Source organism: Oncorhynchus mykiss, chromosome 30 (genome assembly GCF_057628025.1).
Source record: "Oncorhynchus mykiss isolate SJ-2025 chromosome 30, ASM5762802v1, whole genome shotgun sequence".
In the NCBI taxonomy this organism is placed as follows: Eukaryota; Metazoa; Chordata; class Actinopteri; order Salmoniformes; family Salmonidae; genus Oncorhynchus; species Oncorhynchus mykiss.
The window spans coordinates 33,516,298-33,577,245 of NC_143051.1; the positions used below are offsets into that span (position 1 = coordinate 33,516,298).

Genomic DNA, 60,948 nt, shown 5'->3' on the forward strand with positions numbered 1-60,948 from the left:
GTCCCTGAGCGCATAAAATACATATTTTTTTAGAGCAGGAGAGACAGGAGAGTGTGATTTTGATATTCTTGTAAAAAAATACCAAGTTGATGATTTTATCCCCACTACAGAATCGGAAGAGTGCGTTGGTGTTTTTTTTGTGATACTTTCTACTGTACCTTTTTATTGACGTTCTAGTACATGATCCCAACTGGCGCAGCGGTCTAAGGCACTGCACGTGGCATCACTACAGACCCTGGTTCAATCCCGGGCTCTATCACAACCGGCTGTGATCAGGAGTCCTATAGGGTGGCGCACAATTGGCTCAGCGCTGTTAGGGGTGGGATTGTCCGGGGTAGGCCGTCATTGTAAAATAAGAATTTATTCTGAACTGGCTTGCCTTGTTAAATAAAGGTACAATTTAAAAAAATGATGTATTTGTTATTTCAGGGTATTGCATATTTCAGATACCCTGAAAGGGCTTATAATGGGCTTATAAGACACTAGATATTCAACACGTACAGAATAGTTCTAGCTCTATTATACAGTGTGAACACTATCTCCTGGTGTCTCTGTCACTCCCCATGGTGAGTGTTATGCAACATTGTCATGGAGGCAGGCGAGGCTTTCAAGAGAGTGGAAGATAATGGAGAGGGGGGGGATGGATCGAGGAGAGAGGGAGTGGCAGGGGGAGACCATAGCTGTTAGCTGTCACACTTTCCAGCTGCATCCCACTTGTCCTTTCTTATCTATATTTATCTCTCTCCCTCCTAATCTCTCTCTCTCTTTCTAACTCCATCATTCATCACTGGCTCCCTGGTCTCTCTCATTCTCACACATCCTGCCTTTCTCCTCTCCATCAATGTAGTTGGCAAGGATGACCCTCATCACAGGAGACCCTCGCGATTGGCTGATGCTGCCAACTGGGCCTTAAAGAGACAGTGATGCTCTTTTATTAGATGGCGGACATGTGGAATTGTGTTGGGATCCTCAGATTCAAGGTTCTCAATGGCTACAAGGTTCGGGGGCAGCTCCTCACTGTCAGAACCTGATTCCTGACTTTCATACTCAGACTCATAGTCCGAATTTTAAAAAATCTCTTGAATTTCCACATCTGTGAGTTGTCTCCTTTTGAAAGACATTGCTAATGCTACAGCTTAGCTCACTAGCTACATACATGAACAACAACACTGAATGGCTCAGAGTGGGAGTGAGAGGTTATGTGATTGACTGCCGGCACTCGCCACTTGTATCAATAAATCACTGTCAGAAAGTGTTTTGTGTGGTAATTATTTATATATTTACTGTTTTATTCACGTTTTCAATTAGGATGACAAATCATGCATTCCGATTCTTGCATAGATTGTAATGGGCACATTATTATGTGTTTAAAATACTTTTTTGAAGGTTGTACTGATTATGAGCTAAGCTAATTCCAGCTGTGGAATTGTTTGTTGCCATACAATGCATTTTGGGTTTCACGTAAGCATCTGTTGGACCAAAGATGTTATAACAAAATGAGGTGAGTAAGGGTTCACTCATTTTTTAGGTCTTGCGGAAATGAATGGTGGGATGTGAACGATGGTAGATGACACCCTCCTTTGAACATGCTATAAACAGATCAAGCTCATCTTGTCTCCTCTTATTATCTTTGGTTTCTGTGAGAGAAGAAATCCTGGCAGGGCGAAGTAACTACCCATCATTGGATTACTTTTGATTTCTAGAGAGTGTTTTACTCAATTATTTCGATCAATGGTGAGCTCACCCGTGATATTATAGATAGTCATTTCTATTAGCTAATTCATATTGTAGTTGGCAGCATACCTCAATCTTTCCTCAGTTAGCACTAGGACAAATGTAGGCTACATTTTTCCAGTTTGGATGATTGTGTTATATACTTCTGTCAAAGTCTGAATATTGCATCCAAAAATAAAGTGCTCACATTCTGGACATAACTTTGTAAGGACTGTGTTAGTGCAAAATGTTTCTGAAAAAAGTCTGGCCAGCTGGCCGTTCTAAATAATCGTTCTAAATAAGCGTTCTAAATAATCGTTCTAAATAAGCGTTCTAAATAATCGTTCTAAATAAGCGTATCTAAATAAGCGGTCTAAATAATCGTTCTAAATAATCGTTCTAAATAATCGTTCTAAATAAGCGTTCTAAATAATCGTTCTAAATAAGCGTTCTAATCTCACCGGTTTGATTGTACGCTCACAGGGACCACTGTAGAATGATCACACCCATGTGTTGGTACGTGTGAAAAGGTTAAGTGTCCACAGACCATTTCAACTGCTTGGAATACAGAAATACTGTTCAATTACTCTAACTTTTGATGTCCAAGTGTCTCTCTGTGTTCCACAGTTACATTCCAACCTCGAACACTACAGAGCATAGAGGCCGCTGTTTTTATGACCGCCTTAAAGTGGCCCCCTCCCCCTCTGCGGGAGAGAGAGAGAGGGCACTGTAGAGCGGACCCACTGCAACCTGATCCTTCAGAAATTCACAGGAGAGTTATGACACTGATACTCTGCTTTGTTAGAGATGATCCAGTCACTGATGACTTTGTTTTGTACAACGCCCCTCGTGCCCCTCTTCACCACAAACAACTTCAGTGATGGCAGTCTCAGAATAAAGTATGTAGCGAACGGCAGAGCAGCGGAATCATTTAGTGTGAGTCGTCAGACTACCTTTAACATACACAATATATACAAAAGTATGTGGACGCTTAAGATCACCATGCGCAATGCCAAGCATCGGCTGGAGTGGTGTAAAGCTCGCCGCCATTTGACTCAGAGCTGTAGAAATGCGTTCTCTGGAGTGATGAATCACTCTTCACCATCTGGCAGTCAGATGGATGAATCTGGGTTTGGCGGATGCCAGGAGAAGGCTCCCTGTCCGAATGCATAGTGCCAAATGTAAAGTTTGCTGGAGGATGAATAATGGTCTGAGGCTGTTTTTCATGGTTCGGGCAAGGTCCCTTAGTTCCAGTGAAGGGAAATCTTAACGCTACAGCATACAATGACATTCTAGACAATTCTGTGCTTCCAAGTTTGTGGCAACAGTTTGAAGAAGGCCCTTTCCTGTTTCAGCAGGACAATGCCCCTTGCACAAAGCGAGGTCCATACAAAAATGATTTGTCGAGATTGGTGTGGAAGAACTTGACTGGCCTGCACAGAGCCCCGACCTGAACCCCATAGAACACCTTTGGAATGAATTGGAACACCGACTGCGAGACAGGCCTAGTCACCAAACATCAGTGCCAGACCTCAATAATGTGTGGCTGAATGGAAGCAAGTCCTCGCAGCAATGTTCCAACATCTAGTGGAAAGCGTTCCCAGAAGAGTGGAGGTTGTTATAGCAGCAAAGGGGGACCAACTCCATATTAATGCCCATGATCTTGGAATGAGATGTTTGATGAGGTGTTTTTTTTAATGTAAACTTTATTTAACTGGGCAAGTCAGTTGAGAACATATTCTTGTTTATAATGACAGCCTAACAGGGAACAGTGGGTTAATTTTTACCTTGTCAGCTGGGGATTTGATTCTGAAACTTTTTGGTTACTGGCCCAACGCTCCAACCTTTAGGCTACCTGCTGGTAGCAGGTGGCCACATACGTTTGTTAAATGTATTCTACGTCTATAAGCTTTCTGACAAAGAGGGTGGAAGGAAAGAGAGCGAAAAGGAGACAGGAAGGTAGAGCGTTAGGGCCGTTCTTGAATTACTGTGGAATTGGGCATGGAATTCTATTTAAATGTCTTTGGGTAGATCTTCCCATTCTAAATAAACTAATATGGTAGCTTAAAGGGCAATTCCACCACTTTACAACCTCATTTTTTATTATCTCCAGCACAATACCAGTGTCTTTGCCCGCTTTGAGGACAATACAGTGCCACTGACACGGCCCGCAACCAAAACCTGCGAACTCTCCTTCACTGCAGCCGACGTGAGGAAAACATTTAAACGTGTCAACCCTCGCAAGGCTGCAGGCTGCAGACTCAATCATCAAGTTTGCAGACGACACTGCAGTGGTAGGCTTGATTACCAACAACGACGAGACGGCCTACAGGGAGGAGGTGAGGGCGCTCGGAGTGTGGTGTCAGGAAAATAACCTCACACTCAACGTCAACAAAACAAAGGTAGACTTCAGGAAACAGCAGAGGGAGCACCCCCCTATCCACATCGATGGGACAGTAGTGGAGAGGGTAGTAACACATCACGGACAAACTGAATTGGTCCACCCACACAGACAGCGTGGTGAAGAAGGCGCAGCAGCGCCTCTTCAACCTCAGGAGGCTGAAGAAATTTGGCACAATACATAGCTTCAGGCTTTTATTTTGAAAAATGAGCCTGAACGTCAACATTGCGTCAGTGGTCAGCTGAAGTCTCTCAGAGTGTTTGGTGCGTAAAGGACAAATGCGGCCATTGTTTCTCTCTTTCCTACTAAGAAGCCACCAGTCCCGGTTGATATATTATCGAATAGATATTTGAAAAACACCTTGAGGATTGATTATAAACAACGTTTGCCATGTTTCTGTCGATATTATGTAGCTAATTAGGAATCTTTTTTGGCGTTGTAGTGACTGCAATTTCCAGTCGATTTCTCAGCCAAACATGAAGAACAAACGGAGCTATTTCACCTACAAAAATAATATTTTTTGAAAAAAGGAACATTTGCTATCTAACTGGGAGTCTCGTGAGTGAAAACATCCGAAGCTCATCAAAGGTAAACGATTTAATTTGATTGCTTTTCTGATTTTCGTGACCAGGTTGCCTGCTGCTAGCTAGTCATAATGCTATGCTAGGCTATCGATAAACTTACACAAATGTTTGTCTTGCTTTGGCTGTAAAGCATATTTTCAAAATCTGAGATGACAGGGTGATTAACAAAAGGCTAAGCTGTGTTTCAATATATTTCACTTGTGATTTCATTAATAGGAATATTTTCTAGTAATATTTATGTCCGTTGCGTTATGCTAATTAGTGTCAGTTGATGATTACGCTCCCGGACTCGGGATGGGTAGTATCTTAACATGCAGGATCGTCTGAGACCAGCCACCCAGACAGCTGATTAAACTGAGGAGTAGTTTTGTCTGTAATAAATAATCGTTTTGCCTGTTTGTGGAGAAAAACATATTATGATTTGCTGTACCTGACTCCCCAGTGAGTGGACCTGGCTCCCAAGTGGGTGGGCCTATGCCTTCCCAGGCCCAACCATGGCTGTGCCCCTGCCAGTCGTGTGACATTCATAAAATAGGGTCTAATTTATTTATTTCAATTGACTGATTTTCTTATATGACTGTAACTGAGTAAAATTGTTGAAATTGTTGTGTTTATATTTCTGTTACAGTGCCTTGCGAAAGTATTCGGCCCCCTTGAACTTTGCGACCTTTTGCCACATTTCAGGCTTCAAACATAAAGATATAAAACTGTATTTTTTTGTGAAGAATCAACAACAAGTGGGACACAATCATGAAGTGGAACGACATTTATTGGATATTTCAAACTTTTTTAACAAATCAAAAACTGAAAAATTGGGCGTGCAAAATTATTCAGCCACTTTACTTTCAGTGCAGCAAACTCTCTCCAGAAGTTCAGTGAGGATCTCTGAATGATCCAATATTGACCTAAATGACTGATGATGATAAATACAATCCACCTGTGTGTAATCAAGTCTCTGTATATATGCACCTGCACTGTGATAGTCTCAGAGGTCCGTTAAAAGCGCAGAGAGCATCATGAAGAACAAGGAACACACCAGGCAGGTCCGAGATACTGTTGTGAAGAAGTTTAAAGCCGGATTTGGATACAAAAATATTTCCCAAGCTTTAAACATCCCAAGGAGCACTGTGCAAGCGATAATATTGAAATGGAAGGAGTATCAGACCACTGCAAATCTACCAAGACCTGGCCGTCCCTCTACACTTTCAGCTCATACAAGGAGAAGACTGATCAGAGATGCAGCCAAGAGGCCCATGATCACTCTGGATGAACTGCAGAGATCTACAGCTGAGGTGGGAGACTCTGTCCATAGGACAACAATTAGTTGTATAGTGCACAAATCTGTCCTTTATGGAAGAGTGGCAAGAAGAAAGCCATTTCTCAAAGATATCCATAAAAAGTGTCGTTTAAAGTTTGCCACAAGCCACCTGGGAGACACACCAAACATGTGGAAGAAGGTGCTCTGGTCAGATGAAACCAAAATGGAACTTTTGGCAACAATGCAAAACGTTATGTTGGGCGTAAAAGCAACACAGCTCATCACCCTGTACACACCATCCCCACTGTCAAACATGGTGGTGGCAGCATCATGGTTTGGGCCTGCTTTTCTTCAGCAGGGACAGGGAAGATGGTTAAAATTGATGGGAAGATGGATGGAGCCAAATACAAGACCATTCTGGAAGAAAACCTGATGGTGTCTGCAAAAGACCTGAGACTGGGATGGAGATTTGTCTTCCAACAAGACAATGATCCAAAACATAAAGCAAAATCTACAATGGAATGGTTCAAAAATAAACATATCCAGGTGTTAGAATGGCCAAGTCAAAGTCCAGACCTGAATCCAATCGAGAATCTGTGGAAAGAACTGAAAACTGCTGTTCACAAATGCTCTCCATCCAACCTCACTGAGCTCGAGCTGTTTTGCAAGGAGGAATGGGAAAAAAATTCAGTCTCTCGATGTGCAAAACTGATAGAGACATACCCCAAGCGACTTACAGCTGTAATCGCAGCAAAAGGTGGCGCTACAAAGTATCAACTTAAGGGGGCTGAATAATTTTGCACGCCCAATTTTTCAGTTTTTAATTTGTTAAAAAAGTTTGAAATATCCAATAAATGTCGTTCCACTTCATGATTGTGTCCCACTTGTTGTTGAATCTTCACAAAAAAATACAGTTTTATATCTTTATGTTTGAAGCCTGAAATGTGGCAAAAGGTCGCAAAGTTCAAGGGGGCTGAATACTTTCGCAAGGCACTGTAAGTATAAATTAACTAATACAAAGTGACACTTTGGATTTAGACACACCAAATTATGTATGACATACTAAAAGGGTGTGATTAGCTAATAATTGTATTTAAAATAGATCCCTACCCCGGTAACAGTTTGCCACTGGAGAGAATGCTCAAGGTCCTTGAATATCGTTGTTTATCAGTGATTATCAAGGTGGTGACACCAATGATAAAACTTACTCATTATAAAAGTAACAAACATTTTGTTTTTATAGCCTTCTTTGTTTTTATTGATTTATACAATATATTAAAAACTTTTTTTCACTGTCTAGCATTCAAGATAATAGATATCTATAAATCCCCAAAACACTACACCTCTACACATCACCAGTGGGACAAGCCAATTTGTTAGCCCCAGTAGTTTCTACAATGAATACACATATATGTTTTGCAGTTTAAAGGACTTACACATGTTTTCTTATTAAATAACAGTTAAATAATTTTGTCATACATTTTTTTGTCATTTTAAAGTGATTTTAGGGACAGCATTTAACACCACATTTCAAGATTTACCCATTAGTGATTGAGCCGAGACTCATTGCAAATCAAATCACCCATTTCCTGGCTGCTTAATGAAAAGTTGTTTGCGTAGTTCGTCATCAGAAACCTCTTTGTTTACTTAGCAGTGGATACGATTACCTGCAACTTCAAATGCAGCTCATGCAAGTTAACAAAAATCACATGGTAATCATCTTCTACAAAACATCACAGGTGTCATCAGAGGCTTGATTACCTAGCAAGCTAGCTAGCCAGCGATGCAAGGTAAAACATCCCAAATATAGCTAGATAAAGCCAGAAGAATAATATACTTGTTGAACATAGCTATAGCTACCAGTCTTGCATGTTTTCATGGTCATCATTCACTCACTGTTAAGTTTGTTCAGACTATAGATTCAGCTATCCTGCTACAGGACTTTCTGGGGCCGGGATGCGCGAACGTGACGTTTGCTTGCAACAACAACAAAAAAACTCTTTACAATTGCTCTAATTATCTCTAATAATGTTCTAGACGGTATAAAAAAAAGTAATTCATTAAGAAAATTGAAAACGGTCAATTACTGCAGTATTACATACAATACAAATCAAAACTGAGTGGCCAATGAAGAAAGAAATCTAAGTCTACATCATCTCCTCTACCGTCTTGTGGTCACTTAGTGTTTTAGTCATTACATTTTAGCACACTCTTATCCTGAGCGACTAACAGGCACAATTAAGGTTAAGTATCTTGCTCAAGGGCACATCAACAGAATTTTCGCTTAGTCGGCTCAGGGATTCAAACCAGCAACCTGTTGGTTACTGGCTCAAGGCTCTTAATCACTAGCCTACCTGCCACCCCATTACAGAACCCGAAACTAAGGTAACTCAACCTCTGCTGAAACTGAGCCGAATAGACTACACTGGAAAGGTGCCCATGAATCTCCTGGACCAAACTCAACTGCCCAGTTGGAGGAAGAGTCTATTACAGCTCAAGTCAAGTGTGAGAATCGAATGCTGGAATGTCAGAACATTACACCAGACAGGTAAGCTGTCACAACTAGCCAGAGAGATGACAAGTTTGTGAAAGCAGATAGTCCACTTTTGGGGAAAAACAACCACCACGGGTGAAACCTTCCTTTACTCCGGAAACCCAAATGAAGAAAACCCCCACACACGGAGTTGGACTATATCTGTCAAAAGATGCAGCAAAGAGCCTCATTGAGTGGGAGCCAATATCTGCAAGAGTCATCACAGCCAGATTTATATCTAAAGGGTGGAACATTACAAGCATACAGTGGGTATGCTCCAACCAACTCAGCTGACTTTGAAGAGAAAGACGCCTACCATCAACAGCTACAGGCAGTAATTAAAAAAGCACCAAAGCGACATGAATGCAAACATCGGAAAAGACCATGACAACTGGAAAGGCACAATGTGGAGAAAGGGGGTCTAGGACAGATGAACGAGAATGGTCTTCTGTTCGCAGAATTCTGTGCTCTCGACGAGCTGGCAATCGGAGGATGTCTTTCCCACACAAACCCAACAGGAGCCGAAGCCACCCCCATCAGAGACAAACGAGGGAAACCTTCTTAGCAAAGAATCCCAACAACTGTAACGCACACTTTGAGGAAATCCTAAACAGGCCTCCACCTGACTTAAGCCCAGACATTGTGGAAGCAACAGAAGACCTAAACATCAACTGTAGTTGGATATCTGAGGAGGAGGTCAAGCAAGCCACCAAAAAGCTGAAGCGCTCCATGGTACCAGGAAATGTACCAACATGGAAGACAGGTTTGATTATTACAATCCCCAAGAAAGGCAACATCAGTGAGTGCAAGTACTAGAGAGTAATCATGCTCCTCTCAATCCCTAGCAAAATCTTATTTCGGATAATCTTGGATAGGATTCTAGATACACTCAACAAGAGGCTCAGAGAGGAACAAGCTGGCTTTATGAAAGACAACTCATGTACAGACCATATTGCAACACTCAGGATAATCGGTGAAAAGTGCACTGAATGACAGACACCATTTCACATCAACATTGTAGACCTCGAAAAAGCTTTCGATAATCTAGACAGAAATAGTCTATAGAACTATGACACTATGGCGTCCCTCAAAAATATGTAAATCTGTGAATCTGATCAGGAGTATGAATGAAGGGCTCACTGGCCAGGTCATCTCCAACAGAAAACGTTTAGACTCACTTCACATCAAAACTAGAGTACGCCAAAGCTGCTTACTATCCCTTCTGCTTTTATTTTTAACCCCCTTTTCTCCCTCAGTTTCGATCTTGTCTCATCACTGCAACTCCCCAACTGTCATGGTTTCTCCTGGCACCAGAGGGCGGCAGAGACCGTCCTAGAGACTATTATTGGACTCGGTGTGTCTTGTTATTTCACGATTGTGTCCCTGTTAAAAGAGGTGTGTTTTCTGTCGCTCTTTGCAGAAGCTGGAGTTGTTTACGGCGTGCGTTACGTTCCTGACTGAGTTTTCGAGACTTAGTGAGTTTGTTTTTTTAAGTGTACTGTGATCCTCCGGCTACTGTATCTCAGTCAAGTATTATGTTTATCCTTACCCACTGATTCCTCGTCTGGTCTCTTCTCTGCACCTGAGTCCAACCTCACCACGTCACACCAACGGGCTTTGGAGAGGCGAAGGTCGAGTTATGTGCCCTCCGAAACATGACCTGCCAAACCACGCTTATTAACCCGTGTGTTGGAGGAAACACTGTTCAACTGACGACCGAAGTCAGCCTGCAGGCATCCAGCCCACCAAAAGCAGCGCGATAAGCCAAGTAAAGCCCCCCCAGCCAAACCCTCCCCTAACCCAGTTGACGCTGAGTCAATTGTGCGCCGCCCTATGGAACTCCCGGTCAGAGCTGGATGGAACCCCAGGCTGTAGTGACGCCACAACACTGCGATGCAGTGCCTTAGATAGCTGAGCCCCCCGGGAGGCCTCCCTTCTGCTGTTTCTAATAGCCATCAACTGGACCATGGAGAGAACCACAGCCCACCAAAAAAAAGGGATCCATTGGAGCCCATTCACTCAACTGGAGGACCTGGTTTTGCAGAAGACCTGGCTCTGGTCTCTGAAAGTCACAAGCAAATGCAACATAAAACAGATCGACTACAGGAAAACAGCAGACAACTTGGCCTCAAAATAAATGTGGGAAAGACCAAGATACTGACAATAAACACCAAATCCCCTGAATAACTCACCATAGATTGAGAAACTATTGAAAATGTTCCTGACTTTCTATGTTGGAAGCAATCTCAGCTTGGCATGCCTTCAGGACTAGGTATCCCCCTTTCCCTTTTCCCAAAAGCAATATAATATACTATAATATACATTTACTGCTTTATATCTTAGCCTGGGGCCTGGTTTCTACTTATCTTATTACAAAGCAAGGAAAGAATGTAGTTTGTTGCTAAATGCAGAAGTCTAGCACACTAATGGCTGAATTAGATGACATCATTGAGATAGACTGTTGATGATGTCCTATTTTTAGCTCAAAGACTGAGGTTATGAATGATTTTCACTTTAGGTATCCTCTGTCATTTCCATAGAAAGATTCCTGCTATTTTTGTGCTCCCCAATATATCAAAATGACTATGTCTAATAGTAATTTAAGGGGTATATGTGGCAGTAGTAGTAGTACTGGTGTTGATCTTAACAGTAGTGGTATGGCACTGGTAGTGTTGTAGTGTTCAGTAATAGTAGTAGCAGTAGTTGCTGCAAGCACACAAGAACAAAGAGAGAGAACATGTTTCCCATGCCAATAAAGCCCCTTGAATTGAATTGATAACTTTAGCTGTAGCAGTAGTAGTAGTCATAGTAGTAGTACTGGTAGTAGTAGTAGTAATAGTAGCACTGGTAGTAGTATTAGTAGTAATAGTAGCACTGGTAGTAGTATTAGTAGTATAGTAGTAGTGGTAGTAGTAGTAGTAGTAGTACTGGTGTTGATCTTAACAGTAGTAGTATGGCACTGGTAGTGTTGTCGTGCTCAGTAATAGTAGTAGCAGTAGTTCCTGTGTTAAGTTGTGGCACTCGTCTCCAAAACTGAGCATCATTCTACTGCACTGTCAGTCTCATGTGGGTGAGCTGGCCAGAGCATATTTTTCTTCCTCCTCATCCCCTCGTCTTCTGTGTGATCTTCCCATACTGATCAGCCACTTCACCCTGAACAGTACCATATGCAGCCCTCATTCTCACATCTCAAGGAGCCTATGCAACACAACACGTGTGTGTGTGTGTGTCTGTGTTCTCCCTTGCCTTCCCTGGAGGATATGTCAGTGCTCTGTGGACAAACGATAATGATATTCAGAGGATGCATGATGTCTCTCCTAACCTTAACCTTAACCTTAACCCCAAACCCCTAACCCTAACCCTACTGTAACTCCTAGCCCCAAACCTCTAATCTTAATTCTAACCCTAACCCCTAATCCTAAAATTGCTTATTTCGTTGTGGGGATCAGCAAAATGTCCTTTTGGTCCCCACAAGGATAGTAAAAACACACACACCTTATCCTCAGTCAGACACCTGCAATTGACTGCAAAAATATATGCATTCCCTGTCTTCCTCCAAATCCCTCGCTTCTCATCCTCTCCTCCCTCATTCCTATCACCTTCTGTCACAGTTTTCACATTCACTCCAATCCCCCCCCCACCTCGTTCCCACTTTTCTTTTTTCTCCCCTATCTCTCTGTTCTCTGAGTCATCATTAATGTGGCTTTCCTGCTCCATTCACAGCCTCCCTTCTCCCTGTCCTCCCTTGTTTTTCTCTCTTCCGTCCCCATTTTGTTTGATGACAGCATATGTGATCTCATCTGAGATTGAGTCAGGCATGCAGCACCCTGGATTACAGTGTTCATATTAAAGCCCCCCCCCCCCCCCCCCGAGCCACATACAATTAAAGATAACCCACAGCTATGTTCTAGTAGAGTCACATGTATCGACACAGTCACGTACATTGTCTTAGACATAACATGTCAATACCCACTGACAAGTCATGAAACATGTGTGTGCATACTTTGCCTACTCAAAAATGTCTGTGGTTATGCTTACTATACTGTACTATATTCTACTGTCCTACTATTGTTTGACACTCTTGTGCTATGTACAGTGCATGGAATGGTTGTCTACTAGAGGTCGACCGATTATGATTTTTCAATGCCGATACCGATTATTGGAGGGCCCAAAAAAGGCCGATACCGATTAATTGGACGATTTTTATTTATTTATTTGTAATAATGACAATTACAACGATACTGAATGAACACTTATTTTAACTTAATATAATACATCAATAAAAATCCATTTAGCCTCAAATAAATAATGAAACATGTTCAATTTGGTTTAAATAATGCAAAAACAAAGTGTTGGAGAAGTAAATGTGCAATATGTTCCATGTAAAAAAGCTAACGTTTGAGTTCATTGCTCAGAACATGAGAACATATGAAAGCTGGTGGTTCCTTTTAACATGAGACTTCAATATTCCAAGGTATGAGGTTTAATTTTGTTGTTAATCTAGTATTTATAGGACTATTTCTCTCTATACCATTTGTATTTCATATACCTTTTGACTATTGGATGTTCTTATAGGTACTATAGTATTGCCAGTGTAACAGTATAGCTTCCGTCCCTCTCCTCGCCCCTACCTGGGCTCGAACCAGGAACACAACGACAACAGCCACCCTCGAAGCAGCGTTACCCATGCAGAGCAAGGTGGCAGCTGGTGGCAAAACGCACTAAAGTGCTGTTTGAATCAATGCTTACGAGCCTGCTGCTGCCTACCATCGCTCAGTCAGACTGCTCTATCAAATCATAGACTTAATTATAACATAATAACACACAGAAATACGAGCCTTTGGTCATTAATATGGTCGAATCCGGAAACTATAATTTCGAAAACAAAACGTTTATTATTTCAGTGAAATACAGAACCTTTTGGTATTTTATCTAATGGGTGGCATCCCTAAGTCTAAATATTCCTGTTACATTGCACAACCTTCAATGTTATGTCATAATTACATAACATTCTGGCAAATTAGTTCGCAATGAGCCAGGCGGCCCAAACTGTTGCATATACCCTGACTCTGTGTGCAATGAATGCAAGAGAAGTGACACAATTTCACCTGGTTAATATTATATTACATATATTATTATATATATTATATATTAATATAATATTGCCTGCTAACCTGGATTTATTTTAGCTAAATATGCAGGTTTAAAAATATATACTTCTGTGTATTGATTTTAAGAAAGGCATTGGTGTTTATGGTTCGGTACAGTCGTCCAACGATTGTGCTTTTTTCGCAAATGCGCTTTTGTTAAATCATCCCCCAGTGTTGCATCGATTATATGCAACGCAGGACACGCAAGATAAACTAGTAACCATGTGTAGTTTTAACTAGTGATTATGATTGATTGATTGTTTTTTATAAGATAAGTTTAATGCTAGCTAGAAACTTACCTTGGCATTCGCGTAACAGGCAGGCTCCTCGTGGAGTGCAATGAGAGGCAGGTGGTTAGAGCGTTGAACTAGTTAACTGAAAGGTTACAAGATTGGATCCTCCGAGCTGACAAGGTGAAAATCTGTCGTTCTGCCCCTGAACAAGGCAGTCAACCCACCATTCCTAGGCCGTCATTGAAAATAAGAATGTGTTCTTAACTGACTTGCCTAGTTAAATAAAGGTATAAAATTATTATGATTTGTTTTTAAATATTAATAAAAAAATCGGCAAAATCGGCACCCAAAAATACAGATTTCCAATTGTTATGAAAACTTGAAATCGGCCGTAATTAATCGGCCATTCCGATTAATCGGTCGACGTCTATTGTCTACCATCATGTATGTGAATGGTTAGGGTTGTGGTTGAGGCTAGAGATAGGATTGAACCAGGATGTGGACACGAAGCTAGGGTTAGGGTTAAGGGTTAGGGTTGAACCAGGACGTGGACATGAAGCTAGGGTTAGGGATAAGGGTTAGGGTTGAACCAGGATCTGGACATGAAGCTAGGGTTGGGGTTAAGGGTTGCGGTTGAACCAGGATATAGACATGAAGCTAGGGTTAGGGTTAAGGGTTGAACCAGGATGTAGACATGAAGCTAGGGTTTGGGTTAAGGGTTGAACCAGGATCTGGACATGAAGCTAGGGTTAGGGTTAAGGGTTAAGGTTGAACCAGGATCTGGACATGAAGCTTGGGTTAGGGATAAGGGTTAGGTTTGAAGCAGGATCTGGACATGAAGCTAGGGTTAGGGTTAAGGGTTACGGTTGAACCAGGATATAGACATGAAGCTAGGGTTAGGGTTAAGGGTTGAACCAGGATGTAGACATGAAGCTAGGGTTAGGGTTAAGGGTTAGAGTTGAACCAGGATCTAGACATGAAGCTAGGGTTAGGGTTAAGGGTTGAACCAGGATGTGGACATGAATCTAGGGTTAGGGTTAAGGGTTAGGGTTGAACCAGAATCTGGACATGATGCTAGGGTTAGGGTTAAGGGTTAGGGTTGAACCAGGATCTGGACATGAAGCTAGGGTTAGGGTTAAGGGTTGAACCAGGATGTAGACATGATGCTAGGGTAAGGGTTAGGGTTGAACCAGGATCTGGACATGAAGCTAGGGTTAGGGTTAAGGGTTAGGGTTGAACCAGGATCTGGACATGAAGCTAGGGTTTGGGTTAAGGGTTGAACCAGGATCTGGACATGAAGCTAGGGTTAGGGTTAAGGGTTAGGGTTGAACCAGGATCTGGACATGAAGCTAGGGTTTGGGTTAAGGGTTGAACCAGGATGTGGACATGAAGCTAGGGTTAGGTTAAGGGTAAGTGTTAAACCAGGATCTGGACATGAAGCTTGGGTTAGGGATAAGGGTTAGGGTTGAACCAGGATCTGGACATGAAGCTAGGGTTAGGGTTAACGGTTACGGTTGAACCAGGATATAGACATGAAGCTAGGGTTAGGGTTAAGGGTTGAACCAGGATGTAGACATGAAGCTAGGGTTAGGGTTAAGGGTTAGGGTTGAACCAGGATCTAGACATGAAGCTAGGGTTAGGGTTAAGGGTTGAACCAGGATGCGGACATGAATCTAGGGTTAGGGTTAAGGGTTAGGGTTGAACCAGAATCTGGACATGATGCTAGGGTTAGGGTTAAGGGTTAGGGTTGAACCAGAATCTGGACATGAAGCTAGGGTTAGGGTTAAGGGTTACGGTTGAACCAGGATATAGACATGAAGCTAGGGTTCGGGTTAAGGGTTGAACCAGGATGTTGACATGAAGCTAGGGTTAGGGTTAAGGGTTAGGGTTGAACCAGGATCTAGACATGAGGTTAGGGTTAAGGGTTGAACCAGGATGTGGACATGAAGCTAGGGTTAGGGTTAAGGGTTAGGGTTGAACCAGAATCTGGACATGATGCTAGGGTTAGGGTTAAGGGTTAGGGTTGAACCAGGATCTGGACATGAAGCTAGGGTTAGGGTTAAGGGTTAGGGTTGAACCAGGATCTGGACATGATGCTAGGGTTAGGGTTAAGGGTTAGGGTTGAACCAGGATCTGGACATGAAGCTAGGGTTTGGGTTAAGGGTTGAACCAGGATCTGGACATGAAGCTAGGGTTAGGGTTAAGGGTTAGGGTTGAACCAGGATCTGGACATGAAGCTAGGGTTAGGGTTAAGGGTTAGGGTTGAACCAGGATCTGGACATGATGCTAGGGTTAGGGTTAAGGGTTAAACCAGGATGTAGACATGAAGCTAGGGTTAGGGTTAAGGGTTAGGGTTGAACCAGGATCTAGACATGAAGCTAGGGTTAGGGTTAAGGATTGAACCAGGATGTGGACATGAATCTAGGGTTAGGGTTAAGGGTTAGGGTTGAACCAGAATCTGGACATGATGCTAGGGTTAGGGTTAAGGGTTAGGGTTGAACCAGGATCTGGATATGAAGCTAGCGTTAGGGTTAAGGGTTACGGTTGAACCAGGATATAGACATGAAGCTAGGGTTAGGGTTAAGGGTTGAACCAGGATGTAGACATGAAGCTAGGGTTAGGGTTAAGGGTTAGGGTTGAACCAGGATCTAGACATGAAGTTAGGGTTAAGGATTGAACCAGGGTGTGGACATGAAGCTAGGGTTAGGGTTAGGGTTAGGGTTGAACCAGAATCTGGACATGATGCTAGGGTTAGGGTTAAGGGTTAGGGTTGAACCAGGATCTGGACATGAAGCTAGGGTTAGGGTTAAGGGTTAGGGTTGAACCAGGATCTGGACATGAAGCTAGGGTTAGGGTTAAGGGTTAGGGTTGAACCAGGATCTGGACATGATGCTAGGGTTAGGGTTAAGGGTTAAACCAGGATGTAGACATGAAGCTAGGGTTAGGGTTAAGGGTTAGGGTTGAACCAGGATCTGGACATGATGCTAGGGTTAGGGATAAGGGTTAGGTTTGAACCAGGATGGAGACATGCAGCTAGGGTTAGGGTTAATGGTTAGGGTTAAACCAGGATGTAGACATGAAGCTAGGGTTAGGGTTAGGGTTGAACCAGAATCTGGACATGATGCTAGGGTTAGGGTTAAGGGTTAGGGTTGAACCAGAATCTGGACATGAAGCTAGGGTTAGGGTTAAGGGTTACGGTTGAACCAGGATATAGACATGAAGCTAGGGTTCGGGTTAAGGGTTGAACCAGGATGTTGACATGAAGCTAGGGTTAGGGTTAAGGGTTAGGGTTGAACCAGGATCTAGACATGAGGTTAGGGTTAAGGGTTGAACCAGGATGTGGACATGAAGCTAGGGTTAGGGTTAAGGGTTAGGGTTGAACCAGAATCTGGACATGATGCTAGGGTTAGGGTTAAGGGTTAGGGTTGAACCAGGATCTGGACATGAAGCTAGGGTTAGGGTTAAGGGTTAGGGTTGAACCAGGATCTGGACATGATGCTAGGGTTAGGGTTAAGGGTTAGGGTTGAACCAGGATCTGGACATGAAGCTAGGGTTTGGGTTAAGGGTTGAACCAGGATCTGGACATGAAGCTAGGGTTAGGGTTAAGGGTTAGGGTTGAACCAGGATCTGGACATGAAGCTAGGGTTAGGGTTAAGGGTTAGGGTTGAACCAGGATCTGGACATGATGCTAGGGTTAGGGTTAAGGGTTAAACCAGGATGTAGACATGAAGCTAGGGTTAGGGTTAAGGGTTAGGGTTGAACCAGGATCTAGACATGAAGCTAGGGTTAGGGTTAAGGATTGAACCAGGATGTGGACATGAATCTAGGGTTAGGGTTAAGGGTTAGGGTTGAACCAGAATCTGGACATGATGCTAGGGTTAGGGTTAAGGGTTAGGGTTGAACCAGGATCTGGATATGAAGCTAGCGTTAGGGTTAAGGGTTACGGTTGAACCAGGATATAGACATGAAGCTAGGGTTAGGGTTAAGGGTTGAACCAGGATGTAGACATGAAGCTAGGGTTAGGGTTAAGGGTTAGGGTTGAACCAGGATCTAGACATGAAGTTAGGGTTAAGGATTGAACCAGGGTGTGGACATGAAGCTAGGGTTAGGGTTAGGGTTAGGGTTGAACCAGAATCTGGACATGATGCTAGGGTTAGGGTTAAGGGTTAGGGTTGAACCAGGATCTGGACATGAAGCTAGGGTTAGGGTTAAGGGTTAGGGTTGAACCAGGATCTGGACATGAAGCTAGGGTTAGGGTTAAGGGTTAGGGTTGAACCAGGATCTGGACATGATGCTAGGGTTAGGGTTAAGGGTTAAACCAGGATGTAGACATGAAGCTAGGGTTAGGGTTAAGGGTTAGGGTTGAACCAGGATCTGGACATGATGCTAGGGTTAGGGATAAGGGTTAGGTTTGAACCAGGATGGAGACATGCAGCTAGGGTTAGGGTTAATGGTTAGGGTTAAACCAGGATGTAGACATGAAGCTAGGGTTAGGGTTAGGATTGAACCAGGATCTGGACATGAAGCTAGGGTTAGGGTTAAGGGTTAGGGTTGAACCAGGATCTGGACATGAAGCTAGGGTTAGGGTTAAGCGTTAAACCAGGATGTAGACATGAAGCTAGGGTTAGGGTTAAGGGTTAGGGTTGAACCAGGATCTAGACATGAAGCTAGGGTTAGAGTTAAGGGTTAGGGTTGAACCAGGATCTGGACATGAAGCTAGGGTTAGGGTTAAGGGTTAGGGTTGAACCAGGATCTAGACATGAGGTTAGGGTTAAGGGTTGAACCAGGATATGGACATGAAGTTAGGGTTAAGGGTTGAACCAGGATGTAGACATGAAGCTAGGGTTAGGGTTAAGGGTTAGGGTTGAACCAGAATCTGGACATGATGCTAGGGTTAGGGTTAAGGGTTAGGGTTGAACCAGGATCTGGACATGAAGCTAGTGTTAGGGTTAAGGGTTAGGGTTGAACCAGGATCTGGACATGAAGCTAGGGTTAGGGTTAAGGGTTAGGGTTGAACCAGGATCTGGACATGAAGCTAGGGTTTGGGTTAAGGGTTGAACCAGGATCTGGACATGAAGCTAGGGTTAGGGTTAAGGGTTAGGGTTGAACCAGGATCTGGACATGAAGCTAGGGTTAGGGTTAAGGGTTAGGGTTGAACCAGGATCTGGACATGAAGCTAGGGTTAGGGTTAAGGGTTAGGGTTGAACCAGGATCTGGACATGAAGCTAGGGTTAGGGTTAAGGGTTGAACCAGGATGTAGACATGATGCTAGGGTAAGGGTTAGGGTTGAACCAGGATCTGGACATGAAGCTAGGGTTAGGGTTAAGGGTTAGGGTTGAACCAGGATCTGGACATGAAGCTAGGGTTTGGGTTAAGGGTTGAACCAGGATCTGGACATGAAGCTAGGGTTAGGGTTAAGGGTTAGGGTTGAACCAGGATCTGGACATGAAGCTAGGGTTTGGGTTAAGGGTTGAACCAGGATGTGGACATGAAGCTAGGGTTAGGTTAAGGGTAAGTGTTAAACCAGGATCTGGACATGAAGCTTGGGTTAGGGATAAGGGTTAGGGTTGAACCAGGATCTGGACATGAAGCTAGGGTTAGGGTTAACGGTTACGGTTGAACCAGGATATAGACATGAAGCTAGGGTTAGGGTTAAGGGTTGAACCAGGATGTAGACATGAAGCTAGGGCTAGGGTTAAGGGTTAGGGTTGAACCAGGATCTAGACATGAAGCTAGGGTTAGGGTTAAGGGTTGAACCAGGATGCGGACATGAATCTAGGGTTAGGGTTAAGGGTTAGGGTTGAACCAGAATCTGGACATGATGCTAGGGTTAGGGTTAAGGGTTAGGGTTGAACCAGAATCTGGACATGAAGCTAGGGTTAGGGTTAAGGGTTACGGTTGAACCAGGATATAGACATGAAGCTAGGGTTCGGGTTAAGGGTTGAACCAGGATGTTGACATGAAGCTAGGGTTAGGGTTAAGGGTTAGGGTTGAACCAGGATCTAGACATGAGGTTAGGGTTAAGGGTTGAACCAGGATGTGGACATGAAGCTAGGGTTAGGGTTAAGGGTTAGGGTTGAACCAGAATCTGGACATGATGCTAGGGTTAGGGTTAAGGGTTAGGGTTGAACCAGGATCTGGACATGAAGCTAGGGTTAGGGTTAAGGGTTAGGGTTGAACCAGGATCTGGACATGATGCTAGGGTTAGGGTTAAGGGTTAGGGTTGAACCAGGATCTGGACATGAAGCTAGGGTTTGGGTTAAGGGTTGAACCAGGATCTGGACATGAAGCTAGGGTTAGGGTTAAGGGTTAGGGTTGAACCAGGATCTGGACATGAAGCTAGGGTTAGGGTTAAGGGTTAGGGTTGAACCAGGATCTGGACATGATGCTAGGGTTAGGGTTAAGGGTTAAACCAGGATGTAGACATGAAGCTAGGGTTAGGGTTAAGGGTTAGGGTTGAACCAGGATCTAGACATGAAGCTAGGGTTAGGGTTAAGGATTGAACCAGGATGTGGACATGAATCTAGGGTTAGGGTTAAGGGTTAGGGTTGAACCAGAATCTGGACATGATGCTAGGGTTAGGGTTAAGGGTTAGGGTTGAACCAGGATCTGGATATGAAGCTAGCGTTAGGGTTAAGGGTTACGGTTGAACCAGGATATAGACATGAAGCTAGGGTTAGGGTTAAGGGTTGAACCAGGATGTAGACATGAAGCTAGGGTTAGGGTTAAGGGTTAGGGTTGAACCAGGATCTAGACATGAAGTTAGGGTTAAGGATTGAACCAGGGTGTGGACATGAAGCTAGGGTTAGGGTTAGGGTTAGGGTTGAACCAGAATCTGGACATGATGCTAGGGTTAGGGTTAAGGGTTAGGGTTGAACCAGAATCTGGACATGAAGCTAGGGTTAGGGTTAAGGGTTAGGGTTGAACCAGGATCTGGACATGAAGCTAGGGTTAGGGTTAAGGGTTAGGGTTGAACCAGGATCTGGACATGATGCTAGGGTTAGGGTTAAGGGTTAAACCAGGATGTAGACATGAAGCTAGGGTTAGGGTTAAGGGTTAGGGTTGAACCAGGATCTGGACATGATGCTAGGGTTAGGGATAAGGGTTAGGTTTGAACCAGGATGGAGACATGCAGCTAGGGTTAGGGTTAATGGTTAGGGTTAAACCAGGATGTAGACATGAAGCTAGGGTTAGGGTTAGGATTGAACCAGGATCTGGACATGAAGCTAGGGTTAGGGTTAAGGGTTAGGGTTGAACCAGGATCTGGACATGAAGCTAGGGTTAGGGTTAAGCGTTAAACCAGGATGTAGACATGAAGCTAGGGTTAGGGTTAAGGGTTAGGGTTGAACCAGGATCTAGACATGAAGCTAGGGTTAGAGTTAAGGGTTAGGGTTGAACCAGGATCTGGACATGAAGCTAGGGTTAGGGTTAAGGGTTAGGGTTGAACCAGGATCTAGACATGAGGTTAGGGTTAAGGGTTGAACCAGGATATGGACATGAAGTTAGGGTTAAGGGTTGAACCAGGATGTAGACATGAAGCTAGGGTTAGGGTTAAGGGTTAGGGTTGAACCAGAATCTGGACATGATGCTAGGGTTAGGGTTAAGGGTTAGGGTTGAACCAGGATCTGGACATGAAGCTAGTGTTAGGGTTAAGGGTTAGGGTTGAACCAGGATCTGGACATGAAGCTAGGGTTAGGGTTAAGGGTTAGGGTTGAACCAGGATCTGGACATGAAGCTAGGGTTTGGGTTAAGGGTTGAACCAGGATCTGGACATGAAGCTAGGGTTAGGGTTAAGGGTTAGGGTTGAACCAGGATCTGGACATGAAGCTAGGGTTAGGGTTAAGGGTTAGGGTTGAACCAGGATCTGGACATGAAGCTAGGGTTAGGGTTAAGGGTTAGGGTTGAACCAGGATCTGGACATGAAGCTAGGGTTTGGGTTAAGGGTTGAACCAGGATCTGGACATGAAGCTAGGGTTAGGGTTAAGGGTTAGGGTTGAACCAGGATGTGGACATGAAGCTAGGGTTAGGGTTAAGGGTTAGGGTTGAACCAGAATCTGGACATGATGCTAGGGTTAGGGTTAAGGGTTAGGGTTGAACCAGGATCTGGACATGATGCTAGGGTTAGGGTTAGGGGTTAGGGTTGAACCAGGATCTGGACATGAAGCTAGGGTTAGGGTTAAGGGTTAGGGTTGAACCAGGATCTGGACATGAAGCTAGGGTTTGGGTTAAGGGTTGAACCAGGATCTGGACATGAAGCTAGGGTTAGGGTTAAGGGTTAGGGTTGAACCAGGATCTGGACATGAAGCTAGGGTTAGGGTTAGGGGTTAGGGTTGAACCAGGATCTGGACATGAAGCTAGGGTTAGGGTTAAGGGTTAGGGTTGAACCAGGATCTGGACATGAAGCTAGGGTTTGGGTTAAGGGTTGAACCAGGATCTGGACATGAAGCTAGGGTTAGGGTTAAGGGTTAGGGTTGAACCAGGATCTGGACATGAAGCTAGGGTTAGGGTTAAGGGTTAGGGTTGAACCAGGATCTGGACATGATGCTAGGGTTAGGGTTAAGGGTTAAACCAGGATGTAGACATGAAGCTAGGGTTAGGGTTAAGGGTTAGGGTTGAACCAGGATCTGGACATGATGCTAGGGTTAGGGTTAAGGGTTAAACCAGGATGTAGACATGAAGCTAGGGTTAGGGTTAAGGGTTAGGGTTGAACCAGGATCTAGACATGAAGCTAGGGTTAGGGTTAAGGATTGAACCAGGATGTGGACATGAATCTAGGGTTAGGGTTAAGGGTTAGGGTTGAACCAGAATCTGGACATGATGCTAGGGTTAGGGTTAAGGGTTAGGGTTGAACCAGGATCTGGACATGAAGCTAGGGTTAGGGTTAAGGGTTAGGGTTGAACCAGGATCTGGACATTATGCTAGGGTTAGGGTTAAGGGTTAGGGTTGAACCAGGATCTGGACATGATGCTAGGGTTAGGGTTACGGTTGAACCAGTATATAGACATGAAGCTAGGGTTAGGGTTAAGGGTTGAACCAGGATGTAGACATGAAGCTAGGGTTAGGGTTAAGGGTTAGGGTTGAACCAGGATCTAGACATGAAGTTAGGGTTAAGGATTGAACCAGGATGTGGACATGAAGCTAGGGTTAGGGTTAGGGGTTAGGGTTGAACCAGAATCTTGACATGATGCTAGGGTTAGGGTTAAGGGTTAGGGTTGAACCAGGATCTGGACATGAAGCTAGGGTTAGGGTTAAGGGTTAGGGTTGAACCAGGATCTGGACATGAAGCTAGGGTTAGGGTTAAGGGTTAGGGTTGAACCAGGATCTGGACATGAAGCTAGGGTTAGGGTTAAGGGTTAGGGTTGAACCAGGATCTGGACATGATGCTAGGGTTAGGGTTAAGGGTTAGGGTTGAACCAGGATCTGGACATGAAGCTAGGGTTAGGGTTAAGGGTTAGGGTTGAACCAGGATCTGGACATGAAGCTAGGGTTAGGGTTAGGGGTTAGGGTTGAACCAGGATCTGGACATGAAGCTAGGGTTAGGGTTAAGGGTTAGGGTTGAACCAGGATCTGGACATGAAGCTAGGGTTTGGGTTAAGGGTTGAACCAGGATCTGGACATGAAGCTAGGGTTAGGGTTAAGGGTTAGGGTTGAACCAGGATCTGGACATGAAGCTAGGGTTAGGGTTAAGGGTTAGGGTTGAACCAGGATCTGGACATGATGCTAGGGTTAGGGTTAAGGGTTAAACCAGGATGTAGACATGAAGCTAGGGTTAGGGTTAAGGGTTAGGGTTGAACCAGGATCTAGACATGAAGCTAGGGTTAGGGTTAAGGATTGAACCAGGATGTGGACATGAATCTAGGGTTAGGGTTAAGGGTTAGGGTTGAACCAGAATCTGGACATGATGCTAGGGTTAGGGTTAAGGGTTAGGGTTGAACCAGGATCTGGACATGAAGCTAGGGTTAGGGTTAAGGGTTAGGGTTGAACCAGGATCTGGACATTATGCTAGGGTTAGGGTTAAGGGTTAGGGTTGAACCAGGATCTGGACATGATGCTAGGGTTAGGGTTACGGTTGAACCAGGATATAGACATGAAGCTAGGGTTAGGGTTAAGGGTTGAACCAGGATGTAGACATGAAGCTAGGGTTAGGGTTAAGGGTTAGGGTTGAACCAGGATCTAGACATGAAGTTAGGGTTAAGGATTGAACCAGGATGTGGACATGAAGCTAGGGTTAGGGTTAAGGGTTAGGGTTGAACCAGAATCTTGACATGATGCTAGGGTTAGGGTTAAGGGTTAGGGTTGAACCAGGATCTGGACATGAAGCTAGGGTTAGGGTTAAGGGTTAGGGTTGAACCAGGATCTGGACATGAAGCTAGGGTTAGGGTTAAGGGTTAGGGTTGAACCAGGATCTGGACATGAAGCTAGGGTTAGGGTTAAGGGTTAGGGTTGAACCAGGATCTGGACATGATGCTAGGGCTAGGGTTAAGGGTTAAACCAGGATGTAGACATGAAGCTAGGGTTAGGGTTAAGGGTTACGGTTGAACCAGGATCTGGACATGATGCTAGGGTTAGGGATAAGGGTTAGGTTTGAACCAGGATGGAGACATGCAGCTAGGGTTAGGGTTAATGGTTAGGGTTAAACCAGGATGTAGACATGAAGCTAGGGTTAGGGTTAGGATTGAACCAGGATCTGGACATGAAGCTAGGGTTAGGGTTAAGGGTTAGGGTTGAACCAGGATCTGGACATGAAGCTAGGGTTAGGGTTAAGCGTTAAACCAGGATGTAGACATGAAGCTAGGGTTAGGGTTAAGGGTTAGGGTTGAACCAGGATCTAGACATGAAGCTAGGGTTAGGGTTAAGGGTTAGGGTTGAACCAGGATCTGGACATGAAGCTAGGGTTAGGGTTAAGGGTTAGGGTTTAACCAGGATCTGGACATGAAGCTAGGGTTAGGGTTAAGGGTTATGTTTGAACCAGGATCTGGACATGAAGCTAGGGTTTGGGTTAAGTGTTAGGGTTGAACCAGGATCTGGACATGAAGCTAGGGTTAAGGTTAAGGGTTAGGGTTGAACCAGGATCTGGACATGAAGCTAGGGTTAGGGTTAAGGGTTAGGGTTGAACCAGGATCTGGACATGATGCTAGGGTTAGGGTTAAGGGTTAAACCAGGATGTAGACATGAAGCTAGGGTTAGGGTTAAGGGTTACGGTTGAACCAGGATCTGGACATGATGCTAGGGTTAGGGATAAGGGTTAGGTTTGAACCAGGATGGAGACATGCAGCTAGGGTTAGGGTTAATGGTTAGGGTTAAACCAGGATGTAGACATGAAGCTAGGGTTAGGGTTAGGATTGAACCAGGTTTTGGACATGAAGCTAGGGTTAGGGTTAAGGGTTAGGGTTGAACCAGGATCTGGACATGAAGCTAGGGTTAGGGTTAAGCGTTAAACCAGGATGTAGACATGAAGCTAGGGTTAGGGTTAAGGGTTAGGGTTGAACCAGGATCTAGACATGAAGCTAGGGTTAGGGTTAAGGGTTAGGATTGAACCAGGATCTGGACATGAAGCTAGGGTTAGGGTTAAGGGTTAGGGTTTAACCAGGATCTGGACATGAAGCTAGGGTTAGGGTTAAGGGTTATGTTTGAACCAGGATCTGGACATGAAGCTAGGGTTTGGGTTAAGTGTTAGGGTTGAACCAGGATCTGGACATGAAGCTAGGGTTAGGGTTAAGGGTTAGGGTTGAACCGTGATGTAGATATGAAGCTAGGGTTAGGGTTAGGGTTAAGGGTTAGGGTTGAACCATGATGTAGACATGAAGCTAGGGTTAGGGTTAGGGTTAAGGGTTAGGGTTGAACCCGGATCTGGACATGAAGCTAGGGTCAGGGTTAGGGTTAAGGGTTAGGGTTGAACCAGGATCTGGACATGAAGCTAGGGTTAGGGTTAAGGGTTAGGGTTGAACCAGGATGTAGACATGAAATTAGGGTTAGGGTTGATCCAGGATGCAGACATGAAGCTAGGGTTAGGGTTAAGGTTGAACCAGGATGTAGACATGAAGTTAGGGTTAGGGTTGAACCAGGATGTAGACATGAAACGTCATGTAGATCCTTTGAGATGGGGATCATGACTGAACATGTTTTCCACCAGATGAGTTCTATTCATATCTCCCTGTCTTCCTACTGGGACTGATTATAAAACATACTCTTGTGGATGGAGGTTTAATTGCCTTTGTTCCATAAAGAAGACGCCTTTCAAAAAACAGTGGAGCGGAGGATAGGAGATAATTACACTTTCAATGGATCTCTCCTTCACTCTCGGGCTCACTCACTCTATTTCATTCTCTCCCTCCCAACACCTCTCAAGACCCCTCCTTTTTCCCTCCTTCCACTGTCTCATCTGTTCCATTTCCTTTCATTTAGTCAGCAGTCTGATTAGGAGGCAAAGTCACCTGACAGTCATTGCCATAGCGACCAGGTTAAGTTTTTCCTCTCCTCTCATACTTTCACTATAGATCAAGTCAAAGAAAGAGATGAAGAGAGATGATAAGGATCATGTGGTCTGGGATTTGTTTTGCTTCTACACAATCTAATATGACTCTTGGAACCTCTAGCATGGTATTTCACAATTTCCCTAGTGGAAATTCCGCACATAGAAATGTGGGGGCCTTGTGTGTTGGGAAGATGGCCGTTATAGCAGCCCTCTATCGCTCTACTACCTTTTGAAACAGTATTTACGTGGGTTATTGCTTTGTAGTTACCATAGTGTCTCTGAGGGTTCAGGAGAAGGTAGGCTCAATTAATCAGAGGTCGTTGACCCTCTCACACGGTGCAACGGCGAAAGATGTCTCAACCTATGACTCAACCTGACGATTTCACTGGTCTTGAAAACTGGCGGACGACCAGCAAATCGTATCAAAATCATTACACCAGCTTAGCCAACACGGTATGCCCATTATAAGACATTAGTTCATGTTAGTTCTCCACAAATGTCTGAGACGTTCTCCTATTTTCACCATCATAAAACCAAGAACTGTCCAGTCTGATTTATACTGTCCTCTCTGTTATATAAGGTAGTTCTCCCTCCCTTTCCTTACCTCCCCTCTCATACTTTCACTATAAATCAAGTCAAAGAAAGAGATGAAGAGAGATGCAGAGGAGCATGAGGTCTGGGATTTGTTTTGCTTTACACAATCTAACATGACTCGTGGAACCTCTCGCATGGTATTTAACAATTTCCCTAGTGGAACTTGCGCACATGCTGAAAGCCTTGTGTCCACCAGGAACATAGAAACAGTCTGAACCATACTGTCCTCTCTGTTATATAAGGTAGAGTTCTACGTGGTCTGTCTGATCATGTTGACCCCTTGACTTTTCCCACATTTTATTACGTTACAACCTTATTTTAAAATGCATTACATTGTTTTTTCCCCCTCATCAATCTACACACAATACCCCATAGTGACAAAGCAAAAACCAGGATTTTAGAATGTTTGCAATTGTATTGAAAATGAAAAAACAAAATATCAGATTTATCCAGACCTTTTGCTCAGTACTTTGTTGAAGCACCTTTAGCAGCTATTACAGCTTTGAGTCTTCTTAGGTATGAATTGAATCAATTTTAGAATCAGGCTGTAACGTGACAATGTGGAAAAAGGGGAAAGGGTCTGAATACTTTCTGAATGCACTGTAGAAACAGACAGAGACAGAGAGATATAGAGAGAGGGTCAGTGAAAATCCAGACCTAGTCTGCTCAGTCTGTGTGTGTGTGTAACAGTATAAGTTTAAACCGTCCCCTCGCCCATACCCGGGCGCGAACTAGGGACCTTCTGCACACATCAACAGTCACCCTCGAAGCATCGTTACCCATCGCTCCACAAAAGCCGCGGCCCTTGCAGAGCAAGAAGAACTACTACTTCAAGGTCTCAGAGCAAGTGACGTCACTGATTGAAACGCTATTTAGCGCCCACGCTAACTAAGCTAGCCGTTTCACATCCGTTACATGTGGACCTGCTTAACTATACTTTATTCATCTTAAATATTCCCTATTACACACACAAAGAGTTACACAGTTACACAACACACACACACACACACTTGTGCACATATAATCACAAAACACAAATCCCTTTGTTCTTTCCAGTGGCAAGACACTCCAGATATTCACCCGGGTTTGAAGGTTCCAAAAAACAAAACTTGAACTCTCAACTGCTAGTCTGGGTACCAGTCGTTTTAGTTAACATTCATTCCACTCCTTGCCACTCCTATTATTTGCCAAAGGCAAGGAGTGGCACGGAGTGGCAAGAAGTGGAATGTTAGCTACAGAGACTGGTGCCCAGGCTACTCAACAGCAGGTGTTGGATTCAAATAATACACTTGTAAAGCCAGAGACGTATGCATTCAAGTGCGTTGAACAATACAATGATATCGGATGATTGAGTGTGTGTTCTCTCTGGAATGCTCGCATGGCATTTACATGCAAGGCGCAACCACTAACTTTGGTGTGGAGTGATAAGAGATGCTTATCAAATCTCCATGGAGACCACACTTGACAGTGGGAGTTTTGGGCGGAGGTGACTCAGAGGAACACTACAGTGTTGAGACAGATTGGTCATTGGGGAGGTATGCTATTCATATGTTCCAGAAATACGGATGACAGACTTGAGCGGAACCTTTGTATTTATAGCTGCAGAAGAGATTCACAACATCATTGATGTATTGTTAAATCCGTCATCTCTCAAGAGATTGCAGTTTCATGTGCGACGGAGGCTAACTGTCAAGCAAACTGCAACTTGAGAACGTTTTCATGGTTTTTAGACAGCTGTTCTTTTAAACTGTCAAGTCTTCTCTCACCTCTATTGCCCCTTTGTCCGAACATCCTGAAAGAGAATTTGACTGGTGATCGCTCAATTGTCTGTTTGTAATGCGACCTATTGGGGCAAAGAATGGTCTGTGGGTGGATTATAGTTACGAGTGAGACTGATTACATAGCACACTTGCAATAGGTCTATCCTGCTTTGTGGGTCCAGGGCAGTGCATCTCACACACCCACTGGCGCTTCTTTCACACGAGGAGTATTGGGGAGCGTGGAAAGGGAGTGGCACGGCAGCTGAGCATAGCAGCGGAGGGAGACAGAATCGAATACCGTAAACAAGCGGCTCGGCTCTTCAATTTTACTGGGTATAATTTTCGCATGATACAGAGCAACGCTTATTGCTAAACTGCCTTTAATTTGATAATTTTATACCTAAAACGGCCCCTTTTAAAAAAGGTATTCAATGAAACGTTGCCTTCTCATATATTTATGTGCCGTTCCTCTTATGAATGAGATCTGATCACGTATTATTAGAACAATAGCCAACAGCGTTTGGAAGAAGAAGATTTTTTTCTTCTTAAATTGTACAGTTACAGTTCTCGCTTCTGTTTCTACACTATACTATCAGCTACTCTGGTGGAATCCAGCCTCAACCCTTTTCATCTGCTGTGGATACCCGACTAACTGCGCCGAGATGGGGGTAAGAGTTATTTCTATTGTGTGTAAAAATGCGTTTATGAATGGATAGCTGTAGTAGCATGAGACATGTGTAACTCACCTCAAAGGGTTCAAATGTGGAAGAAACATCATATTGGAATGACATTAACCACTATTGGATTTCGATGGCTTGTGAAACTATTGCAAATTGCTGTGACTTTACTTGCATGACAGTTTAAACGCATGAAGGGTATCTATTTCTATGTTGATTCAATGCAATTGGACGAATTACAGTTCAATACATCTCATCGCTGTCTATTCTTCCGGTAAATCACATTTTCCATGTCTGTGTTAAATAGAAACATTACTGACATTGTTCTAATCTGCTATCTGCACCGTTTTCCCGAATTGCGCTCGAACCGATTCGCTGCGCACTTCCACTCCTCTCCTCTCCAGCCGTCAGCGGGTGCGTCATAATTGAGTTATCGGGAGTGGAGAATCTGGTCCCACATTTGGATTATAAACTGAGTGGTTCGAGCCCTGAATGCTGATTGGCTGACAGCCGTGGTATTCCACGGGTATGACAAAACATGTATTTTTACTACTCTAATTATGTTGGTAACCGATTTATAATAGCTACGCGGAGTGCCTGGACACAGCCCTTAGCAGTGGTATATTGGCCTTATTGCTTAATTATATCACTAAACATATGTAGGCTACCGAGGGATGAACTCTGTTGGGCGATTAAGGAATGTGTCGCCGGTGTGGCAAAGGCGCGCAATCTGTTCCTTGTGACAAATTGAAAACAAGCTGTTCGCCAAACCTAAATCCCAAATTAGATGTTTTTTTGGCCATTCTATGTTTAGGAATATTTAGGTTAGGCTACAGAAGAAAGACAATGTGGATGCAGGAAGGATGCCTCTAAGCCTTATCCATCCTCTAAATCGGATAATCTATTAATAAACCTAATTTCATTACATTATTACCCTAGTTGTCATAATATTGTTTCACGTTTTGACCCCTTGCTTTTATGGCACAGTGATGGCCTCCATGACTGACATTTGTAATTGATAAGGAGGCCACAGGGACACCTTCAGAGGGTGGGGGTGGGATACCAGATGTCGGAATTGGAATATTGGAATTGTTGTCCACCACTTGTTTTATACCCATCCTACAGAGTCATATATTAAGTCACTGAAACTGTGAGAGTCGTTGGTTATGGATATACAGACAGGGAATTATTGGAGACAGACAGTTGCAGACAGTTGCGCCAAAATGGATGCCCATGTGGGTTAGGGAGGTTGTAATCAAGCATGCCAGTGACGGGTTGTAACAGAAAGTCTTGCTTATTTCTTTTTTTAAATTTTACCCCTTTTTCGTGGTATCCAATTGTTGTAGTAGCTACTATCTTGTCTCATCGCTACAACTCCCGTACGGGCTCGGGAGAAAGTCATGCGTCCTCCGATACACAACCCAACCAAGCCGCACTGCTTCTTAACACAGCGCACATCCAACCCGGAAGCCAGCCGCACCAATGCGCCGGAGGAAACACCTGGTGTTTGGTTAGCGTACACTGCGCCCAGCCCGCCACAGGAGTCGCTGGTGCGCGATGAGACAAGGACACCCCTACCGACCAAGCCCTCCCTAACCCGGGCGACGCTAGGCCAATTGTGCGTCGCCCCATGGACCTCCCGGTCGCGGCCGGTTACGACAGAGCCTGGGCGCGAGAGCTGGCGCTGCAGTACAGCGCCCTTAACCACTGCGCCACCCGGGAGGCCAGTCATGCTTATTTCTATCTTCCATTTTGACTCGGTGTAGTGATGACACAGACTGCTGTGATTAGGCATGGCAAAGAGGATAAAATGTTCCTATTCATTGTTGTATACAGTGCGTTCGGAAAGTATTGATTTTTCACTATTTTGTTCCATTTTAGAATAAGGCTGTAATGTATTTAAAAAACACAAAAAAAAGTTATCAATCTACACACAATACCCCATAATGACTAAGCAAAAAACGATTTTTAGACCATTTTGGAAAATAAACTGAAAGTTAAAGTATTCAGACCCTTTACTGTACTTTGTTGATGCACCTTTGGCTGCGATTACAGCCTCAAGTCTTCTTGGGTATGACACTACATGCGTGGCACACCTGTATTTTGGTAGTATCTCACATTCTTCTCTGCAGATCCTCTCAAGCCCTGTCAGGTTGGATGGGGAGTGTCGCTGCACAGCTATTTTCAGGTCTCTCCAAAGATGTTCGATCTGGTTCAAATCCAGGCTCTGGCTGGGCCACTCAAGGACATCCAGAGATTTGTCTCGAAGCCATTCCTGCGTTGTCTTAGCTGTGTGCTTAGGGTCGTTGTCCTGTTGGAAAGTGAACCTTTGCCCCAGTCTGAGGTCCTGAGCGCTCTGGAGCAGGCTTTCGTCAAGGACCTCTGTACTTTGCTCCATTCATCTTTCCCTCAATCCTGACTAGTCTCGTAGTCCCTGCCGCTGAAAAATATCCCCTCAGCATGATGTTTCCACCATCTTGCTTCACCTTATGGATTGTGCCAGGTTTCCTCCAGAAGTGACTCTTGGCATTCAGGCCAAAGAGTTCAGTCTTGGTTTCATCAAACCAGAGAATCATATTTCTCATAATCTGTGAGACTTTAGGTGCCTTTTGGCCAACTCTAAGCATGCTGTCATGTGCTTTTTACTGAGGAGTGGCTTCCATCTGGCCACTCTACCATACAGGCCTGGTTGGTGGAGTGCTGCAGAGATGGTTGTCCTTCTGGAAGCTTCTCCCATCTCCACAGAGGAACTTAGAGTGACCATCGTGTTCTTGGTCACCTCCCTGACTAAGGCCCTTCTCCCCTGATTGCCAGCTCTAGGAAGAGTCTTGGTGGTTCTTGAAAACAAGCTGTTCGCCAAACCTAAATCCCAAATTAGATGTTTTTTTGGCCATTCTATGTTTAGGAATATTTAGGTTAGGCTACAGAAGAAAGACAATGTGGATGCAGGAAGGATGCCTCTAAGCCTTATCCATCCTCTAAATCGGATAATCTATTAATAAACCTAATTTCATTACATTATTACCCTAGTTGTCATAATATTGTTTCACGTTTTGACCCCTTGCTTTTATGGCACAGTGATGGCCTCCATGACTGACATTTGTAATTGATAAGGAGGCCACAGGGACACCTTCAGAGGGTGGGGGTGGGATACCAGATGTCGGAATTGGAATATTGGAATTGTTGTCCACCACTTGTTTTATACCCATCCTACAGAGTCATATATTAAGTCACTGAAACTGTGAGAGTCGTTGGTTATGGATATACAGACAGGGAATTATTGGAGACAGACAGTTGCAGACAGTTGCGCCAAAATGGATGCCCAGTTCGTTCCCCCATGTGGGTTAGGGAGGTTGTCAGTGACGGGTTGTAACAGAAAGTCTTGCTTATTTCTTTTTTTAAATTTTACCCCTTTTTCTCCCCAATTTCGTGGTATCCAATTGTTGTAGTAGTTGTCTCATCGCTACAACTCCCGTACGGGCTCGGGAGAAAGTCATGCGTCCTCCGATACACAACCCAACCAAGCCGCACTGCTTCTTAACACAGCGCACATCCAACCCGGAAGCCAGCCGCACCAATGCGCCGGAGGATACACCTGGTGTTTGGTTAGCGTACACTGCGCCCAGCCCGCCACAGGAGTCGCTGGTGCGCGATGAGACAAGGACACCCCTACCGACCAAGCCCTCCCTAACCCGGGCGATGCTAGGCCAATTGTGCGTCGCCCCATGGACCTCCCGGTCACGGCCGGTTACGACAGAGCCTGGGCGCGAACCCAGGGATGGCACAGCTGGCGCTGCAGTACAGCGCCCTTAACCACTGCGCCACCCGGGAGGCCAGTCATGCTTATTTCTATCTTCCATTTTGACTCGGTGTAGTGATGACACAGACTGCTGTGATTAGGCATGGCAAAGAGGATAAAATGTTCCTATTCATCGTTGTATACAGTGCGTTCGGAAAGTATTGATTTTTCACTATTTTGTTCCATTTTAGAATAAGGCTGTAATGTATTTAAAAAACACAAAAAAAAGTTATCAATCTACACACAATACCCCATAATGACTAAGCAAAAAACGATTTTTAGACCATTTTGGAAAAGAAACTGAAAGTTAAAGTATTCAGACCCTTTACTGTACTTTGTTGATGCACCTTTGGCTGCGATTACAGCCTCAAGTCTTCTTGGGTATGACACTACATGCGTGGCACACCTGTATTTTGGTAGTATATCACATTCTTCTCTGCAGATCCTCTCAAGCCCTGTCAGGTTGGATGGGGAGTGTCGCTGCACAGCTATTTTCAGGTCTCTCCAAAGATGTTCGATCTGGTTCAAATCCAGGCTCTGGCTGGGCCACTCAAGGACATCCAGAGATTTGTCTCGAAGCCATTCCTGCGTTGTCTTAGCTGTGTGCTTAGGGTCGTTGTCCTGTTGGAAAGTGAACCTTTGCCCCAGTCTGAGGTCCTGAGCGCTCTGGAGCAGGCTTTCGTCAAGGACCTCTGTACTTTGCTCCATTCATCTTTCCCTCAATCCTGACTAGTCTCGTAGTCCCTGCCGCTGAAAAATATCCCCTCAGCATGATGTTTCCACCATCTTGCTTCACCTTATGGATTGTGCCAGGTTTCCTCCAGAAGTGACTCTTGGCATTCAGGCCAAAGAGTTCAGTCTTGGTTTCATCAAACCAGAGAATCATATTTCTCATAATCTATGAGACTTTAGGTGCCTTTTGGCCAACTCTAAGCATGCTGTCATGTGCTTTTTACTGAGGAGTGGCTTCCATCTGGCCACTCTACCATACAGGCCTGGTTGGTGGAGTGCTGCAGAGATGGTTGTCCTTCTGGAAGCTTCTCCCATCTCCACAGAGGAACTTAGAGTGACCATCGTGTTCTTGGTCACCTCCCTGACTAAGGCCCTTCTCCCCTGATTGCCAGCTCTAGGAAGAGTCTTGGTGGTTCTTGAAAACAAGCTGTTCGCCAAACCTAAATCCCAAATTAGATGTTTTTTTGTTTTTTTTTTCATTCTATGTTTAGGAATATTTAGGTTAGGCTACAGAAGAAAGACAAGTCTTGGTGGTTCCATTTAAGAATGATGGAGGCCACTGTGTTCTTGAGGACTGACCCTCTGGTTCTTGTTCACCTCCCTGATCAAGGCCCTTTTCACCATATTGCACAGTTTGGCCGGGCGGCCAACTCGGCCATTTTTTGGTACCCTTCCCCAGATATGTGCCTCAACACAATCTTATCTCGGAGCTCTGACATGCACTGTTGACTGTGGGACCTTATATAGACAGGTGTATGCCTTTCCCAATCATGTCCAATCAATTGAATTTACCACAGGTGGTCTCCAATCAAGTTGTGGAAACATCTCAAGGATGATCAATGGAAACAGGATGCACCTGAGCTCAATTTTGAGTCTCCTAGCAAAGCGTCTGAATACTTATGTAAATAAGGTATTTTAGTTTTATATTTGTCAGAAATTTGAAAAAATCTAAAAACCTGTTTTCGCTTTGTCAATTTGGGGTATTGTGTATAGATTGGTGAGGAAATACATTTTTTGAATCCATTTTAGAATAAGCCTGTAACGTGACAAAATGTGGAAAAAGTCAAGAGGTCTGAATACCTTCCGAATGCACTGTATCCTTCCTTAAGCCGATGATGTCATGATTCATGGTTTGTGATGAAATTTGGTCCGTGCTATCCTGTACCCTTGGGACGTCCCTACCCCCCTCTGAAGTTGACATTTAAAAGGGTTAAAGATCAAATTCAGGTTATGTTTATGGTTAAGTTTAGGGTAAGGGAAGCGACATCTCAAGGATTACGGATAGCACTGGCCAATGAAATTATTGGCACTGGCCAATACAGTTATTTCTTTAGTCGGCCCTAATTTGGGTCAACAGTTGATCTCACGGGATGCGTAGTAGGCCTTTCATCAGCAGTAGCAGTGTGTTGTTTGCTCTATAAGTTAATTCATATGCCTTGTGACCGTGATACATAGGCCTAAAGGCCGAGACAATTCAACCACACCTTTGTTTTATTACAAAACAGGATAGCAACCTCTGTCCGTTGAAGTCCACAAAGCATATTGCATGTAACAGACAGTTACATGACCTACAGCATGGTCAAGCAAGTTAATGTTGCCAACATTTTCGGACTTTTAAACACATTTTTTCTTTTTCTTTATTTAACTAGGCATGTCAATTAAGAACAAATTCTTACTTACAATGACGGCCTAGTCCAGCCAAACCCGACACTGGGCCAATTGTGCGCCGCCCTATGGAAACAACTATTGATTTATAACCAAAGAGAGTTACTGCAAGTCGCAAAGAATACAGGAGCTGCCTTCACTATTCCAGCACCATTTCAACTTGATCATTTCAACATCATCAAATCACCTCTACAAGAATAAATATCTCTCCGGGAAGAAGAAAGGCGGGGGTGTATGTTTCATGATTAACTACTCATGGTTTGATTGTGATAATATACAGGAACTCAAGTCCTTTTGTTCAACCGGACCTAGAATACCTCACAGTCAAATGCCGACCGTATTACCTAACAAGAGAATTCTCTTTAGGTATAGTCACAGCCCTGTATATTCCCCCCACAAGCCGATACCACAATGGCCCTCAAAGAACTTCACTGGACTTTATGCCAACTGGAAACCACATATTCTGAGGCCGCATGTATTGTAGCTGGGGATTTTTACAATGCAAATTTGAGGAAAACACTACCGAAGTTCTATAGTACTCGCCCTGCTAAAACACTCGACCACTGCTCCTCCAACTTCCGGGGTGCCTACAAAGCCCTCCACTGCCCTCCCTGAGGGAAATCTGATAACGACCCTGAGTAGCCTCCGAGAATAACAAACTCAGTCACCAGTGTATTTGTCTATCAGGAAGTGTATATGGGTTGTTGTACCCACTGTGACTATTAAAACCTACCCTAACCATAGGGCGGCGCACAATCGGCCCAGCGTCGTACGGTTCTGGCCGGGGTAGGCCATCATTGTAAATAATCATTTGTTCTTAACTGTCTTGCCTAGTTAAATAAAGGTTACATTTAAACTTTTTATTGAAATGAACCAGAAACTGTAGATAGATGGCAGCATTTGCGCAAAACTGAAAGCGCGCACCACCGCATTTAACCATGGCAAGTTGACTGGGAATATGGCCGAATACCAACAGTGTAGTTATCAAAAAGGCACAACGTCAGTATAGAGACAAAGTGGAGTCACAATTCAACGGCTCAGACACAAGACGTATGTGGCAGGGTCTACAGACAATCATGGACTACAAAGGGACTATTTCTATTACAGTGTATTGGATTACTGTCATTCATATTCCAGGTGAAAAAACCTTTCCAAACCAAACCTTCGTATCATAACCTCTAACTGCTACACACAGCCTACATCAGTGTCACCATATTAGCTTACGCCATAGCTAGTCAACATAGCTACTGGAACTAAAGCATTTGTAAATCCCTCTCTGTTTGAGCCAGGTGTTTGAGTAGGCTAAACTAACTAGCTGCATTCACTAGCTAGGTGAAAATGAAAGTAAAAAAATACAACATAATATAAATAGTGCTCTCTCCCTCTTGCTTCTCCTTAATTTTTTTAAGGAATGACTGTTCAAAACTGTCCAACTATTGTCTTTCTCTTTGAGTCAACTACTCACCATATTTTATACACTACAGTGCTAAATAGCTGTAGCTTATGCTTTCAGTATTATATTCATTATCTGATCCTTTGATTGGGTGGACCACATGTCAGTTCATGCTGCAAGAGTTCTGATAGGTTGGAGGACGTCCTCCGGAAGTCGTCATAATTACTGTGTAAGTCTATGGAAGGAGGTAAGAACCATGAGCCTCCTAGGTTTTGTATTGAAGTCAATGTACCCAGAGGAGGTTGGAAACTAGCTATCCTCCGGCTACACCAGGCCTGGGCAATTCCAGTCCTCAGGGGCCTGATTGGTGTCACACTTTTCCCCATCCCTAGCAAACACATCTGATTTAAACTAATTGCATTTTTAACTGAAGATCGTGATTAGTTGATTATTGGAGTCAGGTGTGTTAGCTGGGGCTGGGGCAAAAGTGTGACACCAATCAGGCCCCCGAGGACTGGAGTTGCCCATGCCTGGGCTACACTATGGTGCTACCCTGCAGAGTGCTGTAGAGGCTACTGTATTTCAAAACAGTGTGTTTTAATCAATTATTTGGTGACTTGAATATATTTAGTATTGTTTTATCCAAAAAGGATAAATATATTTAATGTTTTACTATGGTCCTCCCCTTCCTCCTCTGAGGAGCCTCCCCTGGTCTACAGTAATACCAGGTAAGAGCACCCCCAAATGTCCCCTCCCGACCGCCTTCCCTATGGCTTTTTTGTAATTAATTTGAGAGCAAGTGGACTTAAGGGGACTATTAGCAGAGTCAACCAGTGGTGGGCTAGGTGACTTCGGTGTTTAGTGGACAACATTTTGGCACTCCTGTGGATAACTCAGGGATACTTCCTGGTTTGTGTGTGTTACATGATGAGAAACAGAAGGAGATGCAGTAGGAAAATGAACCACCAAAGGCTCCTGTGATGCATATCTTGTAAAGTCTCAGCTAAAGCTCTGATACAATGATTTGGAGTTGTCTGATAGGACAGGTTCTGTATCTCTATCTTTTGAATCTTTCCCAATATCTCGTTGAGTCTCTCCCAATGTATCTTTGAATCTCTCTCAATGTATCTTTGAATCCCTCCCAGTGTCTCTTTGAATCTTCCCCAGTGTTCCTTTGAATCTCCCCCAGAGGCAATGTCTAGTCTTTGATCAAGCGATGAAGACTGTAATTCAACCATGAAATGTGATTACCTTGTAGACTAGATGGATACAACATGAATGTATCAGTGACCAAACCCAAAGTCTGCTCATAGTGTCTTTTACTGTCTTACTGTGATTAAAGTTCAGACGATAAATTGCCTTTTGTGTGTTTTAGGGCCGTAAACACAGGCACATACACTGAGTATACAAAACATTAAGAACACCTTCCTAATATTGAGTTGCACTCCCACTTTTGCCCTCAGAACAGCTTCAATTCGTCAGGTCATGGACTCTACAAGGTGTTGAAAGTGTTCCACAAGGATGCGGCCAATGTTGACTCCAATGGTTCCCACAGTTGTGTCAAATTGGTTGGATGTCCTTTGGGTGGTGGACCATTCTTGATACACACGGGAAACTGTTGAGCGTGAAAACCCCAGCAGCGTTGCTGTTCTTGACACAAACCGGTGCGCCTGGCACCTACTACCATACCCAGTTCAAAGGCACTCAAATTTGCCCATTGACCCTCTGAATGGCACACATCCCAGTGGAGGCTGCTGAGGGGAGGACGGCTCATAATAATGCCTGGAACGGAGCGATGCATGTATTTGATACCATTCCACTTATTACGCTCCAGCTATTAACACGAGCCCGTTCGCCACAATTAAGGTGGCGAACGGGCTCACAATCCATGTCTCAATTGTCTCAAGGCTTAAAAAATCCTTCTTGCCTTCATCTACACTGATTGTTTTATTTTTTATTTTACCCCCTTTTCTCCCCAATTTCGTGGTATCCAATTGTTTTAGTAGCTAATATCTTGTCTCATCGCTACAACTCCCGTACGGGCTCGGGAGAGACGAAGTTTGAAAGTCATGCGTCCTCCGATACACAACCCAACCAAGCCGCACTGCTTCTTAACACAGCGCGCATCCAACCCGGAAGCCAGCCGCACCAATGTGTCGGAGGCTACACCGTGCACCTGGCAACCTTGGTTAGCGCGCACTGCACCCGGCCCGCCACAGGAGTCGCTGGTGCGCAATGAGACAAGGACATCCCTACCGGCCCAGCCCTCCCTAACCCGGACGACGTTAGGCCAATTGTGCGACAGAGCCTGGGCGCAAACCCAGAGTCTCTGATGGCACAGCTGGCGCTGCAGTACAGCACCCTTAACCACTGCGCCACCCGGGAGGCCCCATCTACACTGATTGAAGTAGATTTAACAAGTGACATCAATATGGGAATATAGCTTTCACCGAGATTCCCTTGGTCAGTCTATGTCATGGAAAGAGCAGGCGTTCTTAATGTTTTGTATACTCATTGTACAGTATTTAGACATACATTATAAGAGGCATATAAACACATACAGGCATAGTATAACACATTTAGTATCATGGACCATTTCTCCTCTAAGGACGTTTTCAGGACTTGCTGTGGTCTGTGGTCTCTCTGACCATCACGGCACCTGGGGCCACAGGGCCACCGCCATGTGCTTTTCATAGAAACGACCATGTGAGGTCCCTCTCACTGTGGCACTGTACTCTCACAAGGCTTGTATTGTCCATGACGAGAGAAAGAGGGAGACATTTAAAGAGAGTGTGGGAGAGAGAGAGATGAAAGGAGACAGAAAGAGTGAAATAGAGGTTGGGTGTGGAGGGAGTAATTGAGAGAGGGAAGGGTAGAGGAAGGAACCATGTTTGGGTGCCTTTGCATTATGTAGGCAATCACTGACATACCACTGACTGTAAAATAGGGACCTTGTAGGAGTCTTAAGGGTAAGCAGCAGGAGGCAGGCGGGTAGAGGGGGTTCGATTTATTTACAAAATTGAGCTAATGTTCCAAAGCGATGTTTATAACTGTACATATTTACAAAGTTCAGACTTCAACCTTCAATATTTAAAATAAAAAGCCTTAAATCAGGTAAATATACTGTCTATACCACAAAAGACAGGTGGGATATACCTGACTCGAATGCAGACTTCCTGTTGCGATACCAAAACCGATCTGACAAGAAAATCCCCAAATGGGCGTTTACTGTCAATACTGTAGACTTGGTCACTCCTTGGACCATACCATTTCAAAATGAAACACATTTGTATGTTGGGAAACATTAAATTGGGGAAATAAAACACTCTCAAATTGTGGGAATTTGGAGAGCTCACTACCTATAGGAGACACCTAGTAAAGTAAAGTAGCCTAGTTATAAACCATAACCAATAGATCTTGATTTGAAAAACCTTCCATTCTGGACCATGTTATACATTTCCTGGCTGTTATAATTGTCATCATTTTCATGTGGAATATACAAAGCTAGAGTGGCAAATATTTAGGGAGCTTTTCCCAACCATATAATTACGGCAGCCTTGCACTTAATTCTCTGTTTGCTTGTTTGATTGTGGCCTCCACTCAAGTAGCGAACATTGATATTATCTGAGTGCATGAATTCCTATCTAGTTGTGGCTTAGCAAAACTCAAAGTTACTAGGGCAGCATTGACACGTTCAAAGCCTAAAATTGTGGATTTAGGATTAGCTGACCCACAGCTAATTAACCCAACCTTTTCCTATGTAAAATATGGACTGGTCAGGGATCTGTTTTCTCTCTGTGTTTGTCTTTCAGTATGGACGGTCAGACAGCTACCGTGTGGCCACCACGACAGAGAAGGAAGAGAAGGAGTCCCCCAAGAAGGCGGACTCCAAGGCGGACAAGAAGACCAAGGACATGGATGAACTGAAGAAGGAAGTTCCCTTGGTATGTAGTGCATAATTCCTACTTCCTGTTTCCTGTCTATGCACAGTGCCCTAGAGCAGTGTGTCCTGGAATGTTGCTAATTGGAGACCAATTTTAGTCCAAAGTCCTAATCTAAGGAGGAAGGACCCTGGTATAATAAAAGGTTGAGAAACAATATTCTAAAGAGCACCCACTGGGCGGCGGGTAGCCTAGTGGTTAGAGTGTTGGGCCAGTAACCAAAAGGTTGCGAGATTGAATCCCCGAGCTGCCAAGGTCAACAAAAAAAAAAATCTGTCATTCTGCCCCTGAACAAGGCAGTTAACCCACTGTTCCTAGGCTGTCATTGTATAAATAAGAATTTGTTCTTAACTGACTTGCCTCGTTAAATAAAAAAACATTTAATTTTTTATTCAACCAATGTGTTCCCAGTGGGCAGTCTTTGTGTATTCTGTTTGCGACAACAAAAAGATAACTTCTCAAATGATTGGACTAAGGATTTTGGTAGCATGTATTCCTGAAAATCTTTTTTATTGGTGGCAGTAAGTGATTCTCATGGGTGTCAAACAAAGGATTTTTTTTTTGTATGAATAGTTTGTGTTTAGAGGCAATGCCAATGTAAACTAATCCTGTTTGAAGAGAATTTACTCTGTTATGAGGTATAACGTGTACGCTGGAAGTCGGGAAGCAAGTACAGGGAGTGCAAATGTAATAATATATCGAACATAGCACAAAACAAGAAACACGAAATGCGGTACAGACATGAAACAGAGTCAATAATGCCTGAGGAAAGAACCAAGGGGAGTGACAGATTATAGGGGAGGGAATCAGGAAGGTGATGGAGTTCAGGTGAGTGTCGTGAGGCGCATGTCACGGTCGTGAGGAGAAACAGACCAAGGCGCGGCGTGATTGGAGTTCCACATCTTTATTTTAGTGAAGCTTAAACAAACCAAGAAACAAACAACGACCGCGAAGTACTGTAGTGCTACATGCACTCACTCAAAACAATATCCCACAAAGCAGGTGGGAGAAAGGGCTTCCTAAATATGATCCCCAATTAGAGGCAACAATTACCAGCTGCCTCTAATTGGGAACCATGCCAATCAGCAACATAGAAAATAACTGACGGGACTGGACGCGTGTCTGGACTGGGCACCGGCGCAGAGGAAGGCTCCGGCCTTGGAGGGGGACTGTGCGCCGTGCCTGGACTGGGCATCGGCACAGAGGAAGGCTCCTGCCCTGGAGCGGGACTGGACGCCGTGCCTGGACTGGGCACCGGCGCCGAGGAAGGCTATGGCCTAGGAGCGGGACTGGTGAGGCACACTGGAGGCCTGGTGGGTGGAGCTGACACAGGACATACCGGGTTGGGGAGACGCACTGGCGGCCTGGTGCGTGGAGCCGGCACAGGTGGCACCGGACTGGTGACACGCACTTCAGGGACACGCACTTCAGGGGTTGAGTGCGGGGAGCTGGCACACGACGTACCGGACTGGGAAGGCGCACTGGAGGCCAGATGCCTGAAGCCGGCACAGACTTCACCAGACTGCTGACAGGCTCTTCAGGTCGAATGTTGAGCAGAACACACTTGATCAACATCTCTCTCTCTCCCAACTTCTCCATCGTCTCCCTGACGGTCTCTGGCTCTTCAGGGCGAGTACGGGGAGCTGGCACAGATGGCACCGGACTGATGACCCGCTCTTCCACTCTCCACTGCTCCGCCGACCACCCCTCGTGCCCCCCCCCAAAAATCCATTCCAATCAGCAACATAGAAAATACCTGACTAGAACACCCCCCCCCCCCTTAACGATGGTAAGAGGTGCGCGTAATGAGACAACTGGCGACGTTGAGCACCGGAGAAGGAGTAAACGTGACAGTACCCCCTCCCCCTCACTGACGCGCGTCTCTAGCCGCCAGACGACGCCGACCAGAGGGATGGTCCAGAGAACCAGGAGCAGGCCGGTCGTTTCTACTGAGGCACGGGAGCCTGACGAGCCTGCTGAGGCACGGGGAGCCTGCCGAACCAACTGAGGCTTGAGAACCTGTCGAGCCAGCTGAGGCATGGAAGCCTGATGATCCAGCTGAGGCATGGAAGCCTGATGATCTAGCTGAGGCATGGAAGCCTGATGATCCAGCTGAGGCATGGAAGCCTGATGATCCAGCTGAGGCATGGAAGCCTGATGATCCAGCTGAGGCATCTCCGGTTGCTTCGGCAGCGGCACTTGGATCCAACATCACCAGTAAAACCAAAAATCCCTGTTGCTTTCTCTTAGTTAAGCGTTACTCTATAACGTGTATGCGGGGAGTTGGGAAGCACGTATAACGTGTACGCTGGGAGTTGGGAAGCACGTATAACGTGTACGCTGGGAGTTGGGAAGCACGTATAACGTGTACGCTGGGAGTTGGGAAGCACGTATAACGTGTACGCTGGGAGTTGGGAAGCACGTATAACGTGTACGCTGGGAGTTGGGAAGCACGTATAACGTGTACGCTGGGAGTTGGGAAGCACGTATAACGTGTACGCTGGGAGTTGGGAAGCACGTATAACGTGTACGCTGGGAGTTGGGAAGCACGTATAACGTGTACGCTGGGAGTTGGGAAGCACGTATAACGTGTACGCTGGGAGTTGGGAAGCACGTATAACGTGTACGCTGGGAGTTGGGAAGCACGTATAACGTGTACGCTGGGAGTTGGGAAGCACGTACAGGGAGTGCAAATTTAATAATAAATCGAACATAGTACAAAACAAGAAACACAAAAAGTGTACAGACATGAAACAGAAACAGAGTCAATTCCACCTGAGGAAAGAACCAAGGGGAGTGACAGATATAGGGGAGGTAATCAGGAAGGTGATGGAGTCCAGGTGAGTGTCATGAGGTGCAGGTGCGCATAACGATGGTGGCAGGTGTGCGTAATGATGAGACAACTGGCGACATCGAGCGCCAGAGAGGGGGAGCGGGAGTAAACGTGACATGAGGCATATGGCCAAACCATGAGAATATGAATATCCCTCTGAAACACAGACGTAAAATGTCCCCAAGCTCTATTCACTATGTATTTGCACATTTTTATTCAATGTTTTTAACTTTTTTATTTTAGACGGAACACAAGATGTCCATCGAGGAGGTATGCCAGAAGTACGCTACTGATATAGTCCAGGTAAGTTCATCGCCTCAAGAGTTTTCTCAAAACCTGTGTTGGGGCTTTTAAAATGAAATATATTGTAACCTTAATGGTAATATCAGTTATCACACAAAATATCTAGCTAGCCAACAACCACATCACAAGGTTGTACCCTTTTAACAGCAATCCCTCTCCTTCCTCTCACCCTCTCCCTCCTTTCTCGCCCCCATCCTCAGGGTCTGACCAACGCTAAGGCCGCTGAGTACCTGGCTCGAGACGGTCCCAACGCCCTCACACCTCCCCCCACCACCCCCGAGTGGGTCAAGTTCTGTCGTCAGCTGTTCGGTGGCTTCTCCATCCTGCTGTGGACCGGCGCCATCCTCTGTTTCTTGGCCTACGCCATCCAAGCCGCCACCGAGGATGAGCCCGCCGGAGACAATGTGAGTGACAGACACACACAAAATGGCCACCATCATCACTTGGCAGGGGATAAAGGGATGCAAGGGTATACATGACCTTTTTGGTTCAGCTTAATGTAGTGTTTCCCAAATGTAGCATTAAGATTCAACTTGTGGGGTTGTGGCTGATTCCTACTTGGCACTAAAAGACTTGTCAAACTCAATTAAGTGTCTAGTGGTCTACTGTTGATATGAGTCAATGTCCAATGTGTTTCTTAGATCCAGCTATATGCCTCAACCAACCCCAAATGAATGGGAAATATAGGCACTGTCTGAAATGATAAATGGTTAAACAATATTTATGTCTCTCTCTCCTTGCTCTCTCTCTCCAGTTGTACCTGGGTAATACTAAATGAGGCATTTGAATTGCAATGAATTTCATTGAATGTATCAATGATTTATTTCCTATCCTATATATTTCCATTAATTCAAATTCAAATAATTCTGCATCCCGTTTACTATTTCAATTCAAGAACTGAATTGGAATTCATCAGCCATTCTCAATTCAATTCTGAATTGACCTCAACCCTGCATGGCATGTGGTAATTTAGATCCAGCTATATGCTTCAACCAATCCTAAATTAATTAAAAAGCTAGGACCATAATAACACAATCAAACAATTAAGTTTGATTTTTTTTCCCCCCCAGCATAAAACAGTGAGAGTTCCTACAATGTTAAATAATGTTCCAATTGAGCCCCAATTTGGTTTTCAGATAACATAGCATGACAACACTTCATGAATGCTGGTAAAATGTTATTTGATAAACATTAGTAGAAGGACATCATGGTTGTAAGAACGTTTGTTAAAATGTTCCAATACTGTTTGTTTTTTACATTGTTTGCTGCGTTCTCTCTCTTCAGTTGTACCTGGGTATCGTTCTCTCGGCTGTGGTCATCATCACCGGCTGTTTCTCCTACTTCCAGGAGGCCAAGAGCTCCAAAATCATGGAGTCCTTCAAGAACATGGTGCCGCAGGTAAACAAACCTCTTCTTTAGTGCATGGCTTGGACTGAAATAGAATACAGTTCTCATTTTGGTTGCTGGTACTGATATAATTATGTATAGGAGCTCCACAATACTTTTGAGCTAATATTCTATAAAGGGAACAGGCGCTCAAGCAGTAGAACATTTGAGGTGCCAGTACTCAGCTCCGGTGAGCTCCTGCCCAAGTCAAGCACTGCTCTTCGTACGTCCTCGAGCGTTTCAAAATAAATGTACACATACATGTTATTCAATCATTGCACCCACAATGCTCGCACGCCTCAGCGAGTGTCTGCGTGGCCAGGTGCTAAAATAGAAATAGGTTATATTTGTGACGCTCAATGAGCTGCAAGTCCGGCCTCTCCCATCTCTTCGTTGGTGTTTAGGAGCATATACCCACGTGGGTGATTGAAAGATGAACTGACGTCTACACGCCAGTCGGATGTAGTAATGCACCATAAAGTTGGTTGCCAACCTCCATATAAAGTCCAAAGAAGTAAATAAGAAGCCTGAGGAAGGAGGAGAGATGACAAAACGGTAAACCAAATTCCTTTCTCATCTGTGGATTAATTGTCGGAGTAGAGGACCTTGTGCATTTCAGGTAAAATAACAACCCAATGATTATATCCCAGGGCAAATTAGCTAGCAGCAGCAAGGCTAAATTGCTGTAAATGTTTAACGCTTTTCAACCTGTCCCCAAATGAATATAATTGGTTCAGAGTTTGTTTTGATATTTCAACCTGCGTGTCCTGATCGTGTCTGGTGTAGGGGGTACTAAATCAACATGCGGGTGATGACGACACACACAGGTGTCCTGTTTGGTCAACATGTTAGATCTCCTTACCACCCCATATCCTGCAATACCACCACCAATACCAATTTGGCCCTCTGGTGATTTGCCGAGTTTTCTGAATTTGTTTTTTGTTGGACATAAAAGACTGTAAAAACACCAGCAAATCAGCTCCAAGTGATTTAGATTATGGAAATCTGTTCCAAAGTATTCCCACACGTAATATAGAGATATATATGTTATCGTATATACAAATGTAAGCAAGGTTTGACATTTTTACGTTTTAGTCATCTGTTTGGGCTTCTTGCGGTCTACAAATTATTTGTAATTATGCTTTGTAATTATGCTCCGCTCAAGAAAAAAAATAGGCCCGCGGCCCTGACCATAGGGCTCAGTGTCTATAATCATAATTCCAATCCTGTTAGTCCCATCATAAGTGTTTTACAAATCTTAACCCTAACTTGTTTTTCCTAGATGACTATGGGTGGGGTAGTTGTGGCAGTGACTCAAAATAACCTGTGACCCTAATCCAGATGTCCCCCCCCCCCCCCTCTCAAAACACACGTAGCTGACATTGTTGTGGCCATTGTATCCACGGTCAGTTAGGGATTAGTCTATTCTACATCTTCGCGAGTGAATAGGATGCATGTTGTCATTCAGTGGTGAGTTAGTAGCCACACAGACATTGTCTCACATGATGAGTCTGTATGCAGTTCATACGTCTTGTCTATCCGCAGTCCGTCTATGGTCATTGTCAATGGTTAGTCGGTTACTTTAGTCTATTATTCATCTGCCAATCTCTATGCAATTGCATAGTTATAACATAATAACCCATCATTACTGGATAGTTTATGGTCAGTGATAGTGTGTCGTTTGTCTGTGATCAGTCTGTGGTTGCTTGTGAGTTTTACTGTTGCCCCAGTGTTACACCTGTATTTATAGGCAGCTAATGGTTGGCTTATGGTTCCTGCTTCACCATTGGGGTTCCTCTGTCTGCAGCAAGCGCTGGTGATCCGTGAGGGTGAGAAAATGCAGATCAACGCTGAGGAGGTGGTGGCTGGAGATCTGGTAGAGGTGAAGGGAGGAGACAGGATCCCCGCTGACCTCAGGATCGTCTCTGCTCACGGCTGCAAGGTAAACACACACACACACACATATGTTTTACTATTGTTGTGGGGACCTAAAATGTATTTACATTTAAAGCCCTATCTCCTAACTCTAACTCCTAACCCTAATTCTAACCATGACCCTAATTGTAAACCTAACCCCTAAGTCTAAAATACCCTTTGTCCTCAGGGGAACCCCCACCTCCACACACACACACACACACACACACACACACACACACACACACACACACACACACACACACACACACACACACACACACACACAGCTCACATTAAAATATAGCACACACTCACACAACTACACATTTGACATATAAGCTTTTTAAAATTGTAAACAAGTTCCCTGGATTCTGTCCTTTTCCTATAGGTGGATAACTCCTCCCTGACAGGCGAATCAGAACCCCAGAGCAGGTCACCTGACTGTACCCATGACAACCCCCTGGAGACCCGCAACGTCGCCTTCTTCTCCACCAACTGTGTGGAAGGTACAATCGTGTTGGCAACTGCATCCTCCTCATCTCCATCCTCCTCTTCCCCTTGACCCCTTTCCCTTTTCTCGTTGCCATAATCCTCATCCTCGCTGTCGTCGTCATAACCGGCATTCCCCCCGTCGCTCTACTTTTCTCTCTTTCCTTCCCTCCCTTTCTCTTTATCCCCTGAACAGGTAGGAGGGGAACATTGTGGCTGCCATAGCAACAAGGCACCCACCATTTTAACAAGCACCCTACCCAGCGCCCACACACACTCTGTCTCTCTCTCTCCTGCTTTCTTTACACCCTCTCTTTTCCTCTCGCTTCTTTCAATTCCCCAGGTGCCTTTTCCTTCCCATCTGTCCGCATCTTTTCCTCTTTGCGAACACTCCATCTGGTGTCAATATTACCTCATCCTTTCCCTACGGCTCAGCTGGTCTAGTGTTAGTGTCAATACAGGACGACATACATAAACGGCTACGGTCTAGATTCAATCAGATCCGCGTTAACCCGCGGCAGCCGGCAACGGCATAGCCTATCTTTTAGTTTTTCGTTTAGGCGGCGTCGGAGTTGTAACTGTGTTGGAGCTGTTGAATCCACAAGCGGCCCCATCGTCATACCTGCTGCGGACATTGCCATTGGGCGCTCCGAGGGTCATTAGTAGAAATCCCATGCAGCCGTCTTACATTGTGATCTACACCTGGATTAGTCTGATATAAATCCTTATTATTTTGTTTCATGATTTTTCAATGTGAGTGTCATTATTTCTGTATAGCCTACACTTTCTCTTTGTAAACTTCTGACACGGGTGGGAAGGGTGTGGCTTCGTGACAATGACCACAAGAGCAGCTGCTCACCGATTTTGACAGTTCCAACGCAGTTCCACCTCTGACATCATCGCCGAAACAAAAAACAATAATATGCTATGCAGTTTTTGGTTCCGGCAGGTTAACGCTAATCTGATTGAATCTAGGCCATCGTTGTCTGATGAAGCTAAGGCCTCTGGTTACCTGTAGGCCCCAAATATATTTCACCTCATAGAAAGGTATATGCTGCCCCCATGTGGCTTGGATGGTGTATTGCACCTGAATTGGTGGCAACAAGAAAAACGTCAGTGGTATTTGAGTAAAGAACACTTCAGCAATTCCCTATTAGAATTTTTTTTTGAATGATTACTTCAGGACTATTCATTATAAAGGAGTGTTAGACAAATGATTCTTAAAAACGTATGATTTAATGGCATCCCGAGTGGCGCAGCGGTCTAAGGCACTGCCGTGACCGGGAGTCCCATAGGGTGGCGCACAATTGCCCCAGCGTCGCCCGGGTTAGGGGAGGGTTTGGCCGGGGGGCTTTACTTGGCTCATTGCGCTCTAGCGACTCCTTGTGGCGGGCTGGGCGCCTGCAGGCCTACTTCGGTTGTCAGTTGAACGATGTTTCCTCCGACACATTGGTGGGTCTGGCTTTCGGGTTAAGCGGGTTGGTGTTAAGAAGTGCGGTTTGGGGGGTCATGTTTCGGGGGATGCATGACTGGACCTTCGCCTCTCCCGAGCCTGTTGGGGAGTTGCAGGAATGAGACAAGAATGTAATCATGAAATTGGGGAAGAAATGACTGCAACAAAACATGATTACAAAAAACGTATGATTTGCACTCAAACTCAGTTCTTTACACTGAATGGGGGGGTAACGCACCATCATTTTACTCGCCATGATACCACAAATGGTATTACAAATATAATATACTGTAACATGTAAGTCAAGTCACCTAACTTCCTTCTCTCGTCCTCACCGTCACCAGGCACGGCGCGTGGCATCGTGGTGTGCACCGGTGACCGTACCGTCATGGGCCGTATCGCCACCCTCACCTCCGGCCTGGAGTCGGGCAAGACCCCCATTGCCAAGGAGATCGAGCACTTCATTCACCTGATCACAGGCGTGGCCGTGTTCCTGGGCATCACCTTCTTCATCCTGGCCGTCTGCCTGGGCTACACCTGGCTGGAGGCCGTCATCTTCCTCATCGGCATCATCGTGGCCAACGTGCCCGAGGGCCTGCTGGCTACGGTCACTGTGAGGGGATATTTTGGTGGATTTTTATGTTGTGTGGTGTCGTGTGATGTGGGTTTGGAAGGGGTAGTTGGGGGTAGTGAGGTGTGTGTGTGTGTGTGTGTGTGTGTGTGTGTGTGTGTGTGTGTGTGTGTGTGTGTGTGTGTGTGTGTACAGACGGACAGACGTGTTTAACTACTCACAAGAATAGTAAACAAACAAACATTTGACCAACTGGGGCTAATGTTATTTCTAGGGTGTTTAGGGTTAAGGGATAGGGTTAGGAGCTAGGGTTAGGTTTTTGGGTTAAGGTTAGGGTTAGGTAAAGGGTAAGAGTACGGGTTAGGTTTAGGGTTAGAGGTTAGGGAAAATTGGTTTTTGAATGGGACTGAATTGTGTGTCCCCACAAGGTTAGCTGTACAAAACTGTGTGTGTGTGTAGTGAGGAGAGGTGTGTGTGTGTGTGTGTAGTGAGGAGAGGTGTGTGTGTGTGTGTGTGTGTGTGGTGAGGAGAGGTGTGTGTGTGGTGAGGAGAGGTGTGTGTGTGTAGTGAGGAAAGATGTTTGTGTGTGTGCAGTGAGGAGCAGTGTGTGTGTAGTGAGGAGAGGTGTGTGTGACTGGGGATATGAGTGTAGTTGATTTATGTGTTTGCTGTGTGTTCCTCTGCTATGTGTTGTTGGTCTCTGTCTCTTTTTCCTCTGTCTGTTGTTGTCTCTTACTCTGTGTGTTCCATCTGTCTGTCTGTCTGTCTGTCTGTCTGTCTGTGTCTGTCTGTCTGTCTGTCTGTGTCTGTCTGTGTCTGTCTGTGTCTGTCTGTGTCTGTCTGTCTGTGTCTGTCTGTGTCTGTCTGTGTCTGTCTGTGTCTGTCTGTGTCTGTCTGTGTCTGTCTGTGTCTGTCTGTCTGTGTCTGTCTGTCTGTCTGTGTGTGTCTGTCTGTGTCTGTCTGTGTCTGTCTGTGTCTGTCTGTGTCTGTCTGTCTGTGTCTGTCTGTGTCTGTCTGTCTGTGTCTGTCTGTCTGTGTCTGTCTGTCTGTCTGTGTCTGTCTGTGTCTGTCTGTCTGTGTCTGTCTGTCTGTGTCTGTCTGTCTGTGTCTGTCTGTGTCTGTCTGTCTGTGTCTGTCTGTGTCTGTCTGTCTGTGTCTGTCTGTGTCTGTCTGTCTGTCTGTGTCTGTCTGTCATTGGCTCTTACTCTGTGTGTTCTATATCTGTGTTAGTATTTCCCTGTGTCCCGGTATCGTTGTGGAATTATGCAATTATGCTATCTGTCTTTTGTGATGTTGTGGTGGTGTATCGTATCTCTCTTTTTCTCTTTCTCTCCATAAAAGGCAGCCCATTGTGTTATGTGTACCTGTATCTTTCTTTTTTCTCTCCTTCCCTCTCTCTCTTTTTCAGGCTGTTCCTTTTTTCTCTCCTTCCCTCTTTGTGTTTGTCTCTCTTTTTCAGGCTGTCTTTGCGCCTCGGTCAGTGACACCCCCTGGTTAGTTGTCTTCTATGACAACTGTTAAGAGAGATTGACATGCTAGGCTAATGTTAATATATATGCTAGGCTAATGTTAATATAAATGCTAGGCTAATGTTAATATACATGCTAGGCTAATGTTAATATATATGCTAGGCTAATGTTAATATACATGCTAGGCTAATGTTAATATATATGCTAGGATAATGTTAATATATATGCTAGGCTAATGTTAATATATATGCTAGGCTAATGTTAATATAAATGCTGGGCTAATGTTAATATAAATGCTAGGCTAATGTTAATATAAATGCTAGGCTAATGTTAATATATATGCTAGGCTAATGTTAATATATATGCTAGGCTAATGTTAATATAAATGCTGGGCTGTTACCACTCTCACTGCTTGGCTAGTTGCCTGTGTCGGCCATGATATTTTGAAAGTAGCATGCTACACCGGCGCCCGCCTTTTTGCTGCTTTTGCTCTGTGCTTTGCTTTCCTACTCTTTCTATCTTTCTGCATTGCAGCTCTGGGCTGTGAAATATATTTGAGTATTTTATTTGACTCTAGCGCATTTGAATGTAGTGGAGAGGTGGGGATGTGGACTGACAGGGGTTTACACAACTCCAGGTCTCAAGGGTAGATGTTTAGCTTTCTTGTATTGATTTGTCATGGTTTTACTTATCTGTAGACGCAAGTAAGGTGTTGATTGGTTTGAGGGTCTAGGGCAGGGCTGCCCAATCCTCTTCCTGGAGATCTACTGTCCTGTGGATTTTCAGTCCAAACCTAATTTAGCATGTCTCATTCAGCTAGTTAAGGTCTTGTTGAGCAGCTAATTAGTAGAATTGAGTGTGTTACATTAGGGTTGGACTGAAAACCCACAGGACGGTAGATCTCCAGGAAGAGGGTTGGACTGAAAATCCACAGGACTGTAGATCTCCAGGAAGAGGGATGGACTGAAAACCCACAGGACGGTAGATCTCCAGGAAGAGGGTTGGACTGAAAACCCACAGGAAGTAGATCTCCAGGAAGAGGGTTGGACTGAAAATCCACAGGACTGTAGATCTCCAGGAAGAGGGTTGGACTGAAAACCCACAGCACGGTAGATCTCCAGGAAGAGGGTTGGACTGAAAACCCACAGGACTGTAGATCTCCAGGAAGAGGGTTGGACTGAAAACCCACAGGAAGTAGATCTCCAGGAAGAGGGTTGGGCAGCCCTGGTATAGGGCGTCCACCCCTGGAGTTGTGCACCCCGTGACTTTACTTTTCTGACTTGGTACTAATATTTTATTTTATACTCTCTCTCCTACTTTATGTCACCCTGTCTTCTTTTCCCAATCCCTGTTGCATTCTCTCTCTCTCTCTCTCTCTCGCTCTCTCGCTCTCTCGCTCTCTCGCTCTCTCTCAGGTGTGTCTGACCCTGACCGCTAAGCGTATGGCTCGTAAGAACTGCCTGGTGAAGAACCTTGAGGCTGTGGAGACCCTGGGCTCCACCTCCACCATCTGCTCTGATAAGACTGGTACCCTGACCCAGAACAGGATGACCGTGGCCCACATGTGGTTTGACAACCAGATCCACGAGGCCGACACCACAGAGGACCAGTCTGGTAAGAGAGAAGAGAGAGGGGTTTAAGTTCACTGAACTCATTTATGTCCTTACTATATAATAGCAAAGTAAATATATCTTGGCTTTGCATATCGTGATCACAGTTATTGAGATGATTGCAGCGGTTAAGGTGATTTAGATAGTCTTGTATATTGATTGTTCCCTCCTTGGAACTGACTGGAATTAGATATCATTTTGCAAACCAGCATAATGTTTGGCCTGCTGGCCTGATGAGGCACCCGAGCCAGAAGTTTTAGACCACTGTGTTAGTGAATAACTAGGCCATCAAAGATTGGCCTTATGTTGTTTGTAACGTCTTGTACCAAAGGCTTTGTATTTTTAATGATAGTAAGTTTACTTATGCAGGCTTCAAGGCTGCCTGTGGGCACATGAACGCAACAACCATGTGTCTGTCACTAAGAACCCCCCCCCCCTTCTCCCCAGGCGCCTCCTTCGACAAGAGCTCGGAGACGTGGTTGGCGCTGGCGCGGGTGGCGGCCCTGTGTAACCGGGCGCAGTTCAAGGCAGCTCAAGACCAGCTGCCCATCCTGAAGAGGGACGTGGCGGGTGACGCCTCCGAGTCCGCGCTGCTGAAATGTATCGAGCTGTCCTGCGGCAGCGTCAGACAGATGAGGGAGAAGAACAAGAAGGTGGCCGAGATCCCCTTCAACTCCACCAACAAGTACCAGGTGAGTGAGCAACATGGAGCACAAGCGTACACCCTGGATCCTGTAGGTGTCAAACATCTCATTGTGGAAGTGCTGATCTAGGAACGGATTCCACCTATCTACAGTATGTGATCTTATTCATTGTGGTATAAAGGGCTAAACTGATCCTGAATCAGCTTGATACATACGGCCCCAGGTCTAGAGGTGGGTCTGACCTGGGTCTGGGTTAGGGTTGAGGGTTAGGGTTTAGCCGGGGTGTAGACATGAACCTAGGGTTAGGGAAAACAAGGGTTTGTATAAGAGGCTGAACACAAGTGTGTGATTGTGCCTCCTCCTCCACCCCCCACCACCAACCACCAGCTCTCTGTGCATGAGACGGAGGATGAGAACGACAACCGCTACCTGCTGGTGATGAAGGGAGCGCCAGAGAGGATCCTGGACCGCTGCTCCACCATCTTGATCCAGGGCAAGGAGCAGCCCATGGAGGAGGAGATGAAGGAGGCCTTCCAGAACGCCTACATGGAGCTGGGAGGACTGGGAGAGAGAGTACTCGGTGAGAGAGAGGGTGGGACAGATGAGAAGAGAGTAAGAAATGGGAACCTAAAGAGGCATTTCAGAGCGCATATACGAATAATAATACCAATCTAATACTGTCCCTCCCCAGGTTTCTGCCACCTGCTAATGCCTGAGGACCAGTACCCCAAGGGCTTTGCCTTTGACTGTGACGATGTCAACTTCACCACAGAGAACCTGTGCTTCGTGGGCCTCATGTCCATGATTGACCCTCCTCGTGCTGCCGTGCCTGACGCCGTGGGCAAATGTCGCTCCGCTGGCATCAAAGTCATCATGGTGACCGGCGATCATCCAATCACAGCCAAGGCTATCGCTAAGGGCGTGGGCATCATCTCCGAGGGCAACGAGACAGTGGAGGACATCGCCTCCCGTCTCAATATCCCCGTCAGCCAGGTCAACCCCAGGTAAGAGATATGAGGACGGAGTGTGTATGGGTGTGTACCAACACATACTGTATGGAATATGTCTCTTTCACACAGTCAGTCACTCTTTCACACAAGTCAGTCACTCTTTCACACAGTCAGTCAGTCACTCCGTCAGTCAGTCACTCCGTCAGTCAGATAGTCAGTCAGTCAGACTATCTGAGTGACTGTCTGTCTGTCTGTCTGTCTGACTGTCTGTCAGTCTGTCTGACTGTCTGTCAGTCTGTCTATCTGATTGACTGACTGACTGACTGACTGACTGCCTGCCTGCCTGCCTGCCTGCCTGCCTGTCAGTCAGTCAGTCACCTCACGCACTCAAAAACTCAGTCAGTCAGTCACATCCAAATGCTTGAATGCACTTATTCACCAAAAACACTCACTGCATTTCTGTGTGTGTGTGTGTGTGTGTGTGTGTGTGTATCAGCGATAGCAAACACTCACTGTCTTCCTGCGTGTGTGTTTTCCAGGGATGCCAAGGCGTGTGTGATCCACGGAACAGACCTGAAGGATCTGTCTCAGGATCAGATGGATGAGATCCTGAGGAACCACACTGAGATTGTGTTCGCCAGGACCTCCCCCCAGCAGAAACTCATCATCGTGGAGGGTTGCCAGAGACAGGTGAGGCACACACACACGCACGCACGCACGCATGCACGCACGCATGCACGCACGCACACACACACACACACACACGTACACACTTCCTACATATTCTGTTATACAGTAGTAGATAAAGAGGCTTTTCATAATATTCACTACCCCCCCCCCCCCCCCCCCCCCCCCCTTCCTGCCTCTCAGGGTGCCATTGTGGCTGTGACTGGTGATGGTGTGAATGACTCTCCCGCCCTGAAGAAGGCTGACATCGGCGTCGCCATGGGGATCTCCGGCTCAGACGTGTCCAAACAAGCCGCTGACATGATCCTGCTGGATGACAACTTTGCCTCCATCGTCACCGGAGTGGAAGAGGGTGAGAGAGATGGAGGGAGGGAAGGAGTGAGGGAAGAAGAAAGGGAGGGAGGGTAAAAAGTGGATATTAGCAGGGAGGAAAAAGGGTAGGGGCGGATAGAGGTATACATATGTTGAATCTTAATTAGATCACCCTGTGGCAGGAGAACTTTCATGCAATACAGGAAATGTAAAACTTTTAATGTATTTGAGGTTTTAAAAAGGCTTCTGAAGTTTTACATTTCAGACTTGATTTTCCCTTACGAAAAATGTATCATCCAATACAAAATGTTTTATGTTTTCCTGTGACTGCAGGATTATTTTCCTGCTGTATCAAACTGGCTCAAATTAAGATCATACATCTGTAGGGAGGAAGAAAACGAAGGAGAGAAAGAGGGTGGTATGAATGACAGGTAGGATGGAGAGAGTTAAAAAAAGGTCAGCGAGAAGAGAGGAAGGAGGGGTAATGGAATATTGGGAGACGAAAGAAAAGGTGCTGGTTAGAAAGGTAACTTATCTGTAATATGAGCCCATTGTTTGAAAATAAAATATATAATGATGTCGTCCTGGGGTAGCCTATACAAGCCCTTTCTCTTGTGTCCCTCCAGGCCGTCTGATCTTTGACAACCTGAAGAAGTCCATTGCCTACACCTTGACCAGTAACATCCCTGAGATCACCCCCTTCCTCTTCTTCATCCTGGTCAACATCCCACTCCCCTTAGGGACCATCACCATCCTCTGTATCGACCTGGGAACCGACATGGTGAGATACACACACACATGCATGGCTCACGAACACACAGGCAAATTGTAGTTTGTTCAATTCATACACTATGAAGATTAAAAATACAATTTGAAATGAAGGTCGTCTGATCCAAGTGTGTGGTTTGTGTGGTTTGGTCTGTTGTCCTTTGCACCACAATGTGAGGCAGTGTATTGATATCCACTGTCTTCTCCTAACCCTAATTTATGTCTACAGGTGCCTGCGATCTCTCTGGCCTACGAGGCAGCAGAGAGTGACATCATGAAGAGACAGCCCAGGAACCCAGCCAGGGACAAACTGGTGAACGAGAGGCTGATCAGTATCGCCTACGGACAGATTGGTGGGTCTTTAAAAGTCTATCTCTGTGTTCAGGTTGTCCGTCTGTGTTGGATTGATTCCCGGCCTAATTCTAATTCTATGGGCATAGTAGATAAAGCTAACACATCTTCCTCTCCTCCCTCTGTCTCTGTAGGGATGATCCAGGCTCTGGGAGGGTTCTTCTCCTATTTTGTGATCCTGGCGGAGAACGGTTTCCTTCCCTCTTTATTGGTGGGCATCAGGCTAAACTGGGACGACCGTTCGAACAACGACCTAGAGGACAGCTACGGACAGCAATGGGTATGCTAGATTGCCTCTTTTTTTTCTCCGTTTTCATGTTTTTTTCCCTTCCAGTTTCTTTCTTTCTCTCTTTTTTCTTTGCTTGCTCGTCTTTACTCACTCACTTTTACCACTCTTTCATCTTATTTTCTTTCATCCAGTCCTTATTAGTCTTATAAAATGAATTGCTTTCTTGGTCATCGCGACAACTTTCCACTTAGTCATCACCACCACTTTCCACTTAGTCATCACCACCTCTTTCCACTTAGTCATCACCACCACTTTCCACTTAGTCATCACCACCACCTTCCACTTAGTCATCAACCACCACTTTACACTTAGTCATCACCACCACTTTCCACTTAGTCATCACCACCTTCCACTTAGTCATCACCACCACCTTCCACTTAGTCATCACCACCACTTTCCACTTAGTCATCACCACCACTTTCCACTTAGTCATCACCAGCACTTTCCACTTAGTCATCACCACCACCTTCCACTTAGTCATCACCACCACCTTCCACTTAGTCATCACCACCACTTTCCACTTAGTCATCACCACCACTTTCCACTTAGTCATCACCACCTCTTTCCACTTAGTCATCACCACCACTTTCCACTTAGTCATCACCACCACCTTCCACTTCGTCATCTCTACCTCTGCTCTCGTTCACTCTTTAACCCTCCTCCGTTGTGATTTTCTCTCCCTCCCATGCCAGACCTATGAACAGAGGAAGATAGTGGAGTACACCTGTCACACAGCCTTCTTCGTCAGTATTGTGGTTGTACAGTGGGCTGATGTCATCATCTGCAAGACCAGGCGCAACTCTGTCTTCCAGCAGGGCATGAGGTCAGAACCCTTTATCTTTGCGTCTGTCATCTAATGACACATACTTTAGCATGACTAAATAACAGACCTCTTCTTTTCTCCATTTAGGTAAACCATGTGTTTTGTAGGGTTATGAAGCCCCTCTACGTTATGTCTCTCATAGCTAGGATAAATGTTGAGATTAATTCTTTGTTTGTTTACAGGAATAAGATCCTGATATTTGGGCTGTTTGAGGAGACAGCTCTGGCTGCCTTCCTGTCCTACACCCCAGGCATGGACGTGGCTCTCAGGATGTACCCCCTCAAGTCAGTACTGTACACCAGCCTCTCTGCCCTCATTCCCACACAGCAACAGCACCCTCTACTGAGTGATGTTTATATAGCAGTGATTTATCAGTAATGTACCAATGTGTGGACTGGAGATTATTTCAATCCAAGAATGGGGGGGATCCTCTTTAAGGACAATTATTGATTCAACTGAATGGCACTCTGGCTGTAACTAAAACGTGTATTTTTCTTCTATGTTCTCTCCACCCGTCTCTTTCTCTCTCAGGCCCAGCTGGTGGTTCTGTGCGTTCCCGTACAGTTTCCTCATCTTCGTTTACGATGAGATCCGAAAACTCATCCTGCGTCGGAACCCCGGAGGTACTACTCTCTCACAAACACACTTAGTGTACTCACACAAATCTATAGCACAATGTACTACAGTACCCATAATAACATTTACTAAGATAGAACCAGATATTTTTTTTAGAGCATTGTGGGTACTGTTGTACATCATGCTACAAAATGCACAAACCCACGCAAACTCACATACAAACATGTAGAAAAGACATGCACGTTTGCATACACTAAACCAGGGTTCTCCAACCCTGTTTTGGGAGAGCTACCCTCCTGTAGGTTTTCACTCCAACCCCAGTTGTAACTACACTGATTCAGTTTATCAACCAGCTAATTATTGGAATCGGGTGTGCTAGATTAGGTTTGGAGCAAAAACCTATTGGACGGTAGCTCTCCAGGAACAGGATTGGAGAGCCCTGCACTAAAACCATCTTAGGGGAATTCAAGTTTCCTTTGATACAAATGTTTTCTATTTCAATTTAAAAAATGATTTCTTTCTTTCTATTCTGTTCCCTTTCTATTCTGTTCCCTTTCTATTCTGTTCCCTTTCTATTCTGTTCCCTTTCTCTCTGTTCCCTTTCTATTCTGTTCCCTTTCTCTCCAGGCTGGGTGGAAAAAGAGACATACTATTAAATTATCAAACCATTCTTCCTCCCCTAAAATGCATTCCCCTCTTCCTCTCCTCCCTACCCATCCCTCTAATCACATACCAACCACACGAGAAACCACATCTGAAAACTCCTCCGTTCCCCATCCTGTATGTTCCTCCAACATCGCCTTGAGGAACAAAGAACCAACTACAGAGAAGGAGAGGAACGGGATGATCACGCCAAATCCCTGCTCCCCTCTCTGTCTCGCTGACTTTTTTTTCTACCCAAAGACCACAGCATAGTCAATACTGTTTACTGTTATAATAACACTGTTCATAAATGTGCTAATACACTAATGTACAAAATGCCGGTGTAACTCGTCTCTATCAATAACAAAATGGCGGCTGCATCTAGATCCCACGGTGAGCGCTGTGGCGTCGTTGTCACCCGTTCTACCCTGACGTCCCCTCTTGACACTCTCACTCCTTCCACCAATCTTCGACTTAACGTTCCCCTGCCGCCACTCCCGTAAACGTGGAACACTCCCTCCCTCTACAGGGGGAAAAAATGTCCCTCCTCCTTCCTGTTCCCCTCCCCTCCCTCTTCCTCCTGTTTTGCCAATGTTGTTGTTTTATATTAGAAGACTGAGTGTTTTTTTTTTAAACAATAGTTGGTAACATTTCTGTGTTTCTTTTTTTAATGCTAGCAGCGGCTCTGAGAGCTACTTGTCTGTGAGAACTGTGCGACCTCCCCTGTCCTTGTAAACTTCCCCCCTCACTCCCCCCAACTCACCCCTGTTGAAAAAAATATAACATTCTTTCTGTCTCCTAGGAGAAAGAGATTTCTCTCCAATTTCATTATTTAAATAAGTGAAAAATGCAATTAAGCACTGTACCGTATATGCAAAACAGCAGCAAAACAATTTATAAAAAACAAGGATCCCCCTTGCTTTTCAGTTTGGTCTCAGTTAGTTGTTTAGCATGTGGGGTTTGGCAGAGAAAGACTGTAAATACATCTTTCATACTATCAATGCTCCTGATACTACTTTAAGGCAGACAGAATGTCTCGACTTACATACCAGGGGGATTGAAGGGTTGTCTGCAATGAGGTGCGTTGGGAGCGCCGATAGTGAGTGAGCAACACTTCTTACTACACTTATTTTCACACAGCACACAATTATGCTGCTCTACCCACTCACTCGTCGTGGTTGGGCAAATCAAATAAAAAAGAATACAAAAAGGCCATAAAGAAAAATAAAATCATGGCAATATGCTATTGAATAATATAGGTATCCAGTCACCACCTCTGCAGAATTCATCTGGGCATAAATGATGATGCTCACATCCTTGATACACTGCTAGTGCAATGAAAGCCATATAAGTCCTGAGGAAAATATACACGAGTCCTGAAAACACACATATATATATATATATATATATATGTGAATATTAAGTCCTTAGATATATCAATATATGAAAGTCCTGAAAACACAAAGTGAACACTTTTGAAAAATACATTTAGATTCTAACAACATACTTTGCAATATACTACGCGAGATGAATACTTAAGGAACCATGGAAGATCAAGAGCTTGATTCTAGCATGTTCAATAATGAGTTCCTCACACAACTCCGTCATACATCCCTTTACCTCCCTTTACCTGAATGGGTATAGGAAGGTCCCTTGATATCGTAGACCCCACACATGATTTGAAACAGACAATTATTAGTATTCATAAACCAGTAATCATAATGACCTATTGTGGTTGAGATTTATTACCTTAATGTTTATTTAAAAATTATACTTGAACATGTATGCCTTATAATGTAAGCCTTAGGGCAATGTTAGGGGCCTGCATTTCTGAAGGTTTTAACTGTTTATCTCATAGGTTTACGGCGAATGGTGTGTGCGTGTTTGTTTGCTCTAGTAATGGGCCTCTGACCGTGTGTGTGTGTGTGTGTGTGTGTGTGTGAGTGTGAGAGAGAGAGAGAGAGAGA

General features: G+C 44.9%; 1 protein-coding gene across 3 annotated transcripts; it reads left to right on the forward strand.

Moving 5' to 3' along the window:
* Positions 1 to 28,442: 28,442 nt before the first annotated feature.
* On the forward strand, positions 28,443 to 59,900 carry LOC110488366 (sodium/potassium-transporting ATPase subunit alpha-3). 3 transcript variants are annotated; one of them, XM_036970873.2, is made up of 22 exons: positions 28,443 to 29,034; positions 29,298 to 29,369; positions 40,780 to 40,911; positions 43,985 to 44,044; positions 44,245 to 44,448; positions 45,329 to 45,442; positions 47,238 to 47,372; positions 47,736 to 47,853; positions 49,634 to 49,902; positions 52,745 to 52,943; positions 53,387 to 53,631; positions 53,971 to 54,163; positions 54,275 to 54,587; positions 55,073 to 55,223; positions 55,404 to 55,572; positions 56,159 to 56,313; positions 56,530 to 56,653; positions 56,786 to 56,931; positions 57,633 to 57,763; positions 57,946 to 58,047; positions 58,295 to 58,386; positions 58,967 to 59,900. In XM_036970873.2, the coding sequence occupies exons 2-22, from the start codon at positions 29,364 to 29,366 to the stop codon at positions 58,993 to 58,995; spliced, it is 3,087 nt and encodes a 1,028-aa protein (XP_036826768.1). In that variant the 5' UTR covers positions 28,443 to 29,034; positions 29,298 to 29,363; the 3' UTR covers positions 58,996 to 59,900. The 3 variants fall into 3 exon arrangements, with proteins under 3 accessions (XP_036826768.1, XP_036826769.1, XP_036826770.1); XM_036970874.2 differs by having other exon boundaries at positions 28,655 to 29,125; XM_036970875.2 differs by lacking the exons at positions 28,443 to 29,034; positions 29,298 to 29,369; positions 40,780 to 40,911; ... (4 more) ...; positions 47,736 to 47,853; positions 49,634 to 49,902 and adding an exon at positions 51,171 to 51,353.
* The last annotated feature ends 1,048 nt before the right edge of the window (positions 59,901 to 60,948 follow it).

Bases quoted from the DNA above. Each gene is read 5' to 3' on its own strand.
- LOC110488366 (XM_036970873.2), top strand. The intron at 49,903-52,744 runs GTGAGGGGATAT...GCTCTCTCTCAG, and splicing joins GCCTGCTGGCTACGGTCACT to GTGTGTCTGACCCTGACCGC. The intron at 56,932-57,632 runs GTATGCTAGATT...CTCCCATGCCAG, and splicing joins ACAGCTACGGACAGCAATGG to ACCTATGAACAGAGGAAGAT.